Below are 67,856 nucleotides of genomic sequence, written 5' to 3' on the forward strand. Positions count from 1 at the left end.
GACCCCGACAAAGGACGTGTTGGATTTTATCGCGAGCCAATTCGAGCGCCGACGTGCCGGCGAACAAAACCATTCATATCTTTTTAACGCGTGGTTCGATTTTACAAAATAAACTTTTTCCTGAAGGGCTGAACCGTGCGCTCACAACGATACCGAGTTTGACCCTGGGAGAGCCGTTTTGCGCCTGCAAAGGCGCCTTGGTTTCCGTGATGACCAAGTCGTGCTGCATAGATTACCATAAATTATAATTTATGTACCCTTCTTCCCCCGGGCACCCCCCACACCCTCCCCTCCCCCCTTCCCCCCTCCCCCCTTCACCTCCCCCCTCCCCCCCTTCACCTCCCCCCTTCCCCCCCTTCACCTCCCCCCTTCACCTCCCCACCTCCCCCCTTCACCTCCCACCTCCCCCCTTCACCTCCCACCTCCCCCCTTCACCTCCCCCTTCACCTCCCCCCTTCCCCCTTCCCCCTCCCCCCTTCCTTCCCCCTCCCCCCTCCCCCCTCCCCCCCCTTCCTTCCCCCTCCCCCCTCCCCCCTTCCTTCCCCCTCCCCCCTCCCCCCTCCCCCCTCCCCCTCCCCCCCTCCCCCTCCCCCCTCCCCCCTCCCCCCTTCCTTCCCCTCCCCCTCCCCCTTCCTTCCCCTCCCCTCCCCCCTTCCCCCCTCCCCCTCCCCCCTTCCTTCCCCCTCCCCCCTCCCCCCTTCCTTCCCCCTCCCCCCTCCCCCCTTCCTTCCCCCTCCCCCCTTCCTTCCACCTCCCCCCCTTCCTCCTCCCTTCCCCCCTCCCTCCCTTCCCCCCTCCCCCCCTCCCCCCTCCCCCCTCCCTCCCTTCCCCCCTCCCCCCTCCCTCCCTTCCCCCTCCCCCCTCCCCCCTCCCTCCCTCCCCCCCTCCCTCCCTTCCCCCCTCCCCCCTTCCTCCCTCCCCCTCCCTCCCTTCCCCCTCCCTCCCTTCCCCCTCCTCCCTCCCCCTCCCTCCCCTCCCCCCTCCCTCCCCTCCCCCCTCCCTCCCCTCCCCCCTCCCTCCCTCCCCCCTCCCTCCCCTCCCCCCTCCTCCCCTCCCCCCTCCCCTCCCCTCCCTCCCCTCTCCCTCCCCTCCCCCTCCCCCCTCCCCTCCCCCTCCCCCTCCCCCTCCCCCTCCCCCTCCCCCTCCCCCTCCCCCTCCCCCTCCCCCTCCCTTCCCCCTCCCCCTCCCTCCCCCCTCCCCCTCCCTTCCCCCTCCCCCTCCCCCTCCCCCCTTCCCCCTCCCCCCCCTCCCCCTCCCCCTCCCCCTCCCCCCTTCCCCCTCCCCCCTTCCCCCTCCCCCCCTCCCCCCTCCCCCCCCTCCCCCCCCCCTCCCCCTCCCCCCCCTCCCCCTCCCCCCCTCCCCCCCCCCCTCCCCCCTCCCCCCCCCTCCCCCCTCCCCCCCTCCCCCCTCCCCCCCTCCCCCCTCCCCCCTCCCTTCCCCCTCCCCTCCCTTCCCCCTCCCCCTCCTTCCCCCTCCCCCTCCCTTCCCCCTCCCCTCCCTTCCCCCTCCTCTCCCCCTCCTCTTCCCCCCCTCCCCTCCCCTCCTCTTCCCCCCTCCCCTCCCCTCCTCTTCCCCCCTCCCCTCCTCTTCCCCCTCCCCTCCCCTCTTCTTCCCCCTCCCCTCCCCTCCTCTTCCCCCTCCCTCCCCTCCTCTTCCCCCTCCCCTCCCCTCCTCTTCCCCCTCCCCTCCCCTCCTCTCCCCCTCCCCTCCCCTCCTCTTCCCCCTCCCCTCCTCTTCCCCCTCCCCTCCCCTCCCCTCCTCTTCCCCCTCCCCTCCCCTCCTCTTCCCCTCCCCTCCCCTCCTCTTCCCCCTCCCCTCCCCTCCTCTTCCCCCTCCCCTCCCCTCCTCTTCCCCCTCCCCTCCCCTCCTCTTCCCCCTCCCCTCCCCTCCTCTTCCCCCTCCCTCCCCTCCTCTTCCCCCTCCCCTCCCTCCTCTTCCCCCTCCCCTCCCCTCCCCTCCTCTTCCCCCTCCCCTCCTCTTCCCCCTCCCCTCCTCTTCCCCCTCCCCTCCCCCTCCTCTTCCCCTCCTCTTCCCCCTCCCCTCCTCTTCCCCCTCCCCTCCTCTTCCCCCTCCCCTCCCCTTCCCCCTCCCCCTCCCCTCCCCTTCCCCTCCCCTCCCCTTCCCCCTCCCCTCCCCTTCCCCCTCCCCTCCCCTTCCCCTCCCTCCTCTTCCCCCTCCCTCCTCTTCCCCCTCCCCTCCTCTTCCCCCTCCCCTCCTCTTCCCCCTCCCCTCCTCTTCCCCCTCCCCTCCTCTTCCCCCTCCCCTCCTCTTCCCCCTCCCCTCCCCTCCCCTCCCCGCCTCTTCCCCCTCCCCTCCTCTTCCCCCTCCCCTCCTCTTCCCCCTCCCCTCCTCTTCCCCCTCCCCTCCTCTTCCCCCTCCCCTCCTCTTCCCCCTCCCCTCCCCTCCTCTTCCCCCTCCCCTCCCCTCCTCTTCCCCCTCCCCTCCCCTCCTCTTCCCCCTCCCCTCCCCTCCTCTTCCCCCTCCCCTCCCCTCCTCTTCCCCCTCCCCTCCCCTCCCCTCCTCTTCCCCCTCCCCTCCCCTCCTCTTCCCCCTCCCCTCCCCTCCTCTTCCCCCTCCCCTCCCCTCCTCTTCCCCCTCCCCTCCCCTCCTCTTCCCCCTCCCCTCCCCTCCTCTTCCCCCTCCCCTCCCTCCTCTTCCCCTCCCCTCCCCTCCTCTTCCCCCTCCCTCCCCTCTCCTCCTCTTCCCCCTCCCCTTTCTGACCAAGTTTCATCCTTAATGAGCCTTTTGCAATCTTCAGACCACCTAAGTGAGGTTTTGCTTCAATCCTGGTTCAAACTCTCTCCCTCAGCCTGTGCTGCCGGTGACCCTGTCCTCGTTTCACGGTTGCTTGAAAGTGGAGCTGATCCTAATGTTGTAGACAACGATGGATTGAGGCCCTCGCAAACCACGGACTGTCCAACCCTCCGTCACCTGCTCCAGTAGAACTGTACACACTGCGCCCACTGTACATTGATCATTGCCTCCTGTTTTGAAAAACTACTGTGTGATGTGCAGTAGAACTAATACATCATGTACAGCATTGCAGAATTATTCTTAAATGTCTGCCCATTTGTGTTATGTATTTGCCATCTTTTTCAACTTTGGATATTTTGTTGGCTACAAGAGTAGAGGAAGTTCGTAAGCCGTCGGCTGAGGTGGTCTGTGATGCCATAGGCAGGGAGTTGGGAGAGCAAGCCAGGGAGCGAGACTTTATGGAATGCATGACACGTGTCTGGAAAGACGGCCTTGATCTCACGGCTGATATTGAGGGCCTCCATCCATTGTTTGGAGAGTATCAAAGCAGCATGTCCAGGGTAGTGTGACCGCGTCTGAATGTCCTTGTAATTCACTGATGTCTTCACCATACGAAACTTTCTTTTTCTTTCGTTAAGCAGACTTGTTCAAAGAATTGTATTTGACTTGCTCATTAAAGACCATTTTTTGACCAATTGAGGTCTTGTTATTTGTAAATGCCAAAGGTGCAATGCAGCACATTTATAAAAAGGTATGAGGTGCTTGTAAAAAGTCTATCTAGTCTCCAACATAAAAAGTCTGAGACTTGATTTTTATCCTTGAAGAAAAAAATAATCTTTAATAACAGTTTTGATTACATTTTTGCCCAAATGCAAGGCATGAGGAAAACGTTAAAGGAATGAACTGCAACCCCTCACTCTTATGGTACTTGGCAGCACGTGCCACACTGGCTATTGCCGCATGGATCCTGACCGACAGGATATTGTTGGACATGCATGTTGTTTCAGATGTTCCTCATGTCCTTCTCCAATTTCAGGTGACGTCCTTCTCCAATAATGTTGTTTGCTCAGCAGCGCTGCGATCGGTTACGTGACAACACAGAACTTGTGCAACATTACTGCTATCTTTACAGTGCATACAGAGCAGAGAGAGCTGTGATTGATTTTTTTTACTACAGAATGAATATGCATGTCAAATGTACCATTATCACACTCGACTAGATAATATGTACAAATTATTACCGAAGGTGGATGGAGGTCACGTATTCGTCCCTGATTTTTTTTTGTTTTGTATTTTTTTTTTTTGTATACTGAATCGAGGCTCGTGAAAGAGCTGACAATTACTTCACAAACAAATCAACCAGACAAACAAAATATATAAAAGAGGGAGCGGAAGACAAGAGAAGGGGAAGCACACAAACACTTGAGAGCACACAACATTTAGAGCAGGGAGATGTGTGGAAGGGAGAGGCTTGGGGGGAGGAGGCATGGGAAGGGGGGGGGTGGTGGGGTGGTGGAGAAGTATCAAACATAAGGACACCAAGGACTTCCAAGACAGAAGTTGGTATTTCAAAAAAGTGGAATTGGGGTGAAATTAGCGGGGATAGAAAAGATCAAGGTTTTGGATGGGGGAAGATAAGAGATGGTGGTGAACAGCCGTTTTAAAGACCTGGAGGGTGGAGTGGGATTGAAGAGAGTGAGGGAGTTTGTTCCAGAGGCGGGAGAAAAGAGGAGTGAAGGTGAGCAGAGAGTCTTGATTTTGGCAGTTTAACCATAAGAGGGTTGCAGGCAGATCTTGTGTGACCTGTAGGAATATTTGTGGGACAGAGCTCAGAGAGAGCTGGGGGGGGGGGGGGGGGCAAGGCCAGAGAGGAGTCGGTAGAAGACGGAAAGACCACCAACCTGCCTGCGGTGAGTGAGTGAGAGGCCCTTGGAGTTAGCTTCATCGCGGGAGATTCCAATGATTCTGAATGCTTTGGTTTCAACAGCGTGAAGACGAGCTAGGTGCGAGGCAGGAGCACCAGCCCAGAGGGGAGAGCAGTATTCCATTGAGCTGCGGATGAAAGCTGTCTGTGAGCTGTTTGTCTTGTCTGTCTGTGAGCTTTTCTGTCTGTGAGCAATGATTTCCTGTATAGCATGATATTTCAAAAAGTTGTGGATGCGTTATGACAAAACCTGGTGGATGAGTTGGGTAGATCGCAACAACAAGCCGATAAGATTTTGGTTAAGGTCTGGATGCAGATCCGGCTTAGCAGTGGACGACAAAACGTAAACTGTTCAAATCTGGTAGAGTTAGACACTCTACCGAGTGCCATCCCAGTTATGTCTCTGCCCCTGAAGGTGGCCAGAGGCATTATTTTTTCGGGTTGTCTGTCTGTCTGTCCGTCCGTACGTCCATCTGTCCATCCATACGGGCTAAACCTCTTTTTTTTTCCTCAGCAACCACATGTCTGATTGAGACGAAACTTTCAGGGTAGGAACGAGACCCATGCGGAATGTTTTTATGATCATTGTCATGTCATAGGTCACTTGGCATGGCAACCATCTTGGATTAAATGCAAATAATTAAAATATATATTTCTCGGAAAATGCTGAATGGAAAAATTTGAAACTTGGCACATTGTCGAGTACTCCCAATGAGGAACAAAAGCATGATATGGATGACATCAGTGAAGTGGTATACCAGCCATAAATGTTTAAATCGAATGCCTTACCTAAAATCTGAAATTGCATGCACGTAATCCGTGACGTATTTGGATTGAAATATTAAATTTACGACATCATAGGTCACATGTTTTTTTTTAGCCACATTGGATTTAACCCAAAACCTTTAAAAAAAACGTCTTCCAAACCACCAAAGCGATCAACTCGAAACTATGTGTGTCATCGACGAAGCATGGCGATTAAAAATTGATCACAAAAACGTCATCGGTCACATGGTGTGGCAGCCATATTGATTGAAGGAAAATATTAAATAATTATATCTCAGAAACCGCTGCCCTATCGATGCGAAACTTTACAAAGAAAGCAACCAAGCCTACAAATCTAATTGTAGTCGCTGCATATAATTTGAAAATGATGACGCTGTAGGTCACGTGGTTTGGCAGCCATCTTGGATAGAAAAACGAACCTTATCCGATCAACACAAAACTTCACAAACGTGATCCTCCACCCATAAATATGCAGAGTGTCCATTTTTGATGTCATATGTCACATGTATTGGCAGCCATATGAGCTTGAAAGGTGATATTTTTTTTTTAAACCTTCTCCGAAACTGCTTCACTGATCGATGTGAAACCTGTCATGTGGTAAAAATGTGATATTTCAAAACAGCAGAAGGGATTTAAACCAAATTTGTTTATTTTGAGGACAGTGAGCGAGGGCATCTACCCATTGTCACGGGCAGGGATTACGCGGAGCATATTGACTAAATTGCTCTAATTTATAACTAAAGCTGAAACGAAATTATGTCAGCATTTGCCAATTTAATGACTTTTAGCCCCCCTTCCCCCTATTTCACATTTTATTGTATTGTTGATTTTTTTTTCATTTAATAATTTTGTTTAAGGCATGGGCCAACGATTAAAATATTTCATTTTCAAGAGAAAACCATGGTGTGTGTGCTGGTTTCGTATATGTTGGGCTCAGATCATTCCGGAACAGTCATGAACATGCTTCGCGTGTGCAGCAGGCATTGAATTCAGTGGTGGAGAGAATGCTGGTGATTCCTTTTTGGGTGAACAAAGATGGCGGACGGTGGCGTCAACGGGCAGTGTACTCTGACCGGAAACCGGATGCGCTTAACAGGCATCACTCAGTGTCATAATAAAAAGAATTAATATCTCTCTATTTATTTTTTTTACTACAAAAGTGTAGCAGATGCATTTCGATAGTCCAAATCGGTAATTATCGAGACAAGTGGCTGACGACATAGCCAAAAGCACCTTGGACTCAGCAAATCGGTTTTAAAATAAATAAAAAACGGGGCTAACAATATGAAGCCCCCAGTGTTTTTTTTTTTTTTTTGCTTCAGCCGATGTGGTCAGACACGTGGTGTATATAGAGCCTGGCGACTCTGAAAAAATGAATATGAATGAATGCCACACGCCACACACACTCCACACGTACGCCATTCGACTCTGAAAGCGCCATTAAAAACGAGAGAGGCCTTGCATCGTGTGAGTGTCGTCCATGGCAACCGGTTCCGGACGCCATCTTCGGTGGCATAAACAACATGGCGGGAAAGCTGTCGTTTGATCAGACGGACCTGTCAGTTTACGCCCGGAGCTTGCCCTTTGAGGAGTTTCCGGTATTGCGAGAAACTGAGGCTGTGTCACCTGCCTGTGGACCCACAAGTACGCCACACGCACTCCACAGTCCACACGTACGCCACACACACTCCACAAGTACGCCACACGTACGCCATACGCACTCCACAGTCCACACGTACGCCACACGCACTCCACAGTCCACACGTACGCCACACACACTCCACAAGTACGCCACACGTACGCCATACGCACTCCACAAGTACGCCACACACACTCCACACGTACACCACAAGTACGCCACACACTCCACACGTACGCCATACGCACTCCACACGTACGCCATACGCACTCCACACGTACGCCATACGCACTCCACACGTACGCCATACGCACTCCACACGTACGCCACACACACACCACACGTACGCCACACGCACTCCACACGTACGCCACACGCACTCCACACGTACGCCACACACACTCCACACGTACGCCACACACACTCCACACGTACGCCACACACACTCCACACGTACGCCACACACACTCCACACGTACGCCACACACACTCCACACGTACGCCACACACACTCCACACGTACGCCACACACACTCCACACGTACGCCACACACACTCCACACGTACGACACACACACTCCACACGTACGCCATACGCCCTCCACACATACGCCATACGCACTCCACACACACTCCACACGTACGCCACACACACTCCACACGTACGCCATACACACTCCACACGTACGCCATACACACTCCACACGTACGCCATACACACTCCACACGTACGCCATACACACTCCACACGTACGCCATACACACTCCACACGTACGCCATACACACTCCACACGTACGCCATACACACTCCACACGTACGCCATACACACTCCACACGTACGCCATACACACTCCACACGTACGCCATACACACTCCACACGTACGCCATACACACTCCACACGTACGCAACACACACTCCACAAGTACGCCACACACACTCCACAAGTACGCCACACACACTCCACACATACGCCATACGCACTCCACACATACGCCATACGCACTCCACACACACTCCACACGTACGCCACACACACTCCACACGTACGCCATACACACTCCACACGTACGCCATACACACTCCACACGTACGCCATACACACTCCACACGTACGCCATACACACTCCACACGTACGCCATACACACTCCACACGTACGCCATACACACTCCACACGTACGCCATACACACTCCACACGTACGCCATACACACTCCACACGTACGCAACACACACTCCACACGTACGTAACCTAATGCTGCTTTTCGCTTCGCGAGCGAAGGTAACAACCTCACGCGCCATATTCTCACCTGAGAGCTGCAGTCAAGGCAGCCATGAATCCGTTTTAGCGCGTTGTGTCGTCCGGGAAACGGTACAATGACGATCCCGATCCCTTATGAAATCGGGCTGTACATCCGACAGCACAACAACTCTTTACCATCGTGTAGGGGGCAATTTATATGTGAGACGAGTTTCAAATTGCCGCCATTACGTATGGTGGCAGAAGCAATGTTTTGCCACCCAAGCGGTCACGTGACTAAGACGATGACGTCACATGCAACTTCCCTTTCGAGGGAGTGGCTGTTTGAACGTCAACGTCATGACGCAACGGACGTGGTACATAATTGCTCGACCTGTTTGTGAATGTCAGTGCAGCTGGTGAGTGAAGCAACGTCCACGTTAATGGGCAGAAAACTGCAATAACAACATCGGAACGGACATATGATGCTTATTTCTTCATACAATAACCTGATGTTTAGGATAAGGTTATATATGTCGAGTCTACAAAATCAATCGGAACGCGCATTTAAAGTGGAACTGCAAGATACGGGAAGGGCATTCGTTATCTTCTCTCTAACTCTTGTTTTCGCTCTTGCACACTCCCTCTCCTCCACCTCCTCTCTCTTACTCCTCTCTCTCCTCCACCTCTGCTCTCTAACTCCTCTCTCTCCTCCACCTCCTCTCTCCACCTCCACCGCCTCTAACCTCCCCCTCCTCTATCCTCCCCCTCCTCCCCCTTGATCCTCTCTCCTCCACCTCCTCTCTCTTACTCCACTCACCTCCCCCTCCTCCCCCTTGACCCTCTTTCCTCCACCTCCTCCCCCTTGCATCTCTCTCCTCCACCTCCTTCCCCTTGACCCTCTCCCCTCCACCTCCTCCCCCTTACCCCTCCTCCTCCACCCCCTCCCTCTTAATCCTCTCTCCTCCACCCCCTCCCCCTTGACCATCTCTCCTCCACCTCCTCTTTCCTCCACCTCCTCTCCTCCACCTCCTCTATCCTCCCCCTCCTCCCCCTTGATCCTCTCTCCTCCACCTCCTCTCTCTTACTCCACTCATCTCCCCCTCCTCCCCCTTGACCCTCTTTCCTCCACCTCCTCCCCCTTGCATCTCTCTCCTCCACCTCCTTCCCCTTGACCCTCTCCCCTCCACCTCCTCCCCCTTACCCCTCCTCCTCCACCCCCTCCCCCTTAATCCTCTCTCCTCCACCCCCTCCCCCTTGACCATCTCTCCTCCACCTCCTCTCTACTCCACCCCCTCTCTACTCCACCTCCTCTCTACTCCACCTCCTCTCTCTCTTTCTCCTCTCTCCTACACCTTCCCTCCCTTACCCCTTTCTCCGCTTTGCTCCGCCTCCTTTTCCCTCCCCATGACCTTTTGCACACTTTTTTTTTTGTTATTCTCCCCTCGCTCTTCACTCCTCCTTGTTCTTCTTGCCCTTTCCCTGACCACGAAGAACTTCACTGCAGATTCTGCTCTTCACAAGGTATCGTCTCTGAACTTTGTGTTCACCTCTGAAACTTGTCACCAACTCATCCATCTATCCCCACTTTATTCATCCCCACCCACCTGGTTGACCATAATCTCTCCTCTTCTTCAATAGCCTAAAGTATGGTCATCAGTATGTTTTGTGTACATTACGGTTTATCCAATTTTGCATGTGCTGCTTCTCTTTCAACACTAAATCGATGTACCGACTCTTGAAGAGGCCAGAGCTATGTTTTGGGATGTATTCCTGGCTTAAGATGCTGTATGACCTTCTCCACACATGCAAGCACCACAGCATCTGCAATGTTAAATGCTGTCTTGTTTTTGTACTTGGTGGGGAGAGACCCTCCACGCCCCATCCCCATTTCACTATCTTAGTTCAATAAAACGACTTCGAAATTCACCTTTTATTGAACACCGCTCCTTTCCGATGCCATCTCCAGGCGCTGCATGACGTCATTGCCGGGCACCGACGGGGGCTCGGCAATGACGCGCTGAAATCGAGTACTCGGTTTTCGCTCCGGTTTCTTTCTTGTTCTCTTGTTTGTTACTTGGCAAAATTAATTTTTGGACAAATATGTTGATCACTCCGGTTTGGGTGTGTGTTTGTTTGTCTGTCCGCTCACTTATACTCAACATCTCAATTTAATCCATTTTAATTTCAGGCTGTAACACAACAAAATGTGAAAAAAGTCGACGGCTGTGAATACTTTCTGAAGGCACTGTATTTGTGACAAACAACAAGCATTTTAAGGCCATTTTCCCTACTAGAGCGGGGGTCAGCCTTGCGGTCCCCATGACAATCTTCTCCATCTTGCCCTATTTTCTGCATCTCCCCTTGTTAACCCCCTTGCCCGCATTTCTTCTTCCACCATCTTTAGCCAAGTCTTTCTCGGTCTTCCCCGTCCCCTACTTCCTTCTACATTCATTTCCATCACTCTTCTCAACCAGTCACTTTCATCCTTCCTCAACACATGACCAAACCATCTCAACCTGTTCCTCTTCACAGCATCAATCACAGGCTCTATTCCCATCATCTTTCGCAATTCATCATTTGTCTTCCTCTCTCTCAACGATACTCCGCACATCCATCGAACCATTCGCATTTCCACCCTTTCCAGCCTTCGTTGCTGCTCCACGTTCATTACCCATGTCTCACTCCCATAAATCATAACACTTCTCACACATGCAGCATACACCTTTCCCTTCAGGCTTCAACGACACTCCCCTCCTCATCAGCACGCCACTCAATTCCCGAAACTTCTTCCATGCACATCTCACTCTCGCAACCGTTGCCGAGTCTGATTCACCTTCTCCATTCAGCATGTCTCCGAGGTAGCAAAATGTTTTCACACCTTCCAGCTTCACGCCGTCTCCAAGATCCAACTCAACCTTTCCTCCATCTGCAGCTCCCTCTGTGCACACCTTACATTTGAATGTAGCTGCCACACTGGTTAATGACCCTCTCAGACCACTACATTTTTGATGAACCCACTCAGCACACATTGTACATTGAATGGAGTTCACTCCGCCACCCTTCCTGCAAACAGCACACGGCCACTTCCAAGTTCTTTCCACCTCACCACATGCTTTACCACTTGCCATCGCCTTCGTCTTTCCGATATTCACCTTCAGACCTTTTGTCTCCACACATTCCTTCCACTTGTTCATCTTTTCCTTCAGTCCAGTCATACTTTCCGCAATCAACACCAGATCATCTGCATACAACAACTCCCACGGCAAACCCTCCTTTACGATCTGAGCCAGCACCTCAATCACAGCTACAAATAGTAGTGGACTTAGTACTGACCCCTGATGCACTCCCACCTTCACCTCAAACTAACTACTGCTCCCGTCCTTCATCCTTACAGCTGTGCGTGCTCTTTTGTAGATTGCCATCACAACTCTGATCAACCATTCCTCCACTCCTAACTTCCTCAATGCCCATGTCAATACTTTGTGTGGAACCCCATCGAATGCTTTCTCCAGATCAACAAACCCAAGAAACAACTTCCTCCTCTTCTCCAAGTACTTATCCTGCAACTGCCTCACAATGAAGAGCGCGTCTGTCGTTCCTCTTCCTGGCATAAATCCAAACTGCATTTCGTCGATCTTCACTTTCTTCCTTGTCATCCTCTCCAACACCCTTTCCAATACCTTCATTCCATGCTCCAATAACTTTATCGCTCGGTACGAGCCACACTCCAGAGGGTCACCTTTCCCCTTGTATAGATGGACGAGGGTACTCGGTTCCCAATCCACTGGAATGCGGCCTTCTTTCACCACCAGATTACAGATCTCTGTCATTCTCTTCACACCCCAACTTCCTGCTGCCTTCAACATATCTCCCACAACTCCCGTCGGCCCTCCCGCTTTTCTACTCTTCATTGCTTTTATCGCTTCCTCAACTTCCTTCTCAGTTATCTTCTCTGCCGGTCCTAAAACTGGGTTACTCTCGATGTTGCCATCCCACTGTATTTCTGCTCTGTATTCAACAGCATTTCCATATATCTTTTACATCTTCCTTTAATTCCATCTGGGTCCACAACGATTTGTCCCACTTCATCCTTCAAGCAACTCACCCCCATCACATCACACCTCTCTTTCGCTATCTGCTTTGCAATCCTGAATACCACTCTCTGACCCTCTTCCGAATCAAAGCGTTCTCTGAACTTTTTCCTCCATGCCTCCTGCGCCTTTGCTACCTCTTTCTTTGCAGCCTTCTTGGCTGCCTTATAACTTTCATGCTCTGCTTTTTCTGCTCCCGTACCCTTCGCCTTCTGCCACTCCTTGAACTTCTTCCTATTCTCGTCAATCCTCTTTCCAATTTCATCATCCCACCACCATGTTTCCGAGTGCCTCGGTGGTCATTGTGTCCATCCACATACCTCACCAACGGCTCCCAACACACTATCTTTCATTGACATCCAACCACTTTCAAGCTCAACCACATCATCCTCTACCCGACTCAACCTCTCTTTTAATGCCTCCCTTACTGTCACCTCTTTCAACCTCCACACCTTAATTCTTGGTTGGTACTTCACCCGCCGAGCTCTCCTCGCACCTTTCACCCTTATGTCGCAGACAACCAAGTGGTGCTGTGAAACAGCCTCCTCCCCCGGGATCACCTTTGTGTCCCGGCGGTGCCCCTTATCTCGCCTACGCACCATCAGGTAGTCAACGGTTGTCGTCGACCCACCTGACGTGTATGTAACAAGCTTATTATCCTCTTTCTGGAACTGAGTGTTACAAATCAACAAACCAGCTCCATCAGCAAACTACAAAATCCTTTCACCTTCTCCATTTCTCACACCATATCCGGAACCCCCATGAACTCCCTCAAAACCGTCCATACTCCTTCCCACATGGCATTGTATTTTCAAAGGCAATGAAATGCATGGCACATTCATGAATGTCCCACATGGCGCATTGAAAGGCACTGTATTTGGGAAACGACTTTAAAATGGAGTAACGTAAACTGGGTACTCACTCCACCAGGTGGCCAACATTTCGTTTTAATCTCAGGATCATAAGGAGATCATCATGCTGCGTTCCTCCAGTGATTTTGCTAATCTGCTGATAAGGACTCGCACCACCTGCTGATATTTGTGAAAGACGTCCTTTCTTTGACGTGCACCCATTCAGCAATATATGGACTGTTCTATTCATTGGGTTGTCAACATTCTGGCCTACTACTTGTACGTGAATAACATTTGGATGTACTTCACCCAAAAAAAGGTGGAAACCTTTTGGAATGTTTGTAAAGTTTTGCCTCCTACATTATTAGTGGCTGCATCACTATCCATGGTTTCTCAAGGTTGTGATGCACCTGCTCGCATCCTTGAGAAACCATTTAAGGATGTGGGCAGCTGCAATTCAATGAAGTCCTGTCCAAATTTCATCTCCAGGCGCTGCATGACGTCATTGCTGGCGCTGCATGACGTCATTGCCGGCGCTGCACGACGTCATTGCCGGCACCGAAGGAGGCCCGGCAATGACGCACGCTGAAAAGGAGTACTCAGTTTTCTCTCCGGTTGTTTGTTTGTCTGGGCGATATCTCAGCCATCCTTTGAGCTAGGAAGCTGAAGTTTCGGCAGAATAGTGAGCAAGTGCTTTGGCAAAAACGGTATTTTTTGTTTTTTGATTAATCAATTGATTAGTTTTTTTTAATTATTATCGATTAATTAAGTACTTATTTATTTCCTTTCAGGCATTATCTCAGGCACATTTTGAGTTAGGAAGCTGATATTTGCACTTGACAATGACCAAGTGATTTGGTCGTGAAGGCTATTTTTGATTTATTGATTAATCAATTCATCAATGAATTATTTAATGATTTGATTAAAAAATAAAAATAACCACCTTTAGAGGCCATTTTTCCCCGCAAAGCGGGGGTTGGCCTTTTTCGGGAACCGTGGTTGTTGTTGTTTTTCGGTCCCCTATTTGAAGCAATGTTTTACGGCCGGATGCCCTTCCTGACGCCAACCCTTTTTGCCGCCTTTAACGACAAACAGGGAATTACCAGTGAACTGGTACTCAATTAGCCGACCTCGGAAGGATGACAGGCTGAGTCAACCCCCCTGGCGTTAATTCAGCGATCGACCGGGATTCGAACCCAGGATCCTTGGATCCTAAGCCGGCACCCTAGCCGCTAGCCCAACACCAGGGATTATTTAATGATTTGATTAATGACCATTAATTTTTTTTATGTTACAGGTTCGGAGGAAACAGGTGGGTTAGGTATTCTGTCACCCAATTTTTCTTTTTTTGTGTGTATACAAGATCGAGTCTTGTGTAAGAGCTAACATTGATCACAAAAAACAACAGCGAACGGACACACAAAACATACAAAAAAGGGAGCGGGAAGCACACAGGGACAAAAGAAGATCCGTGGGAGGGAGAGGGCTTGGGGGGAGAAGGCATGGGAAGGAGGGGGGTGGGGTGGGAAAATATGAAACACATGGACACTGCTGGAATTCCAGGAAAGAAAAAAATCGGTATTTCCAAAAAAAAAAAGTGGATTTCTGGTGAATTAACGGTGGTAGAAGAGATCAAGGTTTTGGATGGGGGAAGACACGAGATGGTGGTGAACAGCTGTTTTAAAGACCTGGAGAGAGGAGTGGGGTTGAAGAGAGTGAGGGAGTTTGTTCCAGAGGTGGGAGTAAAGAGGAATGAAGGAGTGAAGGTGAGCAGAGAGTCTTGATTTTGGCAGTTTAACCATGAGAGGGTTGCTGGCAGATGTTTGGGGGACAGAGCACAGAGCGAGCTGAGGGAGCAAGGCCGGAGAGGAGTCGGTAGAAGACAGAAAGACCACCAACCTGCCTGCAGTGAGGGAGTGAAAGGCCCTCGGAGTTAGCTTCATCGCAGGAGATTCCAATGATTCTGAAAGCTTTGGTTTCAACAGTGGAAAGTCGAGCTCGGTCTGATGCAGGAGCAACGGCCCAGAGGGTAGAAAATTATTCCATTGAGCTGCGGATGAAAGCCTTGTATGTGGTGAGGAGCTCAGGTGTGCCAAGGAAGGACCTCGCACGACGGAGGATGCCAAGTCGGCGAATGGCTTTGGAGGTCAGCTTGGAAATGTGGTTTTCCGAGGAAAGATCATGGCAGATAGTGAGACCCAAAAGATTGAGTGACAACTTCTTGGAGAGGTTAATCAACAATTGATTAATTATTTAATTGTTTTATGATTGTTATTTATTTATTGTCATTATTTATGGGTTTTTTTCTTTTTTCTTGGAGACCCTCTTCTTGGGATCTTGAGTTCTTGGGATCTTGGAGACGGCGAGAAGCTGGAAGGTGTGATAACATTTTGCTACCTCAGAGACATGCTGAATGGAGAAGGTGGATCAGACTCGGCAACGGTTGCTAGAGTGAGATGTGCATGGAAGAAGTTTCGGGAACTGAGTGACGTGCTGATGAGGGGAGTGTCGTTGAAGCTGAAGGGAAAGGTGTATGCTGCATGTGTGAGAAGTGTTATGATTTATGGGAGCGAGACATGGGTAATGAACGTAGAGCAGCAACGAAGGTTGGAAAGGGTGGAAATGTGAATGGTTCGGTGGATGTGCGGAGTATCGTTGAGAGAGAGGAAGACAAATGATGAATTGCGAAAGATGATGGGAATAGAGCCTGTGATTGATGCTGTGAAGAGGAACAGGTTGAGATGGTTTGGTCATGTGTTGAGGAAGGATGAAGGTGACTGGTTGAGAAGAGTGATGGAAATGAATGTAGAAGGAAGTAGAGGACGGGGAAGACCGAGAAAGACTTGGCTAAAGATGGTGGAAGAAGAAATGCGGGCAAGGGGGTTAACAAGGAGAGATGCAGAAAATAGGGCAAAATGGAGAATATTGTCATGGGGACCGCAAGGCTAACCCCCGCTCTAGCATGGAAATGGCCTTAAAATGCATGTTGTTGTTGTTGTTGTTGTTGTTGTTGTTGTTGTTGTTGTATTTATCATTTTCTTTATTTCCTTTCTCATCTGGGCAGTTTCTCAGGCACCTTTTGAGCTAGGAAGCTGATATTTTGACACGACAGTGATCAATTGATGTGGCTATAAAGGATATTTTTGATTTATTGATTAATCAATTAATCGATTGATAATTATTTATTGATCAATTATTTAATTATTTTTGGGATTAATGACTTAATTAATTTACAAGAAGTCACAGCTTTGGATGAAGCACTGGTGGTTTAGGTTTGATATTAGCCAATTATTGATTAAGAAAATATTTTATGATCATTATTTATTGATTATAATTATGCAATTTATCAATCTATTATTGTGCACCTCTACCACCCAATACAGTCGCTATGAGCTGCACGGTGGTATTGTCGGGTGCCGAAGGTGCCCCGACAATGCCGCGCTGGAGGATATTTATTTATTTGGCATGGGGGTGGTGTACTTTGAATGTATCTGTACTTGTTTTCTCCCTGTTTTACATTTTGTTAACCCCTACCCCTTTTTAACCCTAAAATAACTAATTGTAACATATCATGAAGTTGTTAATTTTTTGCTGATTTTGTCACTTAAACTTGATGGATGTCTCGGTCCGTCATGTGTGGTTACATTTCCACGAAGGGATAATCCCCGAAACATAATCTTCCCTTTTCTTTCCACGTCTGATAGCATACCCGTCTGATAGCATCCCTTGACATATCTCTCGCCTTTGATACGGTCTGGCACCCCACCCTGTTCACCAAAATCTCCTCGTTTGGTGTCCAAGGAAATGTCCACGCATGCTTGCAGACTTTCTCTCTGGTCAGAGTCAACGTGTGGCCCTGAATGGAATTCTCTCATCTCCCCTGCTTGTTCAGGCTGGAATTCCCCAAGGCAGTGTTCTGGGCCCTGTGCTTTTTCTGGTCTTCATTAATGATCTCCCTGACTCTCTGGAAAATCCTCTCTATCTCTTTGCTGATGACTCCACTCTCTGCCGCTCCATATCCCAACCCTCAGATTGGCAGGCAGCAGCCTCTTCACTCTCTGCAGACCTGGATAACATCACAAACTGGTCAAACAAGTGGAACATGCCTTTCAATCCTGACAAATCTCACACTCTCACTTTGTCTCTCCGAAAAGACCGTCTGGACAACCTTCCCATCTACTTTCTGAACAATTCTCTTGAAGAAGTTTTGTCACTCAAGCTTTTGGGTTTCACTATCTGCCATGATCTTTCCTTGAAAAACCACATTTCCAAGCTGGCCTCCAAAGCCAGTCGCCGTCTGGGCATCCTCCGCCATGCGAAGTCCTTGCTGGGCACACCTGAGCTCCTCACCACATACAAACCTTTCTCCGCAGCTTGATGGAATACTGCTCTCTCCTCTGGGCTGGTGCTCCTGCCTCACACCTAACGCTGCTTCACACGGTTGAAACCAAAGCTTTCATAAACATTGAAATCTCCCACGATGAAGCTGATTCCAAGGGCCTTTCACTCGCTCACGGCAGTCAGGTAGGTGGTCTTTCTGTCTTCTACCAACTCCTCTCTGGCATAGCTCCCCCTGCTCTGTCTGTGCACTGCCCCCGAAATATTCCTGCAAGACGCACAAGATCTTCCAGCAACCCTCATCTGGTGAAACTGCCAAAATCAACTCTCTGCTCACCTTCACTCTTTCATTCCCTCCTGCCTCTTGAACAAACTCCCACACTCTTCAATCCCACTCCTCCCTCCAGGTGTTCAAAACAGTTGTTCACCACCATCTCTTAAATTCCCCCGTCCAAAACCTTGATCTTTTCCACCCCCGTTAAAACACCTCAAATCCGCCTCTTTCAATCCCAACTTCCTTCCTGAAATTCCTCGTAGTGAAATTCGTAGTAGTGTTCATTTGCTTTATTCCGTGTACCTCTCCCTCCTCCCCAGCCCTCCCCCTTCCACAGATCTACCGACGTCTTTGTTCTCTACTGTTGTGGTTGTGTGCTTCCCTCTCTCTCCCCCTCTTGTCTCCCGCTCCCTTCATTGTATGTTTTATGTGTCTGTGCATGTTTTCATGTTCAATGTGTTTGCTCTTACATGAGCCTCGATTATGTATATCTATCTATAATTCCAGTAATCTCTGTTTGTTTGTTTGTACGTTTGTACGTTTGTACGTTTGTACGTTTGTACGTTTGTTTGTCTGTGACCGCTGTTTCTCGACAACTACCGGTCCGATATACTTGAAACTTGCCAGGTATATTGCTGGGGACCCGAGGATGTGCCTTTTCAAGGTTTTAAATTAATCGGACAAGTACTTACCGAGCTATGGCGATTTCGCCGTTCGCCGTTCGCTTTGGCTTTGCGAATGGACCAAACCATTCATGTAAATAGAGGGGGGGGGGGGGTGTTCTGTGGTCGTTCGCTTTGGCTTTGCGAATGGACCAAACCATTCATGTAAATAGAGGGGGGGGGGGGGTTCTGTGGTCGTTCGCTTTGGCTTTGCGAATGGACCAAACCATTCATGTAAATAGAGGGGGGGGGTTCTGTGGTCGTTGCGAATGGACCAAACCATTCATGTAAATAGAGGGAGGGGGGTTCTGTGGTCGTTACTGCCACGTGGTTTCAAAGTTTTTTTTTGTTGTTGTTGTTTGCACGCATGTTTTTTTGCACCCACGTACGGGCACGCCCTAGGATGTTTACACACACACACCCCTACACAAATTTTTTTTTTTTTTTTTTTTTTTGGCAAGGAACGGGCACCCACGTACGGGCACGTCCTAGCTTATATATAGTACGGGCATGCCCTAGTCTATCTATAATTCCAGTAATCTCTGTTTGTTTGTTTGTACGTTTGTACGTTTGTACGTTTGTACGTTTGTACGTTTGTACGTTTGTTTGTCTGTGACCGCTGTTTCTCGACAACTACCGGTCCGATATACTTGAAACTTGCCAGGTATATTGCTGGGGACCCGAGGATGTGCCTTTTCAAGGTTTTAAATTAATCGGACAAGTACTTACCGAGCTATGGCGATTTAGCCGTTCGCCGTTCGCTTTGGCTTTGCGAATGGACCAAACCATTCATGTAAATAGAGGGGGGGGGGGGGGTGTTCTGTGGTCGTTCGCTTTGGCTTTGCGAATGGACCAAACCATTCATGTAAATAGAGGGGGGGGTTCTGTGGTCGTTTGCTTTGGCTTTGCGAATGGACCAAACCATTCATGTAAATAGAGGGGGGGGTTCTGTGGTCGTTGCGAATGGACCAAACCATTCATGTAAATAGAGGGGGGGGGGGGTTCTGTGGTCGTTCGCTTTGGCTTTGCGAATGGACCAAACCATTCATGTAAATAGAGGGGGGGGTTCTGTGGTCGTTGCGAATGGACCAAACCATTCATGTAAATAGAGGGAGGGGGGTTCTGTGGTCGTTACTGCCACGTGGTTTCAAAGTTTTTTTTTGTTGTTGTTGTTTGCACGCATGTTTTTTTGCACCCACGTACGGGCACGCCCTAGGATGTTTACACACACACACCCCTACACAAATTTTTTTTTTTTTTTTTTTTTTGGCAAGGAACGGGCACCCACGTACGGGCACGTCCTAGCTTATATATAGTACGGGCATGCCCTAGTAAAAAATAAATCCACTACCTCGCACTCTGTTCCAGCTGTTGTTCTACCTGTCGTCCGATGCGGCTCGACACGAGCCCTCAACCAAAACTAGTTTTTCAACCCACACATACATACAGGGTGTTTCAAAAAGAGTGATACAACTTTAAACGTTTTTTTTTAACAAAGAAACAAACCTCAGGAATGTGAACCAAACCTTTCTTGAAAGCTGATGACATGGTATTTTCTATCACTGATTGCTCGTACAGTAAGTCACTGCTTGAGTTAGTGAGAGCCTAAGGTCTGAAAATGGCATTTATGCAAAATCCTTGTAATTGACGTTCTCGATGTGTGCCTCTCCGCGGTTCAGACAGGCATTGATTCTGACTCCAAAGGTCTGTCCAACTTTCCTGTAGGTCTCATGTGGCACTGCCTGGAGGTAGTCTGACACCTCCTGTTTCAGATCATCCAGTGTGGCAGAGTGGTTGACGTAGACAGAGAGGTGCCCAGGGCAACGAGGCGGTTTCTGAAGAGCTGTTGCAGGAAAGTGATGGTGTCACCAGCTTTATGTGATGGTGCACCATCCTGCATAAACAAGGTCATGCTGAGCTGGTTTGGAGTGACCTTTTGGTCATTATGGAACTTCTGGAGCACGGCCCGGGAGCGCTCGCCGTTGATCGTCACTGTCCTGCTGTTGTCGTTCTCAAACCAGTAAGACCCTAGCATTTCCCCCCTGGCATTGAAGGCGCATACGCATGTGACCTGAGGCCCTTTCAGGTACCTCTCGGTGATCTCCTGAGGTGGTTCTGACCCCCAGAAAATGTTGTGGTTGTTGATTTAGTCTCACACCACAGAGCCACCACTTTTGTCTTCTGCTCCACTGTCAGTGGCACAGTTGAGATATGGAGCTGGACATCCCAGGGAACAAATACCACGATAACACCACCAAAGCCTGAAAAGGAAAACGGTATTGGTAAAAAACAAATGGCAGGAAGTCAAAGTTATATCAATATTTTTGAAAAAACCCTGTAGTTATAGTTGGTGATGTCTTGTGTTGCAAGTTCCAAGTGTTATCTCATCAGTATTGTTTCTGCAATGCAGGAACTCTGAGCATAATGAGAGACTTTGGATATGTTTTTATTGTGTGAATCCAATGGTTGTCATAATTGGGTAACCAGAGACTGAGCTTTAAAGCATAACCTTTAGAAATATGTCAAAGGTTAACTCTGGGAAATTGGACGCAGAGACGGCCTGAGTTTGGAAGTCTGATGAACTATACGTGTCTTCGTTCATATGCAGCAGAATGCTGTGGGGTAGCATCATTGCCTGAGGGTGCGGCTGGGCCACTGTTGCAATTGCTTCTGCTGTTTGGTGTAGGAATTTGGAATTTGGAATTTGGTCATGGTGCCAGCGATAGCTCACACTTGCTCTTCGCAAAGGACAGCATGGGATCTTTAACATCCACCAACCCATGCTGGCAGACGGGACTCCCAGTTTAACGTCCATCCGAGAGACCACACAAATTGATGAATCGCCCCCCTGCGAAACACCGGATTGGCAGTTTATAATCTGGGTTGGAATTTGAATCCAGGCTAGATGGGTTAGAGGCCTCTACTATGCTATCCTGTCAGCCCCCCATCAGTATAGTGTTTACAGGAAGAAGAAAGAAGAACCACCTTTAGAGGCCATTTTTCCCCGCAGAGCAGGGGTTGGCCTTTTTTGGGCACCTTGGTCCCCTTTTTGAAGCAATGTTTTATGACCGGATGCCCTTCCTGCCACCAATCCTGTTGGTCACCTGTTGCGACACAGAGGGAATGACCAGTGAACTGGTACTCAATTTGCCGACCTCAGAACTGGCAAGACAGGCTGAGTCAACCCCCCTGGCGTTAATTCAGCGATCGACCGGGATTCAAACCCAGGATACTCGGATCCCAAGCCGGCACCTTAACCGCTAAGCCAACACCAGGCTACAGCTCTCCGATGGGGGGAAAAAAAAAATTAGAGGCGATACCCATTAGAGTTAAGCGGGAGTCTGAAACCCGCTGGCATGCTAGAGGAGAGGCTGTCAAAGCTATTCACGATGGCCTTGATGACGTGGTGGGCCTATTGGAAAGACTGAGGATCAGAAGGAAACATCAGAAACCAAGGGGGATGCAGGACAGTTGTTGCAGTGTGTCCAAAATCCCTCGTGCTCTTATTTATTTTTTATTATAATTTTTATTTTCAGAAAATGATTGCACAGAGACTTTGTGCTTCAAGCCTGAAACTCGTAACGTCACAATGGACTGCGAGGTTTGGATTTGGGTGTTTCTTCCGGGCCTGCAGTTCAGCTCACATGATGCAACCAGAATCCGTCGGTCACGGTTTCAACCTTGGTGAGAACCCGTTATTGTTTTGAGAATTTTTGTTTGTAACCTGCCAATGCTTGTTGAGCCAAGTTGGTCATGCTTTCAGTTTTACCTGCAGTGTATTAGTGTCCTGGCAAGCCAATTCCCCTCCTGCCCCTAACCCTAACCCTCCCTAATGTCCTAACCCTAACCCTCCTGCCTCACCTTCCTTGCTCCGAATTCCCATCATTGCATCGAGAATAATTAACTTTATTGTTGAGCTTTCTGCCGCAGAGTGGCAAATTGATTATTTCTGTATTTCCTTCTGGGTAGAGGGTCACACTTGAACTTGGACCAATTCCAATCCCATTCCAAGAATGCAGGATGTAAAAGTAACTTTAGCGTAAATTATACCATTTATTACTGTGCTACATCTGCATTTGGTAAAAAGATCATTATTTTCATCTCTGACAAATACGCTGATTCTTGCATCTGCCACCAAAGGTGGACGGAGGTTGTTTTCACACCTGCTTGTTTGCGAGCGTGATGTCCCAAAAAGTTATGGCCTGCTGCATGATTTTGAGGAAACTTGGTGGACAGGTTGGGTGTGTGACGTGGACCAATCGATTCGATTTTGGTGAAGATCCGGATGCGATAAAAAAAAATTAAATTATTTAAGTGATTTTTCACCATGAGAGATGAGCCTGGTTTTTTTGGTAAGGTGGCCTGCTTAGGGTCTTGAGTTTGATCCTCTGCCGGGCTGTTGAAATAACACCAGGTGTCGACTGCTGCGTTCTTTCCTCATGAAATGTTCCGGTATGAGGTGCAGCTGCATCACTTCCTGGATGCTGTAAGCCTTTCAGCAAACGTCAAAGCGTTTCGAGACCTTTATCAGGGGTGTGCCATTACCATTCACCTTGCTATCGATTGCCAAGCCCGCCGATCCTCATCGACCGTTTTGTCGGAGTGCTTGGAGCACTTGGCGAGCGCTCTACAAGCGGATTAGTAACGGAACGCACGTGTGCGGTCGCCCAAGTGATGTGTTCAGTTAAAAAGTCTTCTTCTTCTTCCGAGTCGTTTTGTTGTTCAACTTCCTTCTCTCGATTAACAACACTGTCAATGATTTCAGAGACGCTCATAAATCACTTCACACCACTCTTCGGTTTCTGCTTCGGTAAAACTTTGAAGTGGAGTATCGTCACTTGCTTGCGTCACCACACTGGAAATTTCTCGGATCGTGATCTACAGAGTTTTGTTTTCCTGACGATCCGTCGTTGTGCTCGGGCATCAACACATGGATTGTCTCTCTTCTACATGTCGATCTTGTGGTTGATTGTTTGAACTATCCTCTTCCTGCCAGTACTGTTTGACAGGGTAGCATAATCCATTAATCCATGATGCTTTGGACGGCGAACTTCCTCTTCTTCCTTGAGTTTTGACTTCCATGTTATACCCAATATTTGGGTTCATGTGATAGAGAGAGAGAGAGAGAGACAGAGACAGAGACGCAGAGAGAGACAGACAGAGAGAGACAGAGACAGAGACACAGAGAGAGACAGAGACACAGAGAGAGACAGACAGAGACACAGAGAGAGACAGAGACACAGAGAGAGACAGAGACACAGAGAGAGACAGAGACACAGAGAGAGACAGAGACACAGAGAGAGACAGAGACACAGAGAGAGACAGACAGAGACAGACAGACGTATGCGTCATCAACACATGGATTTGTTCCCGTTTTTTGGTCTGTTGTACCTTGACTCAGGTAGGAAACGTCACTGAAGGGTTTTCAAAGCCAATAAATGAATGGCTGATGTTTTTAGAAGCCAAGAGATTTTTGTGGCATCTCGGATGGTGCGGATTTACAACCGATGGTCACGGCTGGTTGTGAACAGATTATGACCAAACTAGGTGGATGAGTTGGTTATGGGACAAGAAGAAGCTGATTTGATTTTTATGCAGGTTCAGCATCAGATCCGGCCTATCAGTGGGATGCAAAACGTAAACTGTTCAGCCTGACGTAGGTGTGCGCTCTACCGTAGGTGTGCGCTCTGCCGTAGGTGTGCGCTCTACCGTAGGTGTGCGCTCTGCCGTAGGTGTGTGCTCTGCCGTAGGTGTGCGCTCTGCCGTAGGTGTGCGCTCTGCCGTAGGTGTGCGCTCTACCGTAGGTGTGCGCTCTGCCGTAGGTGTGCGCTCTACCGTAGGTGTGCGCTCTACCGTAGGTGTGCGCCCTACCGTAGGTGTGCGCCCTGCCGTAGGTGTGCGCTCTGCCGTAGGTGTGCGCTCTACCGTAGGTGTGCGCTCTACCGTAGGTGTGCGCTCTACCGTAGGTGTGCGCTCTACCGTAGGTGTGCGCTCTACCGAGTGCCATTCCAGTTATTTTCTTGTATCGTTTTTTCAGGTGTGCTTACACATTTTCCTGCTGTAAACTTGGTGGTGGATATTTTCGACATTTTACTCATGTTGCCCCATGTAATATTCGTATAATGTCTTGGATACAATAGACAACATCAGAACAAGGAATTTGATTAACTGTGCCGTCGTGGTTTTGTTTTCTCCCCTCAGGTATTTATTTATTTATTATTATTCACAGTTTAAGGCTTGTGGAGGAGCCGTGAGGCAAATCGCTATTTATTTATTTATTTTTTAATATTCCTGGGACAAACTTTGACGTATTGAAGAAAACAGAAATGCCACATTTGATAAATGATTATTTTAAAAAAAAATCGTTTTCCCCACGTGGTCTTTTAGAATTGTCAGAACAGCAGAAGGAGTTTCAATCCGTTGCACGGCGCTTCGCCAGAGAGGAGATTATCCCACAAGCGGCTCATTATGACAAAACTGGAGAGGTATTTTTCGTTGTTTTCTGGGGTGTTTTGCAACACACACACACACACACACACACACACACACACACACACACACACACACACACACACACACACACACACACACACACACACACACACACACACACACACACACACTGTTACTGTGAGGAAACTTACACATGCATTTCTGACAACTTTTCAACAAAGAAAAACCGCAGGCCCCCCCTCCCAAGAAACCCATCACAGTAGCCCGTTCAATTCACAATTTTAAGAGAAAATAGTCGGAATTAACAGCAAAGCTGCGTAACCTGCAGTAAAAGCGCTGCTTGAGAGAAACGGTTCTAAACGGTAAATTCTCAAGTTCTAACAGGTTCCTAAATTGGTAGCCGTCGTATAGAAATTGTGGGCGGAGTCAGGTGAACTGTCCAACCAATGAGTGGAACTTGCATGCACAGGCATTTTGGGGGTCTTAGGGTCTTGGGATTATTTGAGTCTAAAGGGCTCTTCATGGTTATTTAGTGTCTTAAGGGGTCTTCAGGGTGTCAAGGGGTCTAAAGGTATGGAGGGGTCTGGAAGTTGCATGGACACACGCACGGCTACTTTTATACATTTTCATAGTGTGTGGTGGTACCCTGCATATTCTCTCTGTTAATGTGTATCTTACAGCATCTTTCCTGGTGTGAGGGGTATTACCAATCTAATGAAACACCTAGACATCGTAGAAGTCGGGGAATTATCATGCCAAATATCATAGTTTGTCCATTTGTTTTGCATCCATACACTCCTGAAACGGTGGATATGAGTTTAAAACATGTGATTGTATGCATGGGGTGCATGGGTAGATTTTATAGGGTTAAAAATCAGTCCTATGGGTTCAGAGTGGGAGGAGGACCCCAATCCTCTATGCCAGGGGTTCCCAAACTTTTCCAGTACGTGACCCCTTTCAGTAGTACCAAACCTACCATGACCCCCACCTTTATAAGCCTTCTGAAAATGTACTAATTTCCAATGGCGCAGATACATTTTAAAGATTAATCACAACAGAGAGAGCAACAACAAACAAAACATTTTTATTAACGTTTATTAACAAGGATTGATTTAATCATGTATTTTAATGAGAAGGATGTATTTGCTTTTTTGATACAAGCAAATCAATACGCGGGTCTGTGTGGCTCAAGGCACGTCGCATGTCTGCTTCAGCATCCAACCTGTTTCGGGCGTTTGATTTGATTACCAGGAGAGTCGAGAAACCACTTTCACAGAGGTAAGTCGATGAGAAAGGAATGAGAACCTTCAGGGCGAATTCGCTGGTCTTGGGGAAAGCGGAAAGCATTTTGGCCCAGCAATTAGAGCTGCTGAACTGTTGTTGTTCCTGGAACTCCTCTTTGGCTGCGGTGTTGTTGATGAGCTCCAAGAATTCCTCTTGTATGCCATCAGGAAGATCGTCCACGGTACATCGGAAAGGATTGCGGGCAAGTTTCAGCTGTACATTCTCATTTGCATCAATCTCATGAAAATAGTGTCTGAACTCTTCTTGGAGGCTTGACAAGTGTTCCTTAATCTCTTGTTGCAGCTCCTCTGCAAGTGGTTCTTCACCGACGACCTCAGTCAGACGTTGGAAGGAAGCTACATTTCCCCTCTCGACTTTCCTCTCCCAAAGAGCTAGCTTGTCGAGGAAAGCCTTGATGGCATCGGTGTGCATTATGATGGTGGTATCTGGGCCCTGTAGTTGCCGGTTGAGTCCATTCAAAGCTTCGAACACGTCTGCCAAGTAGGCAAGACTACACTTAAACGGCTCTCGAATGTCCTTTAACAACTGCTCCGTCTTCTTCCCTTGAGCTGCCAGAAATACCTGCAATTCATCAAAGAGCTCAAATACACGGACGAGAACATTGCCCTTTGACAGCCAACGAACAGATGTGTAGAAGAGGAGGTCTTGGTGGGCAGAATCCATGTCTTGGCACAACTGACGAAACAGCCTGGTGTTGAGTGCCCCTCCTTTGATATGGTTGACGATGCGGATCACAGTTTCCAAGGTGACTTTGAGAGCAGCAGGGAGCGTCTTGGAGGCAAGAGCCTCACGGTGGATCAGGCAGTGTTGTAATGACATCCGGGTTCTTCTTCTTGACCAGAGTCACAAATCCTGACTTGGAGCCGAGCATGCTGGGAGCTCCGTCCGTGCAGACACCAACCAACTTTGCCCACGAGAGCTTTTCCTCTTGGAAGAAGTTGGACACCATGTTCATGACATCTTCAGCCTTTGTAGTTGTTATCAGTGGGCTGCAGAAGAGGAACTCCTCCTCCACCTGATTTTCCGAGATGAACCGAGCAAAAACCAAAAGCTGTGGAAGCTGTGCGACGTCTGTGGACTCATCAAGTTGGATGGCGAAGAAGGGAGAGAGTCGGATTTTCTCCGTCACCTGAAGTTTGATGTCCTGGGACATGTCATCGATGCGCTGCTTAACTGTGTTGTCCGAGAGACTTATCTGATGAAGTTTGTTGACACAGTTCTGATCGAGGAAAGACGAGCAGCCTCTACCATGCAAGGTTTAATGAGCGTCTCTCCAATCGTGTGTGGCTTCTTCTGCTTCGCGATAAGAAGGGAGATCTTGTACGAGACCTCGATGATCTTGCTGTGTTGAAAGAGAACTCCTGTTCCATGATCCAATCTCGACCGCTTGAGCTGGTGTTCTTTGATTTTGAAGTAGGCCAAATCCTTGCTGGCAAGTTCCGGATGAACCTTGGCGAGGTGCTCCTTCAGCTTGAAGGGCTTCAGGCTCTCGTTAGCAAGTGTCTTCTTGCAGATGACGCACTGCGGCAACTGCACGCCATTGTTCACGATAGATGAGAAGCCAAAGTTGAGAAAACTCCCGTTGTATGTGCGTTTCTTCGACATCTGCAAAACAAAATATCAAGCATTAGGAACGAAAATAGTCGTACGACAAAACCTAAATATCACAAAACTAACAAAAATCCCTAAATATCATAAAAAATTTCCTCAAAATCTTGGACCCTCCATGACCCCCAGAAAAAGGCTCATGACCACTTTGGGCCTCATGCCCCGCAGTTTGCAAATGTGTATCGTATAGCGCCACCTGCTGGAAGTCGGTATTACATGACAAGTCATACATATTAAAAGTGGCCAAGTTAACCCATCTGTAAGGACAGGTTCTTTGCTAATCTATTTCATCATGCAAAGTGTCTCCGTTGTAATGAAGTCAAATCTAACGGGAATTTGGAAATGTTGAACGAGCGAGTGATATCTGATGGCATCGTGGTCTTTTTGTCCTGCAGTACCCGATGCCAATTATCGAGAAGGCATGGAAGTTGGGTCTTATGAACCACATCATCCCACAGCACTGTGGTAAGTTTGTGACTGGCAGTGAGAAGACGTTTGGATGTGACAAACTTTTTTTTTGCGGTTGATACTAGAATTGTATTCCAAGCTTTTAGAAACAGTAGTTGTGTGAAGACTATTTTTGTTTTTACGTGCCAACATAACCCAGACAGCTCATTAATGGCATTGAGGGTTGGGGTGAACTGCTTTCTTTGTCCATTGGACAGGTGGTGCAAGGCAGTGTTGTGATTGACTCTTAAATGTTTAACCCAGAGCAATTCGGAATGGGCACAACAATAAAATGCTGCCAACATCTCAAGATGTTAACATTTGTTTTAAGTGAGAGTGTCAGAGTTGTTTTTTGAGAATTGGAGGCAAAACGATGAACGGAAAAGGGACGATATAAACATGAAGGTCAATTATCCATTTGAAAATTAATGATGTGAAGACTCGCAAACTGATCCTTAACTCTGCATCCATTCTTAAATGGACCCAATCCCAGATCGTGATTCTTGGAGATCATCCCCTGAGATCTGCTTTACAGTTTTCAAATGTGGGTCTCACAATGAACCCAACTCTTAACGAGATGCTTCGACATTTCTAAAATCTGTAAATATATTTTCTTCCATTAAAAAAAGAGAAGATCTAGGCTAATGGAAGTGAGGTGAGAGAGAGGTAAAAGGGCAAATTACTGACAGAAGGGTAGAGTGGCCACAGTTCAACAACAATGAGAGAGAGAGAGAGAGAGAGAGAGAGAGAGAGAGAGAGAGAGAGAGAGAGAGAGAGAGAGAGAGAGAGAGAGAGAGAGAGAGAGAGAGAGAGAGAGAGAGAGAGAGAGAGAGAGAGAGAGAGAGAGAGAGAGAGAGAGAGAGAGAGAGAGAGAGAGAGACAGAGACAGAGACAGAGACAGAGACAGAGACAGAGACAGAGAAAGGAGACGACGTAGTAACTTGCAAACAGAGGATTTAATTGTGCAGGGTTCATGGGGATAGAAAATATTGCAGGTAATTATGGGGGGGGGGGGGAGGGGTGACCCGACCCAAGGTAGTGGTGCACCATGTACTTGAAGGCGTTGAGGGAAGATTGTGGTTTGTAGTGATGCTATACCAATGTACAGTGTAGATAGTTCCAAAAACAGAAGCTAAAAATAACAAACAGTGGAGGCTGGTGGTAAAGCTCGATTTTAGGAGTTTAATAATGAGAGGGTGACTGGAAGAATGCATCCAACCTTGATGAGCAGGGGAGGTCCAGAGAACAGAACAGAGGTGGTTTAAAAAAAAAAAGAGCAAAAAAAAAAAAAGACTTCAAATATCATCAGGTCCCATGGTTTTAGCAATTTTACGATACGGAATTTAAGGCTGCCAATCGGCCAAAATCTTCTGCATATGTATACTCATGTATTTTATTTTTTTTGTATACAGAGTCGAGGCTCGTGAAAGCTAACATTTATCAAACAAACAAATCAAACAAACAAGCAAACAAAGTATATAAAAAGATTGTCTTTGTGCCAGGTTTGAACAAAATCGGTCCATACATGTCGGAGAAATTGTTGGGGATACGTTTAAATAACAAAATGGCCGCCAGTCGGCCATCTTGGGTCTGTTCTCAAAAATAAATGACATGCATATGTAAGCCATCATTCGTTATCTGTTTGCCAAGTTTGAACAAGATCAGTAAATGCATGGCCGAGAAATGGTTGAGGACGTGTCCAATACCAGGATTTTTACAACTAAAATGGCCGCCAGTCTACCAGTCGGCCATCTTTGATCAGATTGCAAAGTAAAATGAGGTGCATGTGTATGCCATCATGTACTGTGGTTGTGCCAAGTTTGAACAAAATCGGACCATGCATGCTCAATAAATATTTGGGGACACATTTAAGTAACAAAATGGCCACCAGTCGGCCATATTGGATCTGATCTTGAAAGTAAATGAAATGCATATGTAAGCCATCCATCATTCCTCATCTGTGTGCCAAGTGTGAACAGGATTGGAAAATGCATGTCCGAGAAATGGTTGAGGACGTGTTCAACATCGGGTTTTTTACAAACAAGATGGCCGCCAGTCGGCCATCTTCAATCGCATTGCAAAACATATTGATGTGCATGTGTATACTATCATGTGTTGTCTTTGTGCCAAGTATGAACAAAATCGGTCCATACATGTCAGGGATATGGTTGCGGATGGACACATGTATGCATGTATGGATGGACGGACGAGACCCAATCCATATAAGCCCCCATTTCAGACCAGGTCCAACAGGGGCTTACAATGCAGAACCCACTGCTCTGTCTGTGTTGGGAGCAATAGGTTTTGTGTTTTAGCCTCATCGCATAAAATGCCAATTATGTTGAAAGTTTTATGTCCATTGAAGCCAGGAGAGAATGGTGTGCTGCTGGTGTGGCAGTCCACAGTGGAAGGCAGTACTCCATTGAGCCACTGACAGAGGCCTTGTCGGATTTACAGAACGTGAGTCGTTCTGATTAAAAAAATTTTTTTGGAGGAATGAATTTGAACGACGAAGGATGCCCTTTGTTAGGATAGATTTGAACACCAGGTTAGCTCTACGAGAGGGTAGGCGCAGGAGTCATGGGTGATGCTGAGGCCGAGAGGTTTAAGAGACTGGATCTCTTCCATTGGCTACCCATGGCAATAGATAAGTGGGATATTTTGACAGTCATTCATGAATAACAGTGTGAGACGAGGATTCGGCATTATTGAGAGGCATGTTCCATTTTTCAGAGCAGCATCAAACCGATTCCAGGTCACCAGAAAATGACCCAGCAGCCATGTGCTGGTCAGTGGGATTGGGGTCCATTGTGACAATAGGAGATGGTGTTTCAGAGCATCCAGTGGTCGTTTTTATTTAAATTGGGAACAAGACTGGACGCAAGACAATGCCTCGGGGCACCGCAGCTTTCACGGAGTTGAGGTTTCCATGATAAAAAATAAATATTTATTGCACTTGTGAAATGTCAGGAAGGCGAGTTCCTGGTGAAGGTGAAGGTCGTGCTGAATAGAGCAGACAGGAAATGCATGAGCTGCAGAGCGGGATTTGGTTGGATCATCCATGGGCACATGGGCACATGATCATGATGGAGGTGCTGGCTCAGAATGTAAAGGAGGGTTTACCGTGGGAGTTGTTGAATGCAGATGATCTGGTGTTGATTGCGGAAAGTATGGATGGACTGAAGGAAAAGATGAAGTGGAAGGAATGTATGGAGACAAAAGGTCTGAAGGTGAATATCGGAAAGACGAAGGTGATGGTATGTGGTGAGGTGGAAGGAACTGGGAAGTGGCCATGTGCTGTGTGCAGGAAGGGTGTCGGAGTGAACTCCATTCAATGTACAATGTGCGCTGAGTGGGTTCATCAAAAATGCAGTGGTCTGAGAGGGTCATGAACCAGTGTGGCAGCTACATTCAAATGTAAGGTGTGCACAGAGGGAACTGCAGATGGAGGAAATGTTGAGTTGGATCTTGGAGACCGCGTGAAGCTGGAAGGTGTGAAAACATTTTGCTACCTCGGAGACGTGCTGAATGGAGAAGGTGGATCAGACTCGGCAACGGTTGCTAGAGTGACATGTGCATGGAAGTAGTTTCGGGAACTGAGTGGCGTGCTGATGAGGAGGGGAGTGTCGTTGAAGCTGAAGGGAAAGGTGTATGCTGCATGTGTGAGAAGTGTTATGATTCATGGGAGCGAGACATGGGTAATGAACGTAGAGCAGCAACGAAGGCTGGAAAGGGTGGAAATGCGAATGGTTCGGTGGATGTGCGGAGTATCGTTGAGAGAGAGGAAGACAAATGATGAATTGCGAAAGATGATGGGAATAGAGCCTGTGATTGATGCTGTGAAGAGGAACAAGTTGAGATGGTTTGGTCATGTGTTGAGGAAGGATGAAAGTGACTGGTTGAGAAGAGTGATGGAAATGAATGTAGAAGGAAGTAGGGGACGGGGAAGACCGAGAAAGACTTGGCTAAAGATGGTGGAAGAAGAAATGCGGGCAAGGGGGTTAACAAGGAGAGATGCAGAAAATAGGGCAAAATGGAGAAGATTGTCATGGGGACCGCAAGGCTAACCCCCGCTCTAGCAGGGAAAATGGCCTTAAAATGCTTGTTGTTGTTGTTGTTGTTGTTGTTGTATGCATGGGCACTGATCCCTTCTCGGTCTGTCACCAATGAAGAATCAATGCTGGACAAAATTTTCTCTACCTTCTGCAGTATGAAAGGCAGAGTCAAGAACTCAGTGGGTTTGAGGGAATAATGTGGGAGCAGAGCATGATGGGTTGGATACAGGAGGTTTGGAGGCATACTCTGGGGTGTTACTCTTCCTTATTTTGAGGTGAGTGGTTGAAGGGGGAGCAGGAGCATACACCAGAGGCTTATTTGACAAGACCACCAAAACTTTGAGGGAGGAGACCTCATCAGTGAGATGATGTTTTCAGGCTTGCATGAGAGTGGACACCCACTTGCTGCAACAAGCCTTACAAAGCAACCGAAAGTTTCCCTTGCTCGGGTAGCCTTCCATGTCGAGAAATGCAAAAGCTACTTTACTGCAACTGCTTCGCTACATAATCCAGTGTGCGAGGCATACGATAGTCGCAGACTGGATGGGATGTCCGTGTATGCTTGCATGGTGTTTTGGAGTATTTCCAGGTGCAATCTATATTTACCTCCACCACCGAAGGTGTTTGAAGGTTATGTTTTCACCCCTGTCTGTCTGTGTTTGTCTGTGAACGAGATATCTCAAAAAGGTGTGGAATGAGTCCAACGAAACTTGACGGAGAGGTAGCGTATGTGACGAGGACGAAATGATTAGATTTTGGTGAAGATCTGGTTTTGGATCTGGATACAATAATTTTTTAAGCGATTCTTCTCCATTGGGAGATGGGGCCAACAACAATACACGGCAGGATATTTCAAAAGGTTTTGGACGGATTTGGACGAAACGTGGTGGACAGGTTGGGTATGTGACGAGGAAGAATCGATTTGATTCTGGTGAAGATCTGAATATGGATTCGGATACAAGAATTATTTAATTCTCCAAGTGATTCTTCACCATTGACAGATTGGGCGAAAAGCGATACATTATACTATACCATGATATTTATAAAAGTTGTGGACAAGTTATGACTAAATTTGGTGGACGAGTTAGGTCTCAAGAACTAGCCGATTAGATTTTGGTTCAGGTCGGAATCCAGATCGGGGCGTATCAGTGAGATACAAAACATGAACTGGTGAGCCTGGCGGAGGTATGCGCTCTACCGAGTGCCCTTCCAGTTGATTCTGTGTAGATGGTGGCCCAATCATTTTGTGACGAAACAGATTGCAATTCCTGCCAGTTGGCCTTTGCGAACAGCCAGATTCAGCAGCATTGAGCTTGTTTCTAACAATAGCCAGGGTGTTCTGAGCTTTGCTAATGTAATGGTCAGAGCAGTAAAGTGGGGCAGAGGTTAAACGTGGAGAAGTTGGATGTAATGTTGTCATTACCAGGTCTAGGATGGTGTACCAGCTATAGAAATTCCGGTTGGAAAGATCCGTAAATTTACAGAAAGCCTTTGCTTCACTTTGCTGGTTATCGCAGTGCTGATGCTCTAGACATCTGGCATAGTGACAGTCGGTGACCACATGAGGGACAGAGTTGGGATGGACAGTTGCGAGTTCTTCCATGTTGGAGGAAATAGAGGTATATATGAAGTTGTCCACGTTGTTATTATGGTTTACCCTGCAGACGAACATTGTTTCCAGATCGGGATGTGCAGCCAGACATTGGGCTTGGGGTGTTTCCTGTGGACAGTGAAGAATGGAGTTCTTGACATGTAAAGAAACACCACCACTAGGATGGGGGAGCGACCTGCCAAAACTACAGAGAATAGCTTGGGAAACTCAGAGAATCATAATTGTCCTTTGAGAGGAATTTTTCTGATAGATAATGTCTGCAACTGTGGAAAGATCGATGACATTAGACTGGAAATATGCTCCAGTCTTATCCAGAGAGGAGAGGAATATGAGCCGATGAAGAGGTGAGATGAGTGTAGGCAGGGACATGCAGGTGGGGGAGGGGATGGAGTTTTTAACGAAGGCAGGGCAGACCACGATGACGATGATGATGATGATGGTGATGATTGATGATTGTGGGAGTGCAGACATGAAGGGATGAACAGTCGTGAGACCACAAACGGGATTTACTTTCTAGATTCCAAGATCTGCCAAATTAAGACAGACATCATGATCACAGTGGACAGATGATTGGTTAAAAACATTGAGAACTAGAACGGCACGAGGTAGAGCGCATACCTCTGCCAGACTCAACAGTTTATGGATTGTATCCTTGAACTAAAATCACATCGGCTTGTTCTTGACATCTAACAACTTAGCCACCTAGTTTTGTTATAATAGGTGCACAACTTTTGAAGTATCATGCTATCCAGTGCATTCAGAAAGTATTCAGACCCCTTCACTTTTTTCACATTTTGTTATTTGCAGCCTTATGCTGAAATCGTTTAAATTCATTTTTTCCCTCATCAATCTACACTCAATACCCCATAATGGGAAAGAGAAAACAGGATTTTAGAAAGTTTTGCAAATTTATTAAAAAGAAAAAACTGAAATATCACATTGACATAAGTATTCATACCCTTTGCTATGACACTTGAAATTTAACTCAGGTGCCTCCCATTTCTCTTGATCATCTTTGAGATGTTTCTACACCTTGATTGGAGTCCACCTGTGGTAAATTCAATTGATTGGACATGATTTTCGACGCAATCGACACAATCCTGTCTCTGAGCTCTGCAGGCAGTTCCTTCGACCTCATGGCTTGGTTTTGTCCAATCATGAAAGACACATGAAAGCCCGCTTGGAGTTTGCAAAAAAGCACATAAAGGACTCTCAGACTGTGAGAAACAAGATTCTGTGGGATTTCATGCGTCTTTTACTGAAGAGAGGCTTCCGTCTGGCCACTCTGCCATTAAGCCCAGATCGGTGGAGTGTTGCAGTGATGGTTGTCCTTCTGGAGGTTTCTCACATCTCCACACAGGATCTTGGAGCTCAGCCAGAGTGACCATCGGGTTCTTGGTCACCTCTCTTACCAAGGCCCTTCTCCCCCGATTGTTCAGTTTGGCCGGGCGGCCAGCTCTCGGAACAGTCCTGGTTGTTCCAACTTCTTCCATTTAAGAATTACTAGGGCATGCCCGTACTATATATATATCTAAAATTATATCCCCCCCCCCCTCTATTTACATGAAATGGTTTGGTCCATTTCCCAAAGCCAAAGCGAACGGCTTGCGAGTACGGTGACAATCCCCCCCCCTCTATTTACATGAAATGGTTTGGTCCAAAGCGAACGGCTTGCGGAGTTTGGTAAAGAAATCGCCATAGCGTGCACAAACGCGCAGGAAAGCGAAAGAATCGCAAATTAGTTTTAATTAGTTTTAAAACATAGTTTAACGCCAACATAGCGGCAACATAGTTTGCCAACGGGAAATAAATGAATACGCTCTCAAATGTGCCGTCCGAGGCAGAGTCTGTTCGCCACGTTCGGCACACGTGATAGCTCGCTGCTCTCTGATTGGTTGAATCGTTTTTTGGACATAGCTCGGTAACTACTTCTCCGATTAATATGAAACCTTGAAAAGGCACATCCTCAGGTCCCCAGCAATATACCTGGCAAGTTTCAAGTATATCGGACCCGTGGTTGTCGAGAAACAGTGGTCACAGACAGACACACAGAGATTACTGGCATTATAGATAGATGGAGGCCGCTGTGCTCTTGGGAACCTTCAATGTAGCAGAATTTTTTTTGTAGGCTTCCCCAGATCTGTGCGTCGACACAATCCTTTCTCTGATCTCTGCAGGCAGTTCCTTCGACCTCATGGCTTGGTTTTTGCTCTGACATGCATTGCCAGCTGTGATACCTTTATATAGACAGGTGTGTGCCTTTCCAAATCATGTCCAATCAATTGAATTTACCACAGGTGGACTCCAATCAAGGTGTAGAAACATCTCAAAGATGATCAAGGGAAATGGGAGGCACCTGAGCTAAATTTCAAATGTCATAGCAAAGGGTATGAATACTTATGTAAATGTGATATTTCAGTTTTTTCTTTTTAATAAATTTGCAAAACTTTCTAAAATCCTGTTTTCTCTTTGTCATTATGGGGTATTGATTGTAGATTGATGAGGGAAAAAATGAATTTAAACGATTTCAGCATAAGGCTGCAACATAGCAAAATGTGAAAAATGTGAAGGGGTCTGAATACTTTCTGAATGCACTGTATATCGTTTTTGGCCTTTTCACTCAATGGTGAAGAATGACTTTTAAAAAAAATAAAAAATTCTCACATCCAGATCCATATTTTGATCTTCACCAAAATCGAATCAATTCGTCCTTGTCACTCACCCAACCTGCCCACCAAAAGTTTCCTCCAAATCCGTCCACAACCTTTTGAGATATCCTGCGACGTATGTATCGGTTTTCGTCCTATTACTCAATAGTGACGAATCACTTTTAAAAATTCTCGGATCCGGATTCAAATCTTCACCGAAATTGAATCAATTCTTCCTGCTCACACACCTAACCTCTCCACCAAATTTCGTCCGAATCCATCCACAACTTTTTGAGATATTCTGTTCACAGACAGACAGGGGTGAGATCACGACCTTCATCCACCTTCAGTGGCGGAGGTAAAAATGGACTGTTTGATTGATGAGCCATGGGTCGTGAGTTTCCAAGGCAACCAGAAAGCGAACTCCGTTCGAATAAGGAGGCTGTATGAGTGGGAGGTGCTTTGAATGGAGTGTAAATGGAGATTATTTAATATATCGTTTTATAGAAAGAATATTGTCCGAACCTGCTCATGCCCATGTGAGAGGAAAACGGAAACGTGTTCATACTCTCGTGATGTTGTGCTTCAATTGCTGCAACTCGCTGTTAGCCTACAGGTCGCAATATTAAACTGATCTTCATGAAGGTCATAAGCAAGAAGCTGATTGATTAATGAGGTCAAAAGGTAAGCATAGGCCAAAGGTCAACAACATGGGTGTGACTTCTAAAATCCTCAATTTTCATCCGATTGACTTGAAATTTGAAGAGGATTTGCATATTTGGTCATTTAATCCAATCACCAATTATTTTTAATGTCAAATTTATTTTTGGGATTTTAAGGTCAAGTTATCGTGCTTTACACGGCGTCTGTTGTTTGTATGTTTGTCTCTTTGTTTATCTGCACAGAACGTGAGTATGTGTATCAATTACATTGAACCCTTTATAACCCTATACCCCTTAGACTCTTTAGGACCCTAACACCCTTTAAGACCCTAAAATGCCCCTTAATACCCCTCCCCCCCCCAGTCCCATAAATACGCCTAAGACCCCCAAGATCCTCTAACCTTAAGACCCCCAAGACACTTTTATTAAGTGTCTGTAGTAGCCCCTGTTAAACCCTATAGCCCCTGTTATAAGCCATAGACCACTCAGAACCCAAAGACCCTATAGATCCTGTTGCATTCTTTAGAACCCTTAGATCCTCTTTGACCCTTTAGAAACCAGAAGACCCTTGGACTACTGTTTTGGACCTTTAGACCTTCACAGCTTTCAGATAGTTTAATATCCTGTAGACCCCTTTGACTGTTAGACCATTTTAGCCATTTTAAGACTCTTTCGACTCCTTCAGACATTTCCACCCCATTAGACCTTACATTCCACCCTTTAATCCCCTTCGATCTTTTATAAGACCCTTTTGACACATTAGACCATTTCGACCCTTTGGAGTCGGACATTTTCAGACCTTTCGACCTTTATACTTTGCGACCGTTAGACCTTCAGACCATTTGACCTTTACAGCTTTTCAGACCTTTGATCTTTAAACATTTACAACTGGACCATTTAGACCTTTAATTTGCAATCACCGACCTTTAACTTAGTACGTCCTTCCATTTATTTGCCACAAAATACAACACACAAAACAAGTTCAGGTGAGGATCTGCAATCTCAGATTGCTCTTTATTTTTACTTTTGGTATGGCATCGGCCTTGGAAAAACGCCACGATTAGCTTTCTCAACAAGGATTTACACCTTAACACGGATTCAGCCCAAGGTGGAAAACTCCCAAGTGGAGGGGGGGATCAATTCTCTACATCCTCCATCATGTGACGATTAGTCCTGTCAAGTTTGGTTGAGATTGAATAAGTAACGGCCGAATGTATCACGGACAAAAAGACAGCCAGAGACAGACTCCAAATTGTGTATTTTAATATGATCTGCCTGAGGTTCTTCTGCTGCCAGAAATTGTGATTTATTTATTTATTTTTGTGTGTGTGCGTGCGTGCAGGTGGTATGGAACTTGGTATTTTTGACATCTGTTTGATAACAGAGGAGATTGCTTATGGTTGCACCGGAATCCAGACCGCCATGGAAGCAAACAGTCTTGGGGTGAGAAGCTGCAAACCACATTAAATCCGGTTTATGATTGCACGAGGATGTTGAATGTCAGTGGAAATGCTGAAGACCTCGTTTTTACATACGGTACTGCATTCTTCGTTCATTTGTTGCGTGATGAGTCCAAATTTGAAAGTGAATTTCGTCAGAAATATTTTGTTGCATATTGTTACGTGAACATGGTGGCCATGTCTGTATTTTATTCAGATAAGTGCAGTTTGTGTCATTACTTTGTCAAGTTGATACCATGCGTGATGGGTACTGTTATTCTTTCGTATGGCTGAGCAGAAGCCATTGTCAGTTTTAGTTGCAAGTCCCCGAGCCAGTTCAATTTGTCGGGAACAGGATGTTGTGACGTGCTCCATGGTTTGGTCAGGATTTCTGCAGTTGCAGCCAGGTGGGGTTTTGAGGGGCAACTTGTGCAGCAGGTGGTCATATTTGTCATGCCCAGTCCTTGCCTTATTGAAAGTTTTCCACTTGCTCCTCAGAAAATGAAACCAAGTTGTTGAATTGTTGGGTCGGGAACTATGTATTTGTTGGAAATGGTGGTTTCAACTCACACTTTCCTCTAAGATTCTGAGCTCATGATCGGAAAGAGTTTCAGAAGATAATGTGGTGAGTTGGGACATCTTTCAGTTCTATGGATATTGGATAGGAAGATCCAGGTTATTGTTTATTTGGATTACCTCTCTATGTCGCTGCTTCCCAGTAGATGGAAGGGGGAAGGGGGAGGGCATGGGCGATGTTTGGCAGGACTGGTAACCATTGAACTGGGGTTGATTTAAAAGCTCCAGTGATTACTGAATGAAGATGTGTGTTGATTAGTTTAGTGTGACATCTCGAGGCCCAGGTGGGGTACAGTATTCAGCTGGTGATTAGGTTAGAGCTGTGGTAGAAGTGTGGAAAATGGCACCTTTTACACCCCAACTTGTGCCAGCGAGCTTATGAATAATGTTGACTTGTGTCGTTGTTGTTGCGGCAGTCTTACAGCGGTCGTCGTGGTAAGTTGTGGATCTGTTTAAGATCACTCCGAGGTAGGTGGGAGTTGGATCATGATCTATCGAGGTCGAAGCATGATGGTTTTTCTCCGGAGAAGGTAATGTTGAGGGTGTTGTGTGCCTTGCGATTGTCAAGATGGGATGTAGAGACATAGACTGGGTTGGGTTTGTCGCAGTCTCCACTTTATTCCGCCGTTAATGACAGGTCAGATGTCAGCGTGGCTTCGACATCCTGGAAAGACTTTGCCTGTCTTGTAAAAGCAATATCATCGGCAAATGTGAATTTCCGCGACGCTGTGGTGGGCTCGTCGCTTGTGAAGATAGGTACTGATACCATTGGTCGTTAAACAAGTTTTAATATTTCCCCTTCTCTGCTTTTCTTTGAGGGTTTTTCCTTTATTGTGGTAATTAACCCGCTTTTTCCATGGCACATCAAAAGGTCTGGCTGGCATGGCTTGCCCATGCACCACAGAGGCTTGGAGTGGGAGGTGGGTGGCATGTGGGCCATGGGAGAATTAAGAAGTTGGTGTGAAGTCAGATGATGGTGATGTGCTGGCAATAGTATTCGGCAGCAATAGGGTGGGGGAGTGGGTATGTTGGGCGGGGAAGGAGAGTCAACATTGTTGATTAAAATGACGATATTGCTCAAGTTAACTATAGCGGAGAAATCTATAGCTGAAGAATCTATTGCGGAAAAATTTACTTTGTCAAAAAATAGACAAGATATCACTTGGTGCTGTGGTCAGCACACTCACAAACCTGATTCTTGAGGCCTGCCAAACTTTCCTTCTGAGGATTTTATGATCAAAATATTTATTCGTAGCAAAAGCAAGTACAATGATGAGACGTCTCCAAATGCAAATCCTGTCTGCATCCGCTTTGTACTCAAACTAAACATGTCGAAAATAACAGCTTAAAACTAGAACGGCACTCGGTAGCGCGCATACCTCCGCCAGGCTGAACAGTTTGTTTTGTATCCCACCGATAGGCCGGATCTGGCTTCGGACCTGAACCAAAATCGAATGGCCTTGTACTTGTCACTTAACCAACGTGTCCACCAAGTTTAGTCATAATCCGTCTACAACTTTTTGAGATCCTGCTATCCATCGTTTTTGGCCCGATCTCTCAATGGTGAAGAATTACTTAGGAAATTAAAAAATTATCGTATCCATATCTTCACCAAAACGATGTCACACACTCAACCGGTCCACCACGTTTCGTCCAAATCTGTCCATAACTGTTTGAGATGTCCTGCTCACACACTGACAAATAGACGTGCGTGAAAACATAATCTTCGTCCATCTTCGCCGGCAAAGGCAAAAAACAAAATTGTGCATTTCATTCATTATTTTTCTCCATATTCTCATCACGTTTTGTTGACAAATGCTCAATCACATTGGTCCATCTTTCTCTGGGTTTGGAATTCGTGCATTACATTGAATGAAGGGGGAAAATAGTATTCTGACTGCGTATAATAAGCAATAGTGTCGTGATTTGCCACAACACATGGTAAAAATGAAAATGTTTTTATATGAACTCCACATTGGTAACCGGACGCAGTTTGGAATTTTTCATCCAAGTTCATAAAAATCAAGACTCCGCTCCTCTTCCGATCACTGGTACAGTAGGTACAGGTCGGGCGCGGTTTCTATAAACGGCGATGGTCTTGTCTCAGGCCGATGTAATACCACATACGTTTTTTTTGATATAGCTCAGACGTGGTCATCAAATTGTGAACCGTAATCGACCACATGAGGGTAGTGCATTTGAGAATTATTAGTAGTACCTCTAAATTTGGCAATATTTCATTGTACGAAGTGGATTTCAAAAACCTTTGTCGCTCTGATCACGGCAATCGTAAATTTGGGTCGAAATTGATGTTCGTTATGCGATTTTTGAGGGTGCCGACCGAGCATCCAAGCTCACAAACTGCAGAATTTTGGGGCCCGATGGTAAAATGAGGTGCCCAAGGCAGCCGGACACCCGTTAATGTCGAGCTCTGCATATGCACACAGACACTACCATTTTAAAGCGTAATCTGACCCAATACTAACTAGTAAGTTAAATGTATCGTGCCTGTGTTTTCACTGCCATCCTGCAAATCCTGCGTCTACAGTTCATGTCGAGTGAGAATTATTGAAAGAAATAGATTATTCAAAATAAATTGCAGACAACAGTGCATGCGCATTACATCAAAGGTAATCGGGGGGTAGAAATTATTTATCATCTATTACATATAAATGGTAGTCGATGTGTCCAGATGTCTGAACATATTAATGATTCCAACTTTTCTCTTTCCTGCATTCCAGGCATCTCCCTTGTTGGTTGCTGGAACCAAGGAACAGCAAAATAAATATTTGGGGCAATTGACAGAAGCACCTATTATGTGTGTGAGTATAACTCTTCGTTCAGATACTTATTCTTCCTTTGCTATAATATAATGTGACAACTCTATTATTTATTGCCGGGCCCAACTTATCAAACATGAGTTACAGTACTGTTAATTTGCTGGTCTGAACAATACCTTTAATGACCAAATGCATTGTGATGATCAATTAATACTGGTATATAATTCAGATTAAGGTGAAAGGGGAGATGGGGGGGGGGGGGGGGGCGAGGGCGAGGTTGGATAAATAAAGTTCCCACAATCCATCGAGCCACTCCTGACAAAAATTGATTGTGCCATCTGATATAAATCTGCTGAGAATGACAGCAGATGTTGTGAAAAATCATTGAGGATTTTGAGGTAAAAGTAGCTGCTGTCATGGGCCACAGATGGCATGTTCAAGAAGCAAAACGTTGGCAAATTTGTAAACAAGTTGTTTTAGATGGTGATTTAAGATTATTCTTTTCTTGTACTAGTGCACCGGCTCCCTCAGGGAGCGACAGGAAGGTTCATGTTAGTATCTCCTCTGGTGTATATGGATTACAGTAGAACTAGGCTTGGGAACGTTAGTCTGTGGGGGACGCGATAAGCATATAATGAATGCCTCAAGAACATCGGGTTTCCTCCCTTTCAGTTCAGTGTTAAACAGCAGAAGCAACTTTTTTAAAAGGTAATCATACTTGTTTGTAGTTTATAATATTTTTACTTCCTGTAGGTGCGTCTCACGAAATCCCACGATAACCTATTTGTCGTTGTACATGTTAACGTGGTGTTTGTCCAGGAGGAAAAAATATAACCTGAGGGGAAATATTATTAGGGTACCGAAGGAACCATATTGTTTTTGCTCCGTTTATTTTTTATTTTTTCTTCTGCCGCACTTTTCATGTTTAATTGCTTTTAAATTCGTTTTCTCCGTAACCGCTTGAGAGATCGACGCAAAATCTTCAATATAGGAGCACCTACCAATGGAGAATTTTTAGCTCACCTGGAACTTATTGGATGGTGTATTGTCCATCTGTAAACACTTGAAACTTCTCCGAAACTGTGTGACCAAACTTGGCTAAAATGAGATTTGGTATGTTGCAACTCAAGTTTGTTCACTGCATTAAAAAAATTGAGGTTGAAGGGGTCTACCAGGGGTCAAAGTGGGTTCAGGTCTGACTCCTACCCCCCTCTCCCCCCCCCCCCAAATAGGTATTTGCTTGCTTCTCAGAAACTACACACACGATTCCCATGAAACTTGACCACAACCTTCATCACCTGTGATGTACTAAAGTTTAAGTTAACGGCATTAAAAAAAAATCAGGGGTTTATCTCCCAATGACCAAAATAGGGAGTATTTACTTTCTTCTCCGTTACATATTTTGTGTGTCATCCATACCCAAGAGTGGTTCTTTAGTTATACCAGGTGAGCCCAGGGGCAGTGGCCCTATTTTAAAATGACAACTATTATGTCATACATCATATGGTATGGCAGCCATGTTGGAAAAAAGAAAAACTTTGGGCAACATCTTCTTGGAAACCACTAAATGAAAAAGAAATAGGACTGTGGGCCCCGAAGCTCACCTGGATCAGGAGCAACAGTCTCCTCCCCCCAACCCCCCCCCCCCCCCAGGACACCCTGAGACCCTGATATTTTTTATGCCGCGAGCAAACTTTGGTACATCACAGGTGATGAAGGGTGTGGTCAAGTTTCATCTAAATTGTGTGTAGTTTTTGAGACCCCCTCAATGAACGCAGATTTTGATGTGGTCAACACACCTTCGTTAGGCATCAGATATGAAGCTTGTGGCCAAGTTACATCAATATCATGTGTCTGGTTCAAGCGATTAATGACTGAAGTGTTTACAGACTCGCTCACTGACTTACCTACGGACACTGCTCGATCGCATAAGCTCACCGGACTAAAGTCCAGGTGAGCTGAAAATGAAACTTGGCACAGGTCAGCAATGCACTATCTATCCTCAGTTCTCCCCACATCCCTCTTTCAGGCGTACTGTGTCACAGAGCCCGGAGCTGGTTCAGATGTTGCTGGCATCAAGACAACTGCAAAACGCTGTGGGTCAGATTATGTTCTCAATGGAGAGAAGATGTGGATTACCAATGGAGGAAAAGCTAATTGGTAAGAGTTTCATAACTTCATTCTATTCCTAACTTGTAATGTTGTTATTTCTGTCCAGGTTTTTTCAATGTCTAGTTCATGTTGAATGTTTGCTTGGTTTCCCTTGACCTCTTCACCTGTGGTAGTGAGTGTTAATGTGCTTTGGAACATAAATTCGGAGAAGAATCGAAACAAGATACCATTTCACCCATTAATTACCTCCGCCACTGAAGGTGGATGGAGGTAATATTTTCAACCCTGTCTGTCTGTCTGTTTGTTACTTGCAAAATCGAAGATTTTAAAAGTATATTGGTCGGTTGCGTTTGTGGTTCTGTCTGTTTGTTTGTCTGTTTGTTTGTCTGTTTGTTTGTTTGTCACGGGCCTACAGGTCACAATTCTAAACCGATCGTCACGAAACTTCACCAATTTGTATAGGTCGTCCCAATTGAGAAGCCTATTGTTTTTGGGGTCAAAAGGTCAAAAAGTCAACATAGGCCAAAGGTCACCAACTTTGCCAAATTTCTAAAATCCTCAATTTTCATCCGATTCACTTGAAATTTGAAGATGACTTGCATATCTGGTCACTGAATTCAACCACAAATTATATTTTAGGTGAACATAGGCCAAAAGGTCAACATAGGCCGAAATTCTAAAATCACCAATTTTCATTTAATTGACTTGGAATTCAAAGAGGATTTACATATATGGTCACTGAATTCAACCACCAACTATTTTTGAGGTCAACATAGGCCAAAAGGTCAACATAGGCCAAGTTTTTTTTTAAAGCCTCAATTTTCATCCGATTGACTTGAAAATTGAACAGCATTTGCACATCGAGTCACTAAATAGGGAAACTAACTATTTTTGAGGTCAAAAGGTCAAAGGTCAACTCAAGGTCAACCTTACAAAAATCATTTTTCATCTGAAAAATCGTCACTTTTCTTCCTGTTGACCCAAGCTTTTTTTTTTTTTTTTTTTTTTTTTTTTGTATACTGAATCGAGGCTCGTGAAAGAGCTAACATTTACTTCACAAACAAATCAACCAGACAAACAAAATATACAAAAAGAGGGAGCGGAAAACAAGATGGGGAGAGAAGGGGAAGCACACAAACACAACATTTGAGAGCAGGGAGATGTGTGGAAGGGAGAGGGCTTGGGGGGAGGAGGCGTGGGAAGGGGGGGGGGGGGGAGGGAGAAGTATAAAACACAAGGACACCAAGGACTTCCAGGACAGAAGTTGGTATTTCAAAAAAGTGGAATTGGGGTGAAATTAGCGGGGGTAGAAAAGATCAAGGTTTTGGATTGGGGAAGATAAGAGATAGTGGTGAACAGCTGTTTTAAAGACCTGGAGGGTGGAGTGGGATTGAAGAGAGTGAGGGAGTTTGTTCCAGAGGTGGGAGAAAAGAGGAATGAAGGAGTGAAGGTGAGCAGAGAGTCTTGATTTTGGCAGTTTGACCATAAGAGGGTTGCAGGCACATCTTGTGCGACCTGTAGGAATATTTGCGGGACAGAGCCCAGAGAGAGCTGGGGGGGCAAGGCCAGAGAGGAGTCGGTAGAAGACGGAAAGACCACTATTGGTCTTTGGAAGACGGAAATCTTCTATTGGAAGACGGAAACTATTGGAAGACGGAAATCTTTGATGAAGATTGTCAATTTTAATCTTGATGAAATGGACAATTTGCTGTATCAATGGAATTTTTTTTTTCTCAGGGGTAGGGGGCTGATTTTGCAAGTATCGTGCTGCGCATGACGTCTTCTTGTTTGTTTGTTTGTCTGTTTGTGAACAATATATCTAAAAAAATTGTGGACGGATTTGGATGAAATTTGGTGGAGAGGTTGGGTATGTGACAAGGACGAAATGATTAGATTTTGGTGAAGATCCAGGTGTGGATCGAATAATTTTTTAAGTGATTCTTCACCATTGGGAGATGGGGCCAAAAAACGATATATATAGCAGGATATCTCAAAAAGTTATGGACGGATTTGGATGAAACTTGGTGGACCGGTTGTTTGTGTGACAAGGAAGAACTGATTCAATTTTGGTGAAGATTCAAATCCGGATCCGGATCGGAGAACTTTTTTTTAAAGCGATTCTTCACCATTAAACGATGGGGCTAAAAACCGATATATAGAACGATATCTCAAAAAGTTATGGATGGATTTGGACTAAACCTGGTGGATGAGTTGGTTAGGCGATGAGAACACGCGATTAGATTTTGGTTCAGGTCTGAAACCAGATCCGGCCTATCGGTGTGATACAAAACGTAAACTGTTGAGCCTGGCGGAGGGAGGTATGCACTCCACCGAGTGCCGTACTCGTTTTGTCTTATCTCTATATTGATTTGGATCCATTGTATGAATACATTTGCTTTCAGTCTTTGTGGCCATAGTATTTGCCCAAAGGCCTAGTCCTAAAAACTGTGCTATGGAATGTTTTGTATCCTCGTTAATGCGAATTGCACATGGCTTAACATGCCCTTCAACAGTGCGTCCCACAGTGCAATTACCAACGGATACCACACCAGAAAGGCAGTTTTCTAGGATACAACCTAAAAACAAATATGACTGAGGCTCATAGTTGAGCTATAAACAAATTGCTTATGAGCAGCAAATGTAAACGATTCACCAGCATGAGGGCATCGTAAGCACAACACAGATGCACATTGGTTTTGAGCGGCAAAAGTCAACATGGGCTTAGGCACAAGGTGCTTTTGAGGATTCTCATTGAAAGGTAGTAGCGAACGCGACTGGTTAGAGTTACGAAGGATATTATACAAGTTTGGAAAATTGAAGAATGAAAGAGGTTTGCGTGGGTTAAAGGGAGGTAAACCAATAAATATTTATTTATTTCTTTTAGCTGAACATGTTCTAACTTGGGGCTGCAGCAGGGCAGAGGATGGCAAAATATGTCGGAAGAGGCTGGCCAAAAAGTGGCACATGGGGTTTGTAATCCACAAACCTTCCAAGAATGCAACCCTTCCACCTCCTTGTCATACTGATACATACTACGAGTCTCAAAGCTTCGGACACTTCCGCCTGTATGAGGGCTGTGAGAGACGTGGCTCCATCCTACAGTGGCATGGCATATTCCATGATGCAGTGAAAGAAAAGCTGCGTGTGATTGGCTGCTCCACTGTGCCATAAAAGAACTTTGCACAATTTAGAGTTACTGGCTGGCCTTGAAGTCCGGTCTGGAAATAGTCTCAATCCAAGAGATATTGGGCCTTTGCCAACGGTTGACCACAGATTCAGATACAAGGGGTGGTCTGGCTGGCCTTGAAGTCCGGTCTGGAAATAGTCTCAATCCTAGAGATATTGAGTACCAGTTCACTGGTAATTCCCTGCTTGTCGTTAAAGGCGGCAAAAAGGGTTGGCGTCAGGAAGGGCATCCGGCCTTAAAACATTGCTTCAAAAAGGGGACCGAAAAAAACAACAACAACCACAGTTCCCGAAAAAGGCCAACCCCCGCTTGCGGGGAAAAATGGCCTCTAAAGGTGGTTTTTTTTTTTTCTAGAGATATTGGGCCTTTGCCAAAGGTTGACCACAGATTCAGATACAGGGGGTGGTCTGGCTGGCCTTGAAAAGGTAGAGAATGATTTGCTGGGACTTAAGGTCATGCTCCATATTTTTGTACCAGAGTCCTGTCCCCACTCCCCCCCCCCTCCCTCCCTCCCCAGGGCAGAATTGAGTGACATTGCTGCATGTAGCCATTCCTGTGTTGTCGGCCGTCTCTCTGCATGTGTGTGCACAATTTGTTTGTAAGACAGCTCTTCCCTTAGAAACCCCCAGAAACTGCAGAAAAAAAAAAAAAAGGATCCTGGTTGTTTTGAACTATGGAACGCAATCGCTAGCTTTTCCTCGAGCATCACGTTTCGAACACTTTGGCAACAACACACAAGTCAGATTCTCTTCTTTGATATGCCTGACGTGCTTAATTCCAACTATGCAACACCTGGTTTTATTTCCATTCGGGTAATGCCACATTGGTAATTATGATGAGTAAACTTTGACTAAATCAACTGGACCGACTTCTTTTTATTTGTATCACATTCATCTACTTGAGGATGTTTTTAAATTCCAATGTCTTGTCATATTTTTTTTGTGAAAAGGTGGGGTGGGAGGAGAGGGGGGGGGCAAGGGTAGGGTAGGGGTGGATCTATAGTTAGAATGTGGCTAAGTCCATGTGTTCACGTTGGTTAGAATATACATATATATATATATTTAATATATACATGGGCTAAGGCTCATAGTAGAGCTCTCTCTCTCACACACACACACACACACACACACACACACACACACACACACACACACACACACACACACGACAGCCACTGAGCCTGGGGGAAATGTCGTCACTGCCGTCACTTCCCACGACGCTCTGGGTACCAGCGACGTCATAACAATGGCGCCGCTTTTCTCACCGTACACAGTGGGGCATTTCCTCAAGAGGAATTTCCTCCTCCCCATGGATGCCAACCAAAGGGTATTGTCCGTGCTCTATCTTTTTCAAGCAAGGAAGCAGCACGTACCATTTTTAAAGTCTTTGGTATGACTTGAACCGGTCCAAACCAGATGGGTGTTTTTAGGACACACCATCTCCTTACTGGATGGCCGTTGGCATACTACGGGAGCTCATCTGCCCTTTGCCAGGTGTTGGTTTTGGTCCTGGCAGGGTGTCCCATTCGCCCTCCCCACTAGCAAAGCCAGTGAGGGTGTCGGTTTAGTCACCGACAACTAGACCATGCAGCAAGTAGCACTAGGTTACATGTTACCAGTGGAAGTCCCAAAAGACTGACCTGACCAGAATTGTGCCTGTATTGGGGATCTGTCAGAGGTAAGTCATTTGGATGTTAAACGGGCAACCTGTCTGTGGGCGAAAGAACGAATGAAGAAGAAGTTGGTGGATGTTGAAGATCACACGATGTCCTCCGCAAAGAGTATGCAAGCTATCGTTGGCACCATGAACAAATTCCAATCCACAATTGTAACCGTGGCCATAGTAACTGCTTCTGCAGCACCAACGCTCTGTATGGAGCATGGCTCATGATCTGATCTGAGTTTACGATGCAAATTAACCATTTATTTTATAGTCGATGTAAACTGACGATGAATCCAATATTTTTATGTCATATCATCTCAATTCTCAAAGTAGTGCTGCAGATAGGTGCACCAATACAAGGCATTGTTCATTTTGAGAAAAAAAGTGTGAAAATTGGCACAGAGCTAGGTCTTAGTATACTAAAGACATCTTGATTAGGGGCCAATTCAATTTCAGTCCCACAATCCAATATGGCCGCCAAATTCAAAATGGCCGCCACTTACACAGAAATCCTGCCACTTTTTATGTTTATTTTAAATGAGAAGCATGAACATTGCCACAAAGGTAGGCGTGTGTCTCTGAAACACATCTTGATAAGGGGGCATTCCAATGTCAGTCCCAGAATCAGATATGACCTCTAAATTCAAAATGGCCACACCTAATGTCACGCTTGCAAACTTGTAGCAAGTTTATACATGGAAGCAGAATTATTGTTACTATTAATCATTACCTATGAAATGCATTCCTTTATGACTTATAATTGTAATTTTTGTGATCAGAGCACAAAGTACATCTAAAATGATGGGTAGCCTAACATGGCTGCCACTTTACTGTCATTCACAGTCTCCATGACATTTACAATAGGTTGTACATGGCATTCTGGCCTTAACACATTTGCACTGGCCAAGACACCCTCTGTCCACATTGCAGCCACACTTGATAAGTTCTTGGCAAGATTTGCAAGCTTCAGGCAGTGTTGTCCACAGAGGCTGCCACAAGTCCGACGATCCTCTTGTCCAACCCCAATCACATGGATTAGGTAACTCTGGGGCACGTAGTAGGGCTTGTCCCCAGATGTATGCAGCCTGAAATATTGCTCTTTTTGCATGCTGGAAGAGTGCTGCTGAGGTCGTTGGGATTAATTCAATTGACCTTCCCTTTTGAGTGAAGCGTTCTTTGTGGGCATCATCAACACTCTCACAGCAACTTGTTCTGTCGTACATGAGAACAACAAACCGCTCAATTGTCTGAATATGTGCTGCTCTCAACTCTTCTTTGGACGGTGGAACTCTACCGAGAGCAGCAAATGCACCCAGCACATCCGGGAATACCTTGCTCATTGTCCATGCAGTTTTCTTTCCTTTGTTAAGGAAAAAGGATGTTTGGTCACAGCCAGTGAAAGCGTGAAACATCAGTAGAGACATAGATTTCTCTGGTCCTAAGGACTTGGCAATTGTATGCACTGGTATCAGTCTACAATACTTGCCGGTGCCGAATAATACCCACATCTCTTCGAGGTTCGTTTGGGTAAACAAAGCTGTACATATAACGACCACGTCTGTGTCAACAGTCCGTAGCATCGCTCGCTGGCATCCAGTAGCAGCAGCATCTGCTGCATGTAGTAGAAGTCTTGTATCAGCTTCCTCGTGGGTGCAAGGAGATAAGCGGCTGATATCCTCCACTGGGGAGTTCAGCAGAATCGGTTTGCCAAAGGTAGAGATGACCTTCCTTTCACCATGGATTGTGACAGCTTGTTGAGCCAGGAACGCAAAGAGTTCCATTTTGTTCTCATCGATTTTCAGGAATGCTTGCCAGTTACCTGGTATCTTGGTGCTTGGCTGCACACGTCTCCTTGTACCTTTTCCCCTCTTTTGCCTTGCTGTTGCCTTAAGACTATTTGGAATGTATTCATCCCAAACAATATCTACTCTGCTGGCTTTCCTAAGCTGAGACTGAACATAGGGCAGGAATACGAGTTCTGCATACTCACTGAATGTTTTCGCTAAACCAGGCTTCAGTATATTAATGACAGCAGCACCATCAAGGAGAATAACATCTACTTGGGGGGTATCTTCATGGGGCGTATGATATGTGTCTTGGAGACATTCAAGAAGGTCTGCCTTTGTTCCTGAACGAAGATCTCCGAATTTTGATAGTGACGGAGGATAACTTTGATTCTCATGTCGAAAGAATTCCTCTATATTTCCATCGCGAACTTGGCAGGACACATACAACCTGGAAAAAAGTGCACAAGTCTTCTTCAGTGATGCAAACTGCTCCTTCTCATTAGACGTTGCTGCAGGTTGGGGGCAACTGAACAGTGATACATTGTTGCGTTTCAGTGGGCTAAACGGTGACTCTGTGCTGTTGCCAAGGCGTGCTTATACAAAGCTGCTGTACTCTTCCTTTCCAAGCTTCTGTATGTTGCGAACTGCAGACACTACGTCATCTCCTACAATGTCCTTTGTGTCAAGAACCAAGAGGTCACTAGTTTGATCTTCAAAGGGGTTGCTCATCTCTTCTATGGTATGACAGTACCATAGAAGTAAGTACAAAAGTTTGTATGGTACGTAAGTAAGTAAGTTTGTATGGTAAGTACAAAAGTACAAAGACAAAGGGGCTACAGAGAAGATATAAAGAGTAAAAACCTGAAACATAATATCAGTTCTGTGGTAATTACCTCTCTCCACTGTCTCCCCTCCCCTCCCCTCCAACTTCCCTGCCCTCCCCTTTCCTATTTGTGGTGGTGGGTTTCAGTGGAATATAATTATTGTTTGTGAATGTAGGTATGTACATGTAAGTAAAAACCTATGTTACTTTCACTCAAAGTAAAAGAAAAACATTAATTTTCACATTCATGTCAGCGAACAATGACATTTTGGTAGCCATTTTGAATTTAGAAACAATGTTTGTTTGAACCCTAGAACAGCAATGATGAAACGGGCAACCAGCGCCCTTTCTAGACATTTTGTGTGTTTTCAATCATCGCAAAAATAGCTTTAATATACCGATTTCCATGTTTATATTAGTTTCCAGGCACAATGGCGGCCATTTTGAAAAAAATAATTTGGCCCCTAATCAGAAATTATTCAGTATAATGTGTAGTATATCTGAGCCAAATTTCACACTTTTTTCTCATTTTGAACAATCGTTTCGGTTCACCCATCTGCAGTGCTAAGAGATGAACTTATAAAAAGGGTCATGATGTCTGTCTGTCCGTTAACTTTTTCCTATTTTTGCGACTGCCCCATTGTCAACTGGCTGATTTGAAACTTGACATCAATACAAGACCGTATCCCACACAATTGCTCAGGCCTCGATATATTTTTGATTAAAAAAAATATTTTTTTGGGATCATGGGGTTTCATGGGGGGGATTACCCTCTGAAACGTCGGATCCCTACTCGTCCCTTATTAGTCCCCTACCGGTGTACACCGGAGGGGACTATAGGTTTGCACGCCGTCCCTCCGTCTGTCAGTCCGTCTGTCCGTCACGCAAAGAACAGTTTTCCGGACTTTTTTTCTAAACGATTAACGCTAATGATTTCAAACTTGGCACATGGTTTCCTCATGATAAGTTACAGGTCAAGTTCGAACTTCACGACGTTTCGATCATTTTAAACAAAGTTATGGCACTTTGAACTTTGGGAATTCTGATAATTCTGATGATCCTTAACTCAGTGCTATTTTAAGTTTTAATTTCCTTTAAAAACCAATTTCTCTGCAATAATAGGACCGATTGAGATAAAATTTTCACCATATGATGGACTCGGTCTGTAGAATATTTTAATGGTAATTATGACGTCACAGGTCACGTGGTTCGCTCGCCATATTGTTTTTCGTGAAAACACGAAAACCCCTTTTTCTCTGCAACGGCTGAACAGATCGAGGCCAAACTTTGCAGGCAGAATCGTATACCCATGACGAACAAAAAAAAGTCAGCGAGCATGACATCATGCATCACATGGTTTCAGAGTTATGACGTTTTTAAGCATGAACCTTTAAAACCGAGCTCATCCCTCATTTTTGATCCAATCGAGGGGAAACTTCACAGATCTGTTCAGCACTAAAATGTCCTTTTGGAATTTGCGATAGGGCACGTGGTTTGGCAGATATCGTTAATTAAACGAAAATATTTTAAAAAATGGATATCTCTTGTTTATTCTCGAGTTCTCCTCAAGCCGCACTGCGTGTCCTCAGCCTCATCTCGCGAACGTCAACAGCGCGACACAGCGCGTGCTTTCCGGAGGGGCGGAACCAAGCCGAGCAACATATATATATACACATCGATCATTGATCGTGAACCGAAAAATATAATAAATTACTGATGGTTTCAGAGTTATGACGTTTTTAAGCATGAACCTTTAAAACCGAGCCCCTCCCTCATTTTTGATCCAATCGAGGGGAAACTTCACAAATCTGTTCAGCATGTCGGTCTACTAAAATGTCCTTTTGGAATTTGCGATAGGGCACGTGGTTTGGCATATATCGTTAATTAAACGAAAATATTTTTAAAAATGGATATCTCTTGAATCGCTAGTACCTCCGACCGTGAGTTGGTAATAATTTATATAATTCACACAGTGCAATACGTGCAGGCCACTCCACGGAGCGACCTTGCGGGCTTATCAACGAGGCGAGGCGTGACACACGTGTCTCAGCATACCTCAGATCAAGTTTGAAAACCAGCATCAACCGTGCATAAATTTGCATATTCGATCATTTTTGACAAAGTTATGGCACTTTGAACTTTGGTAGGGGACATGTATTGCAGCGCAATACTCAGAATGCTTGTTTACCAACCAATTGCTCTGAAATCCGATACAGCCCTCCTATTTGATAGTCCGCAGGATCGCCCCATCTTCAATGCTTTGAATTCCTATCGGAGGGTCTTCCGGGGGATCAGGGACGCTCCCAGAGAAGTCCCGAAAAATCAGCAGAGGTCTGAACTACAACCTCAAGAGATGAGATTTGGCCCACTCATCAGATGGATCAGCCCACTCAGGCCGATTGTCCCCCGTCGCACCGTGGAGCGAAAGGGGGACTATGGTTCGCCCCCCCCCCCCCCCCCGTCCGTCCGTGCGTGCGTGCATCCGTCCATCCGTGCATGTGTGCGTGAGTGCGTGCGTAAGCGAAGGCCCGAATTCTAATTTGGTGTGTGGGTGCAACCCACGTCAAAATCCAAGATGGCCGTCACCATGTATGTCTGAACCTTGTGAGATGAATATCTTGAAAAATAAACGACCTACTAACTTCTAATCTGGTGTGTGGGTGTATCTACGCATAAGGGAGAACGCTATTGAAAATTGGGTCGAAACGTCAAAATCCAAGATGGCCACCGCCATGTATGTCTGAACCTTGTGAGCAAAATATCTTGAAAAATAAGCGAAGTACCAACTTCTAATCTGGTGTGTGGGTGTATCTAGGCATAAGGAAGAACGCTATTGAAAATTGGGTCGCCACGTCAAAATCCAAGATGGCCGCCACCATATATGTCTGAACCTTGTGAGCGAAATATCTTGAAAAATAAACGAACTACTAACTTCTAATCTGGTGTGTGGGTGTATCTATGCATAAGGAAGAACGCTATTGAAAATTGGGTCGCCACGTCAAAATCCAAGATGGCCGCCTTGCGTCTTCCACTTTGTCAACTCGCATCACTTCACTGACGGGGGACCGAGGCGTAACGCTTGTTTACGCTTATTGTTACCGTTGGTTCAAAAACATTAGAAATTCAACACACACTAAGCGGGGTTGTTATGAAATGAAAACTACAGCATGCTTAAACGTTTTGTTTTCTTTCTTTATGGCAGCAACAAATTTGAGGACTAGATTGCGATCCACAAATTGGCAAAATTCAGACTTGTATGCTTTTTATGTATTAAAGGTGATCATTTTTTTTTCGTGTGTCTTTATTGCCTAAAGGCAAAGGGAGTGGAAGCAATTGCAGTATTTGGAGAACCTGAAAAAAGGGCCTGGTTCCAGTTTCTGCAAATAGTACACCAACAACAACTGGCGGCATTTTATTTGTTCCACGTCTAGACTTGTGAAAGAGTTGAATCGATAAAACAAAGTCAGATAAATCCTAACTTCGGCCTTGCAGTATGTGAGCAGATTTTTTTTAATGGTACTGCAGTTTTTAAACCAGTTTTGATCCATCAGATTGTTAGCGCCGTCCAAGTTGAGACATCTATAAAAATTTTGACCATTAAAACCACCTTACTGATGGTTTGGATTATACAAGTTTACGTGCTCATGTAAATGCTTCTTACTGGGGTTTCAAGCAAGTATAAAATGCTCAAGTAAACATGATGCTCACAATTGGTGTTGTAACAGACTCTTTTTTTTTTAAATACAAAATCGAGGCTCATGGAAGAGCAATAATTGCAAGATTATCCAGGATATGAGGCAACACATTGGCATTGGAGACATGTAGATGCAACAAAGGCAAAAAGGACCAGGATGAAAAGAGAGGAGAGCAAATGGAACACAACTTCCTGAACGTTGTGAAATAAGCGTGAATTCGACTGTTGTGTTTAAATACTGTTGCGAATATGGAATTTGGCCTCCATATCCGCTTGTAAATATTCCCCTATCTTCTCCAATACTCCCCAACTTTCCCCGATCCCCCATTCCCTAGTCCCATTGCATGTAAATAACAATCAGTAGAGCCGACCTTCCCCTTATTCCCCCATTAAATGTCGTGCCCAGGTCCACCGCACCACACGTAGACAACTTTCGGACATCTTCCTAGTTATTCTTATTCTATGTCAGTTAAGGCCTCGTCTCCATTAATTATGACTCTTCGTTGCACCAGAATGTGATTATATGGCATCAGTAGTGAGTTTAGGACCTTTCCCATACCTCCTTCCATCTTCTTCCCCAACAATTACAACAACAACACCAGGAGATGGCGGCGGAGCGGGGGAGGATGCGTCCTCACACCGGCTCGATTAGCGCCATAGACCATGCGCTCCACGGGGTTACCACGAAGGGGCTCCTTGTCAGCTCCTCGTCAAGGGCGGAGCCTGGTAAACCCCCCGCACGCACCCAATGAGAAGCAACGTGCCGATTCCACGAGGCGGAGCTAACGAGCCGAGGGCGTGTCACTCCCCGCCGGATATACGCGGCCCCGCGCCGGATGTGACGAGAGATGCGCACCCAGCTTGGAGAAGGAAAGCCACCTGCGAGCGCTGAGTCAGATGCGCCCCCAGCTTGAGCAGACAAGACGCCATCCGAGCGCTGCGACCTCCCCGCATCTCTGGACCGGACCGAGTCGATTCTGACCTTTGAGCCCAGGTGCACCTGGAGCCATCGCTACCTGCCTTTCCTAGCCATCAAACCCCCGTGTGAGTCAGCCGTTGTCCCGTGTGTCTGTCGTCTGTCCGGGGTTAATATAAGAGTGTGTCTAAGTGCCTGTCTTCCTGTAATATACCTCTAGCCCCTGTAATCTAACCTTTTCCGTACGAATATACTTGAGAATCGAAACATTGGTGTCGTATTGTGTTATTGTAATCCAGCCGGGTGTCTTCTTTTTCTTATTGAGCCAGCGTGGCGCGGCTTCGTCAACGTCGAGTATAGTCGGGTAATTTGTGCGGACACGACGGCCATTCCGCTCGGCCCACCTTAACATCAAAGTCGTGTCTGTAACAATTGGTTGTCAGGAGTTGGATTCGAACCTGGGACTAAATTTATTTAGCCCAAATTTTGGAACACCAATTGTACTATTAGAGTAACAATTGGTGTCGAGGAGTGAGATTCGAACCCGGGACTAAATTTATTAGGCCCAAATTGGTAACAAGTAGAATCGATTCGGAGCGCGTTTCCCGCGCGAAATTATAACGGCGAAATTTGTATTTGTTTTACGAAACTCGAATTTGGCAAGTCGCGCTATGGCGGATCAACACGGCTGGGGTCCGGTAGGGGAGAGTGAGGCAGGGTCGGTCCAGGACCAAATTGAGGGACATGAGGGACATGAGGAGAGCGAAACAGCGAGGGTAGCAGGCACGCAAAATGGCGCCTCGCAAGAGCGCGCGGTAGCCGAGCCCGCTGTATCAACGGGCTTTAACATGCAGCCGATTGACATACAGGCCCTCATTGCGCAGCTACAGGCAGCTGTACAGATGAGTATGGGGAGCCAAATTGAGCGATTGAGTGAGCAAATGGGGGTAATGAGGGACGAAGCGAGGGGTACCAGTGAGAAGTTAGACAATAATTTTGAGGGGTTAGACAACGGGATAAAAGAGGTGAAACATGGGTTAACGGGGGTAGAAAATAGAATGGCTGCCCAGGAGAATCAGATAGAGGGAGTGAAAAATGGGTTAGAGGGGTTAGAAAACAGTATGGAAGGCAAATTGAGGGACATGAGGGACCAAGCGGAAAGGGAAGTTAAACAAATGGAGCAGCAGATAGAGGGGGTCAGAATGGGGGTAGAAACCAAACTGGATGCTCACAGGGAGGAAATGGAGCAGATGAGGGTGGCATCTGGGCAGGAGATGCAAGTGATGGGAGAGGAGATCAGAAGAGGAGTGAGTGAGGAGGTCGGAGGAGTGCGCGAGGAGGTGAGGCACTGTAAGGAGCGCATGGAGAAAGAGGTGAGAAAGGGGACTGTAAAATTGCAAGGTGGTATAGAGGAGTTGACGCTGGGAGTAGAACAACTGACAGTGGGACAAAAGGAGTTGGGGGACCAGGTAAAGAAGAACACAGCGGTAATAGAGGGTTTAAAATCGACACAGAAGGAGATGAAAAAGGACGTAGGGGTAATTAAAAAAGAGTGTCAGACGGTACATGAGGACCTGACGAGGAAAATGGACAAGGTGGTAGAGGTAATGGAGGTTAAAGAGCGGGAGGTGCGGGAGCACATAGAAAAAAATAAAGTGGAGTTAGAGGAAGAACTTAAAGGGGCGCACGAAGAGATGAAGGAGATGAAGCAAAAATTAGAAGAAGTGGAAGAAGGGGTGAGCGAAATTAAAAAGCGACGGAGAGAGGATAAGAAAGAGATAAAAGAGGAGGTAAAAGAATTGGTCCAGAGTCTGTGTTCGGATCGTGATGATGTGCTCATTAACCGGATGAGGGATTCGCAGGTGATGGAGGAGAAGCGAAGAGGAAGAGGACCCGGTGTAAGTGGTGACCAATATGGTCGTGCGTATGATGCGCCAGGGGATTTAATAAGCTTGGGGGTCGAGATAGACCCGGGTGTTCGTGAGAGGCCGTGGGTGAAGTGTGCGACAGGTCTGGTGTGCGAAAAAGGAGGTGTGCAAGAAAGTCCGACTCTGGGGTGTGTGAGGAAAAAGTGCGTGCCAAGGAGTAGTGAGGGTGCTGGCGAGAATGAGTCGGTCGTAGCGCGTGTGCGAGGGGGCACATGGAAGCGCGGTGTGGTGAGTGTTGCAGAGGGTGTGACGGGAGAGTGTGCGCAAGGGTGTGCGCGAGAGAGGTGTGTAACGGACAGGTGCATGAGGAAAGAGTGCGCTGTCGGGAGTAAGGGCGAGTGCGTTGTCAGGAATGGAGGTGAAAGTAGTGAGAGTGACATGGAGCGTGAGTTAGTTGTGACAGGTGAGCGAGGATGTACACCTGGGATGGAAGGATGCACACCTGGAATGGTAGAGCGTGAGTGGGAATGCACGCTGGAGTTGGTGGTGAGGCACGTGGTTGGGTGTGCGAATGAGAGCACACCTGTGATTGTCACAGAGGAGGGGGCGCGAAGAGGTGTATTGGTGAGGTGTGCGAGCAACGAATGTGTGCCAAAGTGTTCGGTGGTCAGGTGTGTGACCAAGGCTGTGAGTGGAATGAGTGTACCTGGGTGTGCAAGGAAAGGTACGAGGAGCATGGGCACGGCTGGATGTGTGAGCAAGGAACGGGCTGCGGGATGTAAGCATGCAGGTGAAGCATCGACGTTAGACGGGGTAGAGTTTAGAACGACTTATAGCCGAATCGGGCCCTCGGTGCGTGCCGGGCCTCGCTTTGAACGGCCGCGTCCGTGCTCCACTAGGCGGAGCGGGCAGCCCGATAGAAAGGGTCGTCATGGCGACCACCTTTTGTTGAGACGTGCCGGCAGGTCGAGATCGGGACATTGGATGGCTCCACGCCGAGGTGGTGCGTGGGATCTCGGCCCGGGTAAGCCCCCGTCCCTGCCCCGAATGCCGGACGCATCCAGCCGCCGGCACAAAACAACCAGCATCCATTGCTTGGCTTTACGAAGCCGGGCTTTGGACAGGGATTGGCGCACCGAGAGGTATTAGTGAGTAGACTGGGTGATGAGGTTAGTGTTTTGGCCCCAAAATTAGAGAAAAACAAAAATTTGATGATTGGCAAAGGATTGGCAGTAGTGATTGGCAGATGATGGGTAGTGATTGGCAAATTTTTGATTTGTTGAAATTTGATGTGCAAAATTGGTAGTGAGAGACCCCCGATGTGGTGGGATGGCATCCCTGCCACCTTTCCCATATAGGGGGCAAAGGAGCAATAGCTTATGGGGTGTATGGCAGTGAAAACTAGCCCGGGTGGGTTAGGTTATATGATAGGGATCTAGCGAAGATGACAGTAGGTAACGTTAAGATTAGTTAGTGACTGATACCTGTAGTGGGGACGCAGGTAGATTAGTGTGGATGATCATGACGAGGGAGCGCAATAGTTTAAAGGGACGACTGGGAAGCGCAAGTTTCAGAAGGGAGTAGTTAGCTGAGATGATGCCGTGTTTGTGAGAATGGAACAGGTGTGATTGCACAGGTGTGCAACTGGACAGGTGTGTGGAGCAGTGTATGAGTAGTGAGTGTGTGGATCAGCGCGAATGCGCTTGGGGAGAGAAGGGTGCAGGTGGCACCAGGTGTGAGAGCACAGGTGTGCAGGTACAGGTGTGTGGAGAGAGTTGGAGTGAGTGGTACGGAGTGGTGTGCATGGTGCGAAGGTGTGAATGGGGGAAGAGTGGACCCCCATCACGGATACCCGGGGCGGGTAGTGTAAGTGTTAGGTAGAGGGTACAGGTAAATTGTGATTGGATATTGGCATCTGTGGTGCGGTTGCAGAATGGTGTTGTGGATGGGTGCATTAGTGTTGTGGAAATGGCTGGGCGTGTAGCCTGTTAGTGTGTGTAGTTGGTTGGGCACTCCACCACTGTGAGGATGTCGGCCAGGTGAGGCCGCAGGTGGGCTCTGGGAGCCGGTAGTTGTGGATGGGGCCCGAGGATCCGGAGGATGGACCCGGGTAGCCCAGTGCCAGAGAGGGCACCAAGTGGGGAGAGTGCCAGAGGGCCTTCCCCAGGTAGTTAGGTTAGGGTGAGGAGCAGGTAAGCTCGGAGGCAACTGCAGTGGTGGAGGTGTGCAGGTGGGTAGACCCACTGGGAGAGGTACACGCCGCAGCCCAGAAATTGTGCGAGGGCACCGGGAGATGAATCGGGGGAGTGAGACCCCAAATTGAAGCGCACCACAGTTTGGCCAATGGGAATTGGTTTTTAGAACCCATAGTGTAAGAGGGCCAATGGTTTGGCCGGAGAAAGACCCCGGGTAGTGTAAAGTTGTTAAAGTCACTTAGGAAATAGTTAGGATTGATGAACCTGTCGCACCATACGCAGCCACTTACCTGAGGTGATGATGATGACTCCACACCTGTGTTTTCTTTGTTTTGTTGCAGGAAATGAAATTGCTGTGTGGATTGTGAGACGCATCACGACGTGGATGAGACATTGGGGTGATTCCATCTCTCCCTCCTTAGGAGGGACTGATGATGAATTGGTGATGGCAAATTATGATGTTGAGTTGGAGATGGCAAATTTTGAGGAGAGTTGAAAATGGCAAATTTGATTGGTTAGGAGGGAGAGAAGACGAATTTGGTTTATGGGAGGAACGGGGAAGACAGTAGGGATGTTTGTTGATTTGTAAAGTAGATGTTTATGGGTAGTGTTGTGTTTTGTGGATGCAGTAAGGGGTAAGGGAGGGGCCATGTAGGTTACCTGGTGGGGGGGGGCGTACGATAGGAACGTACCTGTCTCACCTGGTTCCCATGTGCCCCCAGTGTGCATCACCTTACATTGCGTGCACTTTTGCGCCCTTACCACCTTACTCACTTGTTTCTTCTTTTGTCTCCCACCTCCGAGGATCTGGCTTCGGGGTAGAGAGAGAGGAGAGAGAGGTGCTGGCTGCGCAGTTGTGGGCCTGCACTTTCGCTGTTTGCTGCCGGGATCGATACACCATATGGACCGCAATGTTTGTGGCCACCCACAATGGACCGCAGTTCGTTTGCGGCCAAGCACCACCCGGGGATGGACCTATGGGTCAACGTGGCACCTATGCCATACAGGTGAACCACTAATAGTTAACACCACCAAGTGCACCACAAGAAGAGCAAGAGACACCTGCAGGGTTAGGGGTTGTCGAATTTATTTTTATTCCAATGAACAAGGGTGACTGCACCGATTGGTGATGGGGTGGTGCTGTTGATGCTCGGGAAGGGTGCTCTGCACGTTATTAAAGGCCACAGAGCACTCGTGGGTTGGTGTATCGATGCTGGCAAGCGCGCTCTCTCTCTATGCATAACATCTGCATGTGTTCCTCCAAAAACAGGTCCTGGATCGTAGTGTAAATAGCAGCGTAGTCTTGTAAATAATGCTCCCTACCGGCTGTATGTTTAGTTTGAGAATTCTTTCCGGATTCGGTTATCCTGTGGGTGTGTTTCTGTGAGGAGAAGGGTGCAACGTCGCAGGGGGACATATTTACTCATTTGTGAATATCTGTAAAACTGTCGCACTCAGGGTAGAGTTAATAGTAGAGGGAACTACATTGCGTGCCACACTAAAGTAGGTAAAAATTTATCGGGTCGGGACGCCCCGAGGGTAGAGAAGGGTGCAATGTTGCGAATATGGAATTTGGCCTCCATATCCGCTTGTAAATATTCCCCTATCTTCTCCAATACTCCCCAACTTTCCCCGATCCCCCATTCCCTAGTCCCATTGCATGTAAATAACAATCAGTAGAGCCGACCTTCCCCTTATTCCCCCATTAAATGTCGTGCCCAGGTCCACCGCACCACACGTAGACAACTTTCGGACATCTTCCTAGTTATTCTTATTCTATGTCAGTTAAGGCCTCGTCTCCATTAATTATGACTCTTCGTTGCACCAGAATGTGATTATATGGCATCAGTAGTGAGTTTAGGACCTTTCCCATACCTCCTTCCATCTTCTTCCCCAACAATTACAACAACAACACCAGGAGATGGCGGCGGAGCGGGGGAGGATGCGTCCTCACACCGGCTCGATTAGCGCCATAGACCATGCGCTCCACGGGGTTACCACGAAGGGGCTCCTTGTCAGCTCCTCGTCAAGGGCGGAGCCTGGTAAACCCCCCGCACGCACCCAATGAGAAGCAACGTGCCGATTCCACGAGGCGGAGCTAACGAGCCGAGGGCGTGTCACTCCCCGCCGGATATACGCGGCCCCCGCGCCGGATGTGACGAGAGATGCGCACCCAGCTTGGAGAAGGAAAGCCACCTGCGAGCGCTGAGTCAGATGCGCCCCCAGCTTGAGCAGACAAGACGCCATCCGAGCGCTGCGACCTCCCCGCATCTCTGGACCGGACCGAGTCGATTCTGACCTTTGAGCCCAGGTGCACCTGGAGCCATCGCTACCTGCCTTTCCTAGCCATCAAACCCCCGTGTGAGTCAGCCGTTGTCCCGTGTGTCTGTCGTCTGTCCGGGGTTAATATAAGAGTGTGTCTAAGTGCCTGTCTTCCTGTAATATACCTCTAGCCCCTGTAATCTAACCTTTTCCGTACGAATATACTTGAGAATCGAAACATTGGTGTCGTATTGTGTTATTGTAATCCAGCCGGGTGTCTTCTTTTTCTTATTGAGCCAGCGTGGCGCGGCTTCGTCAACGTCGAGTATAGTCGGGTAATTTGTGCGGACACGACGGCCATTCCGCTCGGCCCACCTTAACATCAAAGTCGTGTCTGTAACAATACGTTTGTAGGCGAGGCACATATTTCACATTCCGCACAGGCTCTGCTGGAAAAGGCTTCTGATTAAGAGGAATGAATGCTGCACTTTGTGAAGGCTAGTGTTGGCCTGCGTTGACTGGCAATTCAAATGGTAGTTTTTGTTTTATCAACTGACGATTGACAGAGGTGTGCGCTAACCACTGTGGGAATGAAGTAAGCTGGTGTTTCAGGTGTTTTCCTTCGGCATTGAAATGGCCAATTGACCCTGGTTTGTAGCTGTCACATAAAGCAAGCGGAGCACTGCTCATTTGACCTCTTTCGGTCAAATGAGCAGTGAAATATATATCTATATATATTATATATCTATATATATATCTATATATATATTTGGGATTGAGATCTCGCAAGATCACGGCGAGGTCACGTCTTTTCGAAGCTGCTCCATGCGCTCACGCTTTTGAAGCTAAGTGATATTTCTCAATTGTGTTTTTGTCGAGACTGTATCTATCTTTCGGCGTATGTACCGAAGCGTATCTTTTGGAAAATTTTCGGTGCTAATTTTTCGTACATGTATAACTACAATCGTCGGTTAATGGTATCGAGTATTCTGCGGCCTAGTACTCGTAGGCTTAGACTATCCGTACCGTCTCCGACCTTGTGGTTTTGTTTTTCTCTCAGCGATTCGTCGAATGCGCTGAAATTATTTTCGTTCTCTGTTTCGTACCAGTCGTTCACCCCGTAACCTCCTTGTTTAATATCTGTACTCACAAAAAAAAAAAAAAAAAAAACCCCAAAAAAATATTTCCTTCCCAGGTCTTATTCGTTTATTTGTTGTTCTTTTTGTTCGTTCGTTCTTCGTTCGCGATCACGCGGTTAGAAATGTATAATCTCTCCCCCTGAACAACTATTTTCTCTCATATATTATAACACCCCTTTTCTTCTTTTCCTACAAAAGGATGCTTTCGTCTTGCTCACCAAATCTATTCATTCCAAAAAATATATATAATACCATCTCATACAGTTCCTCCTTTCTACATTCCCTAAACTATCCAGAACTCCATCCCTCCTCCAGTGTCCTCAAACGTATTTTTGACTCGAAGGTCTCAAACTCATTTTGCATAAAATTGTTCGTTTCCCATGAATCGTACACTTTTCAAAATCCAATCTCACCCCTCCCCCTCACAAATCCTCCCCATCACCCATCCCTTTCAAATCTCCCCCCTTGCCCCTCTCCTCCCCCTCCTCCTAAACTCCTCCACACCCCTCCCCCTCCGAAACTCTCCCTCGCTCCTCCCCTCCTAGACTCCCCTCTCACCCCTACCTCCTCAAAGCAGCCTCCCTGCTTCTTCCTCCTTCCAACTTTCACCTTCATCTCCCCAAAACTTCTGCCTTGCTCTTCCCCCTCCTCAAATAACACCTCACTGTGCCTCACCCAATCTCCATCAAACCTTTTGTCCGCCCCCATTCTTCCCTTTCTCCAAGCTATTCTGAAATCTCTGACCACACCTTCAACAGCTCTCCCTACCTCTTCCTCCTCTTCCAACATCTTACCCTACCCCTCCCCCCCCCCCCCCTGTTCTGGACCCCGATGCTCCCCCTTCCTCTTCATTAACAGTATGGACCTCAAACATCCGGGGCCTTCGCTCAAACTTGACTGACCTCTCCATACAGGGTTGCTTCTGACAAACCAGATGTGATCTGCTTAACAGAAACTTTCCTCCTTCATGATGTCTCTGATGCCTTGGTATATCTCTCCAGGTTACTCCCCCTCCTCCGGTATGATAGACCTGAGCCTCGTCCTGGAGGTGGGGTTGCTATCTTTATAAAAAACTCTCTTCCTCACTCGCCCTCCACTGCCCTCTCTCCACCTCACCCCCAGGAATACCTTTGGCTACGGCTTCCCCTTCGCTCCCACCTTTTGTTCATATGTGTGTTGTACCGTCCACCAATCAGCGATGACTCCATCTACATCTCACTGTCTGATAATATGGACCAACTTCTATCTACCCATCCCAACTCTCTCTTCCTCATATGTGGTGATTTCAATTGTCACCATGCCAGTTGGCTGGGTGTGGGTACCGCTCTCTCACCAGCCATGGCTCTTCAGCAAAGGACTTCTGCGACTCACTGGGACTGACACAATCTGTCAATTTCCCGACCCCGGATCTCAGTCAACGGAGCATCTTCTCTTCTGGATTTGGTTATGACAAACTTCCCTGAAAATGTCTGCTGCTCTTCTTCTGCTCCAATCGGCTCATCTGATCATGTGCTTGTCAAAGTGGACATCTCTCTGACCATTCTCAGAGAGCGTCCTCAGCGTCGACGAGTCTGGCATTTCACTCAGGCCAACTGGCACGGTCTTCAAGCAGCCATCAATCATCTGGATTGGTCTCCCATCTCCTACCGCCTCTGACATCAACTCATCCTGGGAATTCTTTCAAAGTAAATTGCTCTCTCTCATGCACAGATTTATACCATCTCGTCTTCAGTTGTCATACCCTTCCTCCCGTCCATGGTACACGGAATCTTGTGGTGAGGCTGTTGCCCTGAAACAACTTGCTTTCGTCTCCTGGAAAGCAAATCCAACGGAAGGAAATCTCATTTCCTTTCACAAAGCCCGAAACAAGTGTGTGTCCACCCTCAGGAGAGCCAGGAAAACAATATCTCACCATTCTCAAGACCGAACTCTCTTATCTGTCTCCCTCTTCCAAATCCTGGTGGCGTCTGGTCAAATCTATTTCTGGTGTTTGTTCCCCCTCCATCTCCCTCCCTCACCTCAAACGGCTTAACGGATGACTCCGCACGTGAAAAAGCTGAATGCCTCAACTCTGTGTTTGCCTCTAAATCTTGTGTCCAAACCCATCCTCTCTGTACCCACCGTACCCAGTCGTACCCAGCTGCTCCTGGACTCTGTGTCCTTTCCTCCTGACAAGGTGGAAAAGTTTCTGTCAACCCTCGACTCTGATTCTGCAACTGGTCCTGACGGCATCAGCCCACGGGTCCTAAAATCATGTTCTTCTGCTCTTTCACTCCCTCTTACTGTTCTCTTCACCCTCTCTTTTGCTCAAGGTCATCTGCCATCTGCTTGGAAATCAGCCAACATCACACCGCTTTGCACAAAAAAGGTGCAAAAACAGATCCCAGCAACTACAGACCAATCAGCCTTCTCCCAATTATCAGCAAAGTCATGGAATCCATCATTGCTTCAGATATTAAATCTTTCCTCTTCTCCAATGGCTTGATCTCTGATCATCAATTTGGTTTCAGACCTGGTCACTCTACTCTGGACATGCTGCTTTCTGCTTTCTCAACAATGGATGGAGGTCCTCAACGCCAAACAGGAAATTAGAGCTGTCTCCTTGACATTTCACGTGCCTTCGATACGGTCTGCGACCCTGCTCTGCTCTCCAAACTCTCCTTTGGTATCCATGGAAATCTCCACGCATGGCTGGTGGACTTCCTCTCTGGTCGTAGTCAACGTGTGGCCCTGAATGGGTTTCTCTCATCTCCTCTTCCTGTTCAGGCTGGAGTTCCCCAAGGTAGTGTTCTGGGCCCTGTGCTTTTTCTGGTCTTCATCAATGATCTCTCTGACTCTCTTGAAAATCCTCTCTATCTCTTTGCTGACGACTCTACTCTCTGTCGCTCCATTCCTCATCCCTCAGATCGGCAGTCTGCAGCCTCTCACTCTCTGCAGACCTGGACAAAATCACAGACTGGTCAAACAAGTGGAACATGTCTTTCAATCCTGACAAATCTCACACTCTTACAATGTCCTCTCCGAAAGGGACCGACTGGACAACCCCTCCCATCTACTTTCTCAACAATCCTCTCCAAGAAGTTCTGTCGTTCAAGCTTTTGGGTCTCACTATCTGCCATGATCTTTGTTGGGAAAACCACATTTCCAAGCTGGCCTCCAAGACCAGTCGCCGACTGGGCATCCTCCGTCGTGCCGAAAGTCCTTCCTTGGCACACCTGAGCTCCTCACCACATACAAGGCTTTCATCCGCAGCTCAATGGAATACTGTTCCCCCCTCTGGGCTGGTGCTCCTGCCTCACATCTTGTTCGGCTTCACGCTGTTGAGGCCAAAGCTTTCAGAATCATTGGAATCTCCTGCGATGTAGTCAACGCCGAGGGCCTTTCACTTCACTCACCGCAGGCAGGTTGGTGGTCTTTCTGTCTTCTATACCGACTCCTCTCCGGCCTTGCTCCCCAGCTCTCTCTGTGCTCTGTCCCCCCCAATATTCCTTCAGGTCGCACAAGATCTGCCTGGAACCCTCTTATGGTTAAAACTGCCAAAGTCTAGGCTCTCTGCTCACCTTCACTCTTTCATTCCCCTTTTCTCCCGCCTCTGGAACATAACTCCCCCACTCCCTTCAATCCACTCCTCCCTCCAGGTCTTTAAAACAGCTGTTCACACACCATCTTCTTATCGTCCCCCATCAAAAACCTTGATCTTTTCTACCCCCGGTAATTCACCCCAGAGTCCTTGCAGTGTTCATATTAGTCAGAGAGCCTACTACACTCTATTTCAACCCATAGCATACAAAAGGTTTGACCCCCTAGAGTTGTTGGGGGTATCAAGCTGAGTAAAAAAAAGTATGTAAGATTGACCCCCCCTGCTGGAACTAGTCACCAGACCCCCCCTAAAATGACCCCAATAATGGGTTATTTCAACCCATCTCATACATGGACCAAATTTGGTTACAATATAGTGTCATGTCAGGACATTACAAAAATGTCAAATCTAACAACTTACCCTGCTGGAAAGGTGATGTTAGACCCCCCGCAAGTACAATGGGAACTCACCCCAAAATGGTT

The 67,856-nt window shown here is 46.8% G+C and overlaps 1 protein-coding gene across 3 annotated transcripts; it reads left to right on the forward strand.

Moving 5' to 3' along the window:
• The first annotated feature begins 6,981 nt into the window (after positions 1-6,981).
• Positions 6,982-44,331, forward strand: LOC137428958 (medium-chain specific acyl-CoA dehydrogenase, mitochondrial). Of its 3 annotated transcripts, none has more exons than XM_078769429.1 (7): positions 6,982-7,108; positions 22,101-22,248; positions 24,952-25,049; positions 28,326-28,395; positions 38,697-38,797; positions 42,111-42,191; positions 44,179-44,331. In XM_078769429.1, the coding sequence occupies exons 2-7, from the start codon at positions 22,104-22,106 to the stop codon at positions 44,311-44,313; spliced, it is 630 nt and encodes a 209-aa protein (XP_078625555.1). In that variant the 5' UTR covers positions 6,982-7,108; positions 22,101-22,103; the 3' UTR covers positions 44,314-44,331. The 3 variants fall into 3 exon arrangements, with proteins under 3 accessions (XP_078625555.1, XP_078625554.1, XP_078625553.1); XM_078769428.1 differs by lacking the exon at positions 6,982-7,108 and adding an exon at positions 8,662-8,764; XM_078769427.1 differs by lacking the exon at positions 6,982-7,108 and adding an exon at positions 9,672-9,869.
• The last annotated feature ends 23,525 nt before the right edge of the window (positions 44,332-67,856 follow it).

This window comes from Myxine glutinosa, unplaced genomic scaffold, assembly GCF_964187855.1.
Source record: "Myxine glutinosa unplaced genomic scaffold, kmMyxGlut1.1 SCAFFOLD_2491, whole genome shotgun sequence".
NCBI classification, from domain to species: domain Eukaryota; kingdom Metazoa; phylum Chordata; class Myxini; order Myxiniformes; family Myxinidae; genus Myxine; species Myxine glutinosa.

Excerpts from the sequence above, each read along its gene's own strand:
- LOC137428958 (XM_078769427.1), top strand. The coding sequence starts at position 9,753 with ATGACCTTTTGCACACTTTTTTTTTTGTTATTCTCCCCTCGCTCTTCA. Across the intron at positions 9,870-22,100 it reads CAGATTCTGCTCTTCACAAG|AAAATGATTGCACAGAGACT; the intron begins GTATCGTCTCTG and ends TTTTATTTTCAG. Across the intron at positions 42,192-44,178 it reads CAGAAGCACCTATTATGTGT|GCGTACTGTGTCACAGAGCC; the intron begins GTGAGTATAACT and ends TCCCTCTTTCAG.